General features: G+C 44.8%; 1 protein-coding gene across 1 annotated transcript; it reads left to right on the top strand.

Annotated features, from left to right (window-relative positions):
* The first annotated feature begins 20,738 nt into the window (after nucleotides 1–20,738).
* On the top strand, nucleotides 20,739–52,883 carry B3GNT2 (UDP-GlcNAc:betaGal beta-1,3-N-acetylglucosaminyltransferase 2). The gene is made up of 2 exons (XM_043917691.1): nucleotides 20,739–21,021; nucleotides 50,390–52,883. Exon 2 carries the CDS (start codon nucleotides 50,399–50,401, stop codon nucleotides 51,590–51,592), a length of 1,194 nt encoding a protein of 397 aa, XP_043773626.1. The 5' UTR covers nucleotides 20,739–21,021; nucleotides 50,390–50,398; the 3' UTR covers nucleotides 51,593–52,883.
* Nucleotides 52,884–71,900: the final 19,017 nt, after the last annotated feature.

Below are 71,900 nucleotides of genomic sequence, written 5' to 3'. Positions count from 1 at the left end.
AAAGATGAGATGGCTGCAGAGATGAAAACCACTGAAGGATGTCCAGGGAAACCACGCAGGCACAACTGAGGGCTTATATGAACTTATATGAACTGCAGAGTGATGCTTTTATCATGGGAGTTTCATACTTAGAGAGACCAGTTCCTAAGGAGGCTGGCACTTATATCTCGTCAATCTTTAGGGACCACAGCTGAAGCCATTTGGGGCAGGGATGGAACCACACTCTGATTAAGGCTAATGTTCCCACCTGAGGTCTTTGTCTCTAAAGCTCAGAATGCTTAAAGATATCCCCATCTCCTACCAAGTCACTCAAAATGTTCAGCATGGGCAGACTGACTGCCTTTAAAGGATAATAATAACGGTATTTAAACAGGAAGGAAAAACTAGAAAATTTGTTGGGGTTGCTAATTTTTTAAAAAATTTGTTTTAACTTTAATTTTTAGACAATTCCAGATTCACCAAAAAAAGTTGCAAAACAGTTAACAGAACTCCAGATACCCTTCATGCAACTTTTCCAACTGTCCCAAAGGTTAACAACCTACATTGTATTGCTAATTCCTTTTAATGTTTATTAAAAAAAATTTTTTTGGACTAGGTAATACATTCTTTTAGTTTATAAAGCATAAACAATATAAAGAGGTACATAGGTGAGAAATCTCATTTTTGCCCCCACCCTTCTACTGCATCATTCTCACCCCTCACAAACACTCATAATCATCTGTATTTTTTTCTTTTTCTTTGGTTATGCTGCACAGCTTGTGGGATCTTAGTTCCCTGACCAGGGATTGAACCCAGGTCCTGGGCAGTGAAAGTGTGAAGTGCTAGCCACTGGACTGCCAGAGAATTCCCATCTGTATTTTTCTTTGAGCAAAAGTAATCAAAATATTTTCATATCTCCTCTTCTTCTCTTTCCCATCCAAAGACAGTATTCTATGCATACTGTTCTGGACCTCACGTTTATCATTTAACAATATAGCTTAGAAAGATTTTCAAATTAGAACATAATAATGATTTTTTTTTTAATTGAAAAGGACTTCAGTATTTATCTCATCTTTGCCGCACAGTCTTCCAGCATCGCTTTAGACATACTTTTTGCTTCCTCGCTCACTTTCCTGTCTAACCTCCATTGTTTAAATCCCCAGTTCCCCAAGCATAGTTCATTCTCTGTGCTGACAAGCTCAGGGCTTTTACAGACCCCAGCCAGTGTGACTGGAGCAAAGCTGCCAACCCTGTGGGCCATCAGGACCACAGGGACACATTCAGAAGGGACAGCAACAGGACGGTGATTGCCTTAGCATGAGCGATGCCCCAAAGAGAGCACTCTGAGCCAAGAAGAAGAAATGATCTGGAACAAGGCCTTGTTGCTAAGCAACCCCAGAGAGGATGAAATTAACGCAGTCTGTTTTTCATGTAACTGCATCTCAAATGAAAGCTGAGGCCAGAGTTGATCCCATGCAAAATTAATAATTACCGTGTGATTCTTTCTTTTAAATGGCTGCTGCCAAAAGACTGAGAACTGAAGAAACCAATATATCTTTCTTTTAAAAGAGGTGATGAGGAGGGGAAAAAAAACAGAACAAGTAAATTCAGAGGCTGTGTTTTTCCATTTGCATCTTAGGTAGGAAATCAGGCATCTTAAACTGCTGTTGAATCTGCCTGGTAGGAAACCTGCTTTAATAGTATATCCCAAGTAGACGAGATAATATACATCAGAGAACCGTGGAAAGGTATTTTTTTTTAGAGGTGAGAGAAAGCTTCAGATCACATGAGATCCTGTTAATCTCCTTCTTAGAAAATTTTAAATGTACTTTTCTCTCTTGGTATGTTCAGAGAGGGCACATTATCATAAAACTAAAATATCCCTATTGCCTCCACCCACTCTCCCTAACTTCACTCTAAAGGCTGAAAGAGGGGCACAGCTTGATATGCTCAGTAACTCTTGCTTTTTGAGAACTTATCAATGTTAAAAAGGCATACATGACCCAGAAAAGATGATGCTACCCCTACTCTGCTTCCACTTCATTAATTTGGGTTAATAAACTATGTGGTTAGAGCTGAGCAATATCCTTCTGCCCCAAAGAACCTTTTAGATTATTATTATATGGTTGTACAATAAAATATAGCTCGAAACAAAACATTTTTAGCCAAAGGAACTAATGTTATCAGAGAAGGAAAACTTTCTTCCTGAATGGAAGGTCTGACCCTATCTTCCTGCTGCAAAGATAGATGGCCTCATCACTGTTTATGCAGTATATTTACTAGCCTTGAGGCAGGACCCTCTCTTGCTTTCCCTCTGCCACCCACTCCCTCAGCTCATACTGGGTCACTCTGAGCAAACACCCTCCCAACCAGCTTGCCTCTGTAAAGCAATGAATGTTTGCTGGTAGAGTTGAGCAGAATGTACTAGAACGTGGAGAAAACAAGATAGCAAAAAGGGTGCACTTGATCTTTGGAACATCTATCGTTTGCGGTCTCAGCAGGAAATAGATGCTACATTCAAACCGGGTGCTTTGAGGAATGTTTAATAAAGGCATTATTTACAAGGGTTGGTGGAGGAACCATAACGGATTGGTGTTACCTGGGGATGGTAACATTGGGTTGGGAGACATTACAGGTCTAAGACCTGAAGAAGAGAGAGAATTGGGAAGCAGAGCAATGGTATGGAGGGGGCCTCCTTATAAGAATGTAGCTCTTGTGGGGGTATGTATACCCCGGTATCACTTGCCTCCTTGTCTCTGATCTCTAGCTAGGGTTCCCCATTTGGCTGAACCCCACTGGAAGTCAGGGGATAAGGAAGTGTTTGAATGTAGTCAGTATTGGTCAGCCTCCCAGGTATGAAGCATGGGGAGAGAGACTGACATGAAAGACAACCAAGGTTAAGCCTTCGTTAATCTCTCTGGTTCCCAGTCTTTTCAATCATTCACTCAGCCAGCATTACTGATCACCAGCTTTGTGCAGGTACAGAGCTAGGAGATACAGCAGCAAACAAGGCAGCCCTTCTGGAGCTGATGATTCCTGTGGCTGTATCAGGCCTGGGTAAGCTTCAAACTACATCATCTCCACTACTAAAGGTCTGAGGTCACACTAGCTCTCCAACTCCTACCATGGTGACCGCATGACTTCTCTTTCTTTTCTTCCCTCTTGGTCAGGAATAGAAATTCTCTTGTTACCATAAGTAGCGGTGGTAATGAGAATATGTATGCATAGGTGTCTGTGCTAAGGTATGGGTATTGAAAGGTACATATACAGAGGAGCCCAGGAAAAGGAAAATAGTTGGGCACCAGGAAAGGGAGGAATAGTGGTAAAGCTGAGTCAAAGGAGCATCACTCCAGGACATGGTCTTTAAGGACCGAGCTTCTACCTGCAATTATGTACTCTGCTTCCTCCACGTATACCAGCTTCTGTAGATATTGCGGTTTTCCCATGCCAATTCACTCCAGGCCACTGCCTCTCTACCAGTGTGGCCCTTGGGCTAGGCCATGGTCCTGGGCAACTAGTGACCATTACTGAACATAGAACAGTTGGTGCTATTTTTCTGAGCAGGGGGCTCTGGCTAGGGGAGGCTCCCCCTCTATAGGAGATATTGAGTGTGGTAGAGCCCACAGCAGATAAGCCTCATATGCAGATAAGCCTCTGGAGGTCAGAGGTCAGGGACCTGGGTCTTACATTGGTTTTCCAGTAGCCCATGGCATCATTTCTTTTAAGTCAGCTTCTTAGTCAATATTTACTGAATCAGACTGGCAAAAAATAACCCTTGACTTACAATCAGATACCTCAACCACATCTGTTCTTGGAGATCTTTTAACATACAAAGATATTTGATATTCGTTGAGAAGGACTTTGTTGATCCACAGGCAGAGAAGGTGACCTGTGTTGGGCTGATGAAAAGACATGCTGGCAAAGCACGTATCCTGTTGGGGACAATGGCTCCCTTTTTCCTGAAATGCCTGCCAGCTGGTGTGGCCAAGCCAGGGCTAGGCTCAGTTTCTTGCACTAAGTTTCTCACAGCAGCAGGAGAGAAAGGGAGGCACTGCCTTCCTGCTATGGTAATCCTCTTATTTCATTTCAGTGATACAAGTTATTGACCTTGTGCAAAGAGACTGACACCATCAGTTCTTCCCAAAGCATAGATGGCCTTTCTGCTGGTAAGCATGGGCCTTGTTGACTTAAAAAATACTCACAACCTAAAAGTTGAGAGGGCTTCCCAAGTGGCTTGGTGGTAAAGAATCTGCCTGCCAGTGCAGGAGACAGAGGAGACAGAGGTTCAATCCCTGAGTGAGGAAGATCCCCAGGAGTTGGAAATGGCAACCCACTCCAGTATTCTGGCCTGGAAAATTCCATTGACAGAGGTACCTGGCAGGCTGCAGTCCATGGGGTTACAAAGAGTTGGACACAACCGAGCAACTGAGCACAAAGGTTGAGAGTTATGTTTTATTCAGTGGAAATTTTTAGGACTTAAGCCTGGGAGGTAGCATCTCAAATAACCCTGAGAGAATTGCTCCAAGGAGGCAAGGGGAGGAACCAGGTTCTATAGAAATTTTGCAACAAAGGGCAAGTAGTCTGAACATCAAATGATTATTGCTAATTAAAGAAAACCAGATATCCCGGGATTCCCTGGTGATCCAGTGGTTAGGACTCCATGCTCCCAATGCAGGGGCCCTGGGTTTGATCCCTGGTCAGGGAACTAGATCCCACATGCTGCAACTACGACCTGGCACAGCCAAATAAATAAATTTTAAGAAAAGAAAGAAAACTAGATATCCCAAGTTAAGGAACTTAGTACTTTCCCGTGTATGGGGAGCTGCAAGAGTTTGGGCTAACTTAAATCATTCCTTTCATATGCATCTCAACTATGGGGCTAGTATCCTGTGTTTTTCACATCCTGAGCTTACTTGGGGCTCACTGTAGGGAGTGACAGCAGCAGTCAGATGGCCGCTAGATAGCAAGAATTCTCCTTCCTGAGTGCCCTTAGGACTCACCAGCTCACACTGGAGGGCTGCAGTTCCTGATGACTGTGACATCCTTGTTTACTGACATGGTAGGGAATATTCCATTTCTCAGCCTCAATGTTGTGTATCATGGGGATATTTTCTTCCTGGGTGGATATGAGGGATAGATTTCTTTTGGCTGAAAAATGGGGTATGAACCATACCAGAAACTGCTAGCAGAAATGTCTTTGGGCTCTCCTTACATTTCTGGCTGAGAACCTCTGAGGCAGAAAACAACTGCTTCCCTTGCAGAAACAGCTGGCCCTTTCTACAGGACACAGCTTTCCAGACCAAATCCTGAAGTCCTCAGGAGACTTGCTCATCCGGAAACTAAGCTGGACAACAACTTGAAGGTTATCCATGAACAACAGAATTTGACCCTTAGGGCAGAGGAAGGTTTTAATTAACTTCATCTGAGAAGTTTCCAAGGCCTTTCCAGCTGTTTTGGAATGTTGTGTTCCAGGCTTTAGAGATTAAAACTTCCCTTTTTCTGGCATCCGAAAGTGACTTTTGGAAGCAAAATAGGAACAGCTTTTGGACCCCAATATCACAGCACATCAGCCAGGCCTGGATCTTGCCACTAAATGGGAAAAAACTGTCTCTGGGGTCTCCTTGGGGCCAGAATGTCATGAGGACTTGGCAGCCTTGGAACAGACTCTGCTAGGGTCTGGGTCTTCTCCCAATATCTGCAACTGTAAGGGGCAGCTGGCAAAAAATGAATAGCCAGCCAGGCAGTGTTGAAATCCAAGAGAGGGGGAAATGTTGGCCCTTTAGTACCCTAAGGCCTGGTTTTCCTGACATCTTGAAGCAGAGGGTACCTGTTGGGACTAGTGGATCCAAAAAAATCAAGGAAAAGGAATGGAATTTTTTTCTCCACCTAAAGGATGTGCCACATCTTTTCATGAGTGGATATCTGATTCCCTCATTCATGGGAGGTTGATTGAGCCCCCTTTGTCCATCAGGACCATCAGTACTGGTGGTTGAAGGAAAGAGCAGCCGTCACACATTTTAAGGGCAAGGACCATGTTTCATCCTCCTTGGTCTTGCTTGTAATAGAGGTTCACATACTATTTTGCTGAAATGGTTCCCCCAAAGTCACAGCTTTTTCCATTATCCGGTGTCCATTTTCTTCCCCTTTCCCTCCTGTAAATTATCTCCTGTCTCACCAAGTCAAGAAAATATATTCATAGTCTTCCCTATGCAAGTTGCAAACTTGCACCATAGTTCACCTGCAAATCAAACCAAAACAGAATAAGAGGGAAGAGAAATAAAATTTGTTTCCCTTGAGCCCTGCCTTGGTTTCTTCTGGTACAACTTGGTTCTAAGAGGTTGCTGGTCACACTGGCAAAAAGCTTTTTTCACCCTAATGCTTTCTCCCCAACTGTCCACTCTCACTGAAAAAAGTTTTTTTTTTTTTTTTTTAAGGAATGTGTTCTGATTATGAAAGTAATAAATACCGTTTAGAAAAGAGAATCAACTGTTCCCCACCCAATACATCTGTTGTGTTCCCAGCCTTTTATTCCAAATGAGACCTCATAAAAGCAGGCTTGCCCCTCTAATCAATGGTTTTAATTGACATATTCAGTTAATTAACAAGTCTTTAATATACACTTACAATGAACGCAGCAGAGTTTGGCACTCTTAAAAACACAAAATAGGTTTAAGACCATCTCAGCCTCAGTCTCCCAGGAGACAAGACCTCTGAGGCTGCAAAGCCCTTTGCTGTGTTCTGGTCTACTGCTGACTTCATGCAGCCAACACTGATGGCCACCTGTTATGCTGAAACCTTCTCTTCCCTGGGCTGCTGCATCTCCACATCCTGTTTTCTGCCTTCTGTTTCCAAACTCAAGTTCAACTGCTTACTCCCAAAAGCCAATACTCAAGAGATTGGTTGGAAAAGGAAAGATTATTTATCTGGGAGGCTGGCAACCTAAGAAGAAGGTGGACTCATGTCCCAGACCAATTCCAAACATTCTGCTTGGCCATGCAAGTTTTTAAAGGGCAAGAAAGGAAACTAGTTTCAGTTAATCATGTGAGGAGGGGGTCATTGTCTTCATCATCTTTCACTGTGTGCAGACTTGTTGATTCTTTGTGACCTTTCTTTAGATTAGTCTTGTTCACAGAGTTTGCTCATGGGATTACTGCAGGGGGAGCTGGGGGAAAGACCTAGTTATCTGTTAATAACTTATTCTTCATTTCTACATCTTCAAGAAAAGAATCTACATGTTTTAGGCAAGACATTGTGTGATCAGGGATTGCAAAACTATCTGACTAGTGAGGTATGGAGTACATGCTATAGGGGTTAGGTTAAATATAGCCTAGTAATCTCACATCTGTACTGAGTTTTTACAGTTTGAGGGAAACAGAAATAGGCAAATAGAATGGGGGCAAAGGAGCTGCTTGCACATTCTCTCTCACTTCTCTCTGGCTTCCTGATCCTCCTTTGGGCCCATTCACTAAATTTGGTCCTCAGACTTCTTCACTTCTCAGTCTCTTTTCATTCCCTGGACTATTTCAACCATCCTCATGACTTCAGATACCATCTGTATGCTGATAATTCCCTGAAATATGTGTCTTCATTCCGATATAGTAACATGCCTGGGGCAGCACCTGTGATCAAACACTAACATATTTGTGGTGAAATATGGGAAAAAATGAAAACTGTAACTACCCCTGCCTATAAATTCCAGTCAGGTTTTGCTGCCAAACTAACCAAGTTAGTTGTAACACCACTATGAAAAAATTTTTTTTCATTTTCCAAAGTTTTATGGATTTTGGAACTGCAAAGAAGATTATGGGCCTGTATGAAAAGGAGTGGCCTTTGTTAGTCCAGAGCGGGAAAAAGGATAAAGAAAACTATTCTGCGTTTTCCTTTCCATAGAACAATGAGTATACATAAGACTTGAGGTCTTTCCTGCTGGAATGAAAGTGACCAGAAACTTGTAAACTGTTTTTCTTGTTAAAAGTAATAAGATAATAAAGTTCTATCATATCTGACCCTCTACTGTAATAGTGGCATTATCAGATGCAAGTCCCTTACTCCGCCTAGTTTTTCACTTAGCTGAAATGCTTGGGGTTTCTGTAATACACAGTCTTTGTACTTCCTGCACATACACACAATCATACCTGTGACTGACTTTGATTCTTGAGCATTTAACTAGATACATAATAATTAACAAAGTAAATTCTCCAGCTCCTTTCAATTCAATGACAACTGTTTTCACACCCTAGTTTAAAACTTTTTTGTGCGTTGGCTCTAAAGCCAGACCAGTAATAGACCCAGAGAATGTTCAAGAGGCTAGGGATGGGGGTGGGGGCACAGGGCAGCATGAAAAGGCAGGATAAAATGTTATTTTAGTATTTTCACTGAGACAGAGGAAAAATTCATGCAAATATCTCTGCTCTCACCACACCTCCCTCTTTGTTTTATAAAGCCTTTCTTTGTCCAAATCTCAATTTTTGGATTAGACCCCTGTTGACTCTGTCTGCTTAAGTCCCAGATAAAGGCTTATTTGTTTGACCTGTCGTATCCATAATTGGCCTAACTGTTCGTTTTGATTTTCCCATTGTGTAGACGGCGCTGGGAAGCTTGGCAGGAAGCGCACTATGAAAATATGGAGCAGAGCAGCTTAATGTCTGTCATTTGGGAAGTTCCACGGATGCCAGGGCTGAGCAGGCTCCCAGCTTGTTCAACGCTGTTCCTGTGGATTTTCATTCTTGTGGCAGCAAGCTCCTCAAGTCTGAGGGCTTGGGTCCCACTCTGACTCAGTGCCCATAGCCATGTCCCTGCTGTCCTCCTCTTCAAACCAGGATGGTAGCTGACAGTTGGAGGCTCCTCTGTCACCTCTGCCTAAGGAAGTGAAAGGGTGATGGGGTAATTGGGTTCCAGAGATGATTCAGGAAAAGGCTGACATATAAGGCTTTCTCTAGACATGAGTGTGGACTCCTCGTTGGTTTCTAGGAGGCCTGAGGTATTGCAACTTCCATCATTCCTACAGTGGATGACACATGGAGCCACCCAAATCCCTACTCCAAGAATGAAGCACTCATTTCCCCATCTCCTGGGAGGGAGGACAGAAGCAATGATCAGCTGAGATTTTTCCGAGGCTGAAAAGAGTCACCTTGTCCATGGTAGTGCTCCTTTCCCAGAGGCAGCCCACATCTAATGTCTGATCTGCGCAGGAGTAAAAAGATCCAGCTACCTTACCTCAGTTGAGACAACTCTGAGCCATCCCAGCCCCAGAGGTCTCTAAAAGATCAGCTAAGGTTTGTTTTTATTTTTTCCAAATGATTACTTTTTTTTAGTAAATTAATATTTCCCTTTATTTTTGGAAATTTTTTTTTAACTTTTAGTTTTATATTGGAGTATAGCTGATTAATAATCTTGTGATAGTTTCATGGATATATACACGTATCCATTCTCTACCAAACTCCCCTCCCATCCAGGCTGCCACATAACATTCAGCAGAGTTCCCTGTGCTATACAGTAGGCCTTGTTGATTGTCCATTTTAAATATAGCAGTGTGGACATGTTGAACCCAAACTAACTATCCCTTCCCCTGAAGGATCAGCTAAGGTTTTTATTGTGATTTCATTGTAGCTCAACTTCTCCCTTTGTGCATTCCTGCTAATTTCACTTCTTGTTGATGCTGAGAGTACTCCCCAATAAACTTCCTACATACAGGGCCAGGGAAACTCTACCTGTAACACCTTCTTTGTCCTGGTTGGTAGCAGGGACTGTTCTTCTTCATGTGAAGATTCAGCAGTTAACCATAATTAATCTAAACTAGTCCAGGCGGTTCCATTTATTTAGCCAGTGATTGGTGTAGGAAGGGTCATGTGACTCCATCCCAGCAAATGAGTTGGAAAGGGGAATCTCCTGGGAAAGTCTTCCTGAATCATAAAAAGAGACAAGGAGAAGAAGAGACCGTTTTCTATCTGAATGAGATGCTTGTAGAAAAGAACAGAGTTGGGAAGAAGGTGGAGCCAAGAAAGTAACAGAGAAATCAAACTGAAGAAGAGGCCACCCTGCTTAGGATCTTTTTGTTATCTGTGATAAATCCCCATTGACAGAACAGGAGGGATTTGTCACATAAGAACTTAATGATGGAGTTGGCTCTACAATCTGTGACTTTTGTTCCAGTTCCAGTTGTCCAATTCCATTTTCCTACCCTTTGAGGATTTTGCTTTTTGAAATATTTGTCAGGATTCTTTCTCTTCGAAGTTTCTTGATAACCTAAACTCTCTTTTTTCCTGACTTCTGGTGATCAGCAATTTGACTTTGGCTGATTAATTAAATTCTGTCTCTTTTTTCTATGGCATTATGGGCTTGGGGTTTATAGAGTTAATGTTATAATGTTATGCATTAATATGTATGTGCAGCTAGGGGTGGAGAGAGGGTGACCTCTAAAGGAAGCTGAGTCTAGAAAACTATGTCCTGGAATGACTTTTGATGAGAAAAGTAGGAAATAGTGATGGAAAGGTTTTCAAATTGTAGAGGAGCAAGGGCTTGAACCTAATAGCTTGAACCTTTGGCTCAGAATAGGGTAATCATTTTTAGAAAAGTGTATCCTCTTTGATCTGTAGTTTATTTTGACAAGTCAGTTCATAGCTGCCCTAGAGTTTGGTGCTGGAGAAATTGCCCAGCACAGTAGTGGGACTGATGGTGGGGAGCCTTCTTCTTTGTCCCACTTGCCTGTACTCCCCTCTGCTTAACTGAAAAAGTAAGTGTTGGTTGCTCAGTCATGTCTGTTTATGACCCCATGAACTGCAGCTCTCCAGGTTCCTCTGTCCATGGGATTTCCCAGGCAAGAATACCAGAGTGGGTTGCCATTAGCATCTCCAGGGGATCTTCTCCACCCAGGGATTGAACCTGGGTCTCCTGCATTGCAGGCAGTTTCTTTTACCAACTGAGCCACCAAGAAAGCCTCTGCTTAAACTCTGCTGCTTCCTTTTTATTTTTTTGCTGGTTGAGGTTTAATCTATAACCAATGAAGTGCACAAATGCAAATTATTCAATGTGATGAGTTTCGACAATGGTATGTAATCATCATTCCAACCAACAGATGGAATATTTTTCTCATCTCAGAAAGTTCCCTCAAGCCTCTTTCCAGTTATTTGTCTCCTTATCCCCAAGGCAATGAGTATTCTGATTTCTATCACTATAGATTAGTCTTCACGTCTTCTTGTACTTCATGTATATTCTTTGGTGTATGACTTCTTTCTTTCAACATGAAAGATGTGGTTTTGAGATTCACCCACATTGTTGCATGTATCCTGCTTCCCTTTTAGAGACTATCCATGGGGTCCATTGGGGCTTCCCTCATGGCTCAGATGGTAAAGAATCTGCCTGCAATGTGGGACACACGGGTTTGGGAAGATCCCCTGGAGAAGGGAATGGCAATCCACTCAAGTATTCTTGCCTGGAGAATCCCATGGACAGAGGAACCTTGTGGGCTACAGTCCATGGGGTCGCAAAGAGTTGGACACGACTGAGTGACTAATGCTTTCACTTTTTACATGGCGTCCGCTGCTCTTGGATTTCTCTGTCATGTTTAAGGAGGAGATCCTACCTGTCCTGGTGGTGGTTTTATTGTGAGACAGTTTGCCAAGTGAGTTTCTTAAGTCACTGGTTCCTGAAGACCAAGCAGGTGGTTTCTTCCAGGGACAGTCAATTAATATTTCCATGCTACATGGAGATAATGACGGCTGATGTCTGAACTCTTTGAAATGAGGACAGACAGCAACTCCTTCTGTGGGCTCCCAGGACAAAGGCTGATAATTCCCAGGATTCTATGCCAAGATACTACCTGAATTTCAACCTGGTAAGGACTTAGTACCACTGCCAAGGCCACGGGAAAAATGAACATTTATTAAGCACCATGTGTCTAAAGGCACTTTGTCATAAGTGGTCTTAACTTCCCTTCCTGGGAACTCTTTGAGATAGGTCTTACTATACTCACGAGGACGCACAGGGCTAAATCTGAATGTAGGTCTTGAACCTGGATTTGCAGGACTCCATATCATGATTTTTCACCACCAGCAGCTAAAACGTAAGTTCCTGTGTCCATTTAAGGTGGCACATATATATCACCAGGGACAGTTTTGCCCATGACTGGTTTGCTGAAGGGCTGGGGAGGACTCAGTGCTGGATGTATTTCCTTTCTCAGTAATGCCCACTAGAATGTGCAGGTGAGTCTTCCTTTTTGAAAGTGTTCTCAGCTCTTCTTAGCCAGGCAGCTCTGACCTTTGGTAAAGGCCAGCAGATCTTTGTTATGTCCCTTGGAAATCACTGTTGTGTAACAGCTGTGTTTCCAACTGAGATGGTTTCCAGACCCAGGGTAGCTTTAGAAAGGATGATGCCAGCAAAGAGGCATTAAGTCCTCTAATAGGCTTATGCCCTGATAATCGTATTAATGGCACTGTCTCATGCTTGATGCTGCAATTATGGGCCTCTCCTCTTGAATGTAATTTTGGAGTTTGATAATAATTGAGAATATGATTTTGCATTTCTCTGTAACAAGAGTTCTATTCCCTAAAGCAACATGATGACCCTAATAGAGATGATTGTTCATGCTCTTTCAAACTGCTGACCTTACACCTCACCACAATGTCATGAACAAAATAGACTTACTCACATGGGAATTCGGAGTGCTTATAGCATCAGGGCTCTTGTGGGCTATGGAACAAATCCCCTGGGAATCATGACATTGGTTTCTAGCATCTGCATCTGATAAAGAGGCTTTATGTTTTTCTGCTGTTGCAAAGTCAAAGTAACCTTGGGAGAGAGGGTCTGCTTTAGGAGTCAGGTGATTTTTAACATGTGACTTAATTGTCAACATTCAAGATATTATCTCTAGTATCAGGTGTTTGGCCTCTAGAAAACTACTTCTGGGACCTTCATTTTCTCAGTTGTAAGTTCCAAGCAGTTTGGACTAGAATTTTAAGAACTTCACACTTGCCATCAGGAATTCATATTTTTAGCTATTGACAGGAGGTGGCTATTGTTTTCATGGCCCCAGCTGGAACTGATTAACAGGCTAGCAACTCACTGCTGTCTTTCTGGAGAAACCTTAGTCCAGAGCATATATGAGATCTGGGGATTTCTGCTTCTGATGCTATACATGTGTGCTTGGCTCTGTGGCATGAAGGGATCTTTTCCAGGCCTGCAGTGAAGGGAGGAGGGAGGCTCAGGACAGAGGCACCAACCAGGCCATGGGGGCTAGCCACCAAGCAGGATGGCCCTCATTATGAACAGTGTCCAGAGAACTGCAGGAGTTGGCTTCCATATAGCCAAGTGGGTGGAAGCCAGCCCTGGGGCTGCAGGTTTTGGGTTTTTGGGCAGTTTCATGGGGCCTGTATCTGAACAGCAGGTGGCTGAGTGCTTCTGGGGCATGATAGGTAAGGGCAGGAAAGAGCAAAGGAGGCAGGTGTGGGAATGGGCTCAAGGCTTTTGTTTATGGACATACAGGTGTCCTAGGCAGATGGCAGAAGGCAGGGCACCCAGGACTCCATGGTCAGAAGCCTACAGTCTGGCTGGGCAAAAATACCACGTGTGTGCTGGCACCAAAGGGCATGGGAAACTTGCTGAGGATCAAGCACTGTTTCTTCACCAAGAAATGGGTGACATGGGAGACCCAAACATGAGAGGCCCAGGGCAAAGCATAGGATCCACCGTGTAGCCCCCAGGCTACCCAGCCAGCTCGAGGGAGCCTGGGACTTATGAATGACAGGGGTGACAACAGAAGCAGGGGCACCAAGAGAGAACTCTCGACCTGGAAACTTTCTGTAGACCCATGTCAGACTGACAGCTTTGCAGCCACAAAGGAATGGACATATTTGCAACTATTCTCCTCAAGATAATTGAACAGTCTGAGCCCCTTCCACCCCACCTTCTCCAGGAAGGCTCCCAGACTTCCCCCAACTCTGGTTAATTGTTCCCTTGTCCGAGCTGGGAGCACTTCTTGTCTGCATCCTACAGTTTAGCACTTAATCAGACACAGCTGTGCATTCCTCTCTAATTGTTTTGGGTGTGTTTGTCCTGTCTCCCGGGCAAGATTACAGCTTCCTCTGGGGCAGGGGCTCACAATCTTTGGGAGAGAGCTCCTGGGAGAGGTGTGGGTGCACATAAGGGGCTTCTGAAGAGAGAAATCACTCACATTCCTACAGCTCTTTGCAATTTAGAAAGTTATTTACTTAAGTTGTCTCCTCTATTCCTTACAATTGCCCTGAAGAAGAGAGAACATAAGTAGCAGAGGTGAGGCAAGCCTGGGATTCCTGATTTACAGCCAGTTCCTCATAGGGGTTCTTTTGCTGGACAACAAAGCCCCCAGTGGAGAAGAGGGGGAGGAAGAAGGGAGGCCTCCACAGGCCTTTCTCCCTGGTGGGAATCTTGGGGAGGAGAAAGAAGTCAGGGGATGTGGCCCTGGCTTGCAGGGCTCCTGTGACAGGCTTCATAGAGACAACTAGGGCAACCCCAACTGGACCCACTGTGTTTGCTTTCATGCCCCCCACTTCCCCCCAACTTCCCCCACTCCCCCACACCACCCCACCCTACCCCCAGATCCTCTATGCTGCCATCAAGCCACAGTGCCCTCCCCTTTCTGGAAGTTTCCCATCTTCTGAACTGGTCACTCCTTCTTCCTCACTCTCTTAAGACTTTAGCTCCAGGCTCCATGGCCTTCACACCACAACCCTGACCCCAGTTCTTGCTCACAGCTTTCTGGATGACTTCACTATTTGCCCAGACGACGCACCCAATACCCTGCCTCTCAATCTCTTGACCTTATATTCTCCAGTGACTTTCTCCTCTACTCTCCCCCATCACATCCTGGCTTTGTCATCATCCTAAACTTCTCCACATTCTGAAGCACAAACCTAAGCATCCAAAGCTCTGACTTCATCCCCTCTCCTTCCAGCATGACTGAGTCTTGGCCCCTTTGATCCTTCCAGCCCATTCACTTCTGTCCTTTCTCTCTAGTCACACATCATATCAGCCCTACTTTTGCCAAGGTTCTCAATTCCTTGGTAAAAAATTTGCTCCTCTGTGCTAGCAGTTCCTTCACGTGAGCATGCACCAGAGCAGAGAGCTGAGCTCTGCTGGAGGAAATCACAGAGGAGGGCCAAAGGGTGCCCTCCTGTCACGCGAGTGTATGCTCCTCGGTTCTTTGTCTCGTCACAACAAAAATTTGGAGTGACGGACATTAAAGCCCCTTGGTGGGTCACAGTTCTCGGAGGACAGACTGTGTTATAGCTCTTAAATAAATCAGTGTTACAGCTCAGTGTTACAGCTCTATTTATTTAGATAATAGCCGGAAAATCCATCTTTGAGGCGTGAGGGCATGTCGATCCAAAGACACGAAGAGAAGAGCGCCCCATCGCGAGGGCGAGAGAGAGAGAGAGAAAGCTTTGGCTCCTCTTTTTATATGTTTCTCTGTCCCTGGGCCTGTCTTATGTAAATAGGGCCAGCCAAGAGTGTTGTTTGTTTTACCTGAGGTTCTCACTCTGGTCCTCGGACCTTCCTTTGTTCTATTTTCGCAGGCTCTCCCTTCTAGGTCTTTTAGCCACCGCCATTTTGGGCTCTTTTTCCCTATTTTAACTACCTAACAAAACCACAATCTGAGGAGGGTTGCCATGCTCCCTTGGCATCCAACGGTATCTCTGGTCATCTGAGCCCTCCCACCTTCTGCACCGACAGTGTCAAATGTTCTCCACTCTCTTCAGATCCCTCCTTGCCCTGCTCCCAACCTCCTCCCCAGACTGAGAGGAAGGTATGCGGTGGAAAGATGCATCGTCATATACCAAACCTGCTGGTCCGGTTGATCTCCAACCTCCCCGCTCCTGTTATAATAGAGGAGGCAGCCTCCTGCATGAGGTCAGCCTTTCCACTCAGACTCTGTTTCACCCTCTCCCATGGTCACAGGGACCACCTCTATTCATTGTCCTTTCTCTACTGTGCCTTCATCTTCTTCTCTATAAGGTCTTTCCCATCGGCATTTAATCACATTCAGTTTATTCTACCCTAAAATAAACTAAAATAAACTCATTGCTGGCATAACATTCTTCCCCAGCTATTTCCATCTCTGAACCTTCACAGTCAAACCTTTCAAGATTTGCCTGTAGTCAGTCCCTTTCTCCATTTCTTCACCTCTCACTTGTCAATCCACTCCAGTCTATCTCTCATCTCTTCACCCCACCAGTCACTGCTTATTAAAGTCCCAATGACACCAAGGACACTCAATCCAGTGGATGTATTGAGGTTTCACTTCCCTTGGGTCTCTCAGCCATTTTGAGTGTTGCTGGCTACTGCCTCTTTATAACACATTCTTTCCTTGGGCTCCATGGCCCCACTTCTGCAAACTCCTATTTTTTTCCCCCTGCCTCTCTGGGTGCTCCTCTACCTCTGCCAGATAGTTTGCCTCTGGATAGTTTGCCTTTAGATAGGAAAGCCTTGGCGGCTCAGCGGTAAAGAATTTGCCTGCCAGTGCAGGAGAAGTGGGTTTGATCCCTGAGTTGGGAAGATCCCCTGGAGGAGGAAATGGCAACCCACTCCAGTATTCTTGCCTGGAAAAACCCATGGACAGAGAAGCCTGGCGGGTTACAGTCTATGGAGTTGCAAAGAGTTGGACATGAGTCCCATCTCACTCTTGGGACTTCACTGCCACCTCTATAACAGCCATTTCATCCCTAGCTTCTCCACAGAGAACCAGACCCTTCAGCCAACCACCTACTCAACATCTCCACTTGGACATCTTACAGGCAACTCAAACCCACCTTGACCAAATGCGAACCTTTGGAAGGTTTTCTCAATCCTCCTTTCCTGAAGGCCCCCCAACTCAGAACATGGCACTACTACCCGTCTGGTTGAAGAAGCAGAGACCTGGAACTTCTTGCTTCTTCCCTAGCTGAGCAGTTGCCACGTCTTGTGGTCTTGTCTGTTATCTACTTCTTTCTATTTGTTCTCCAGCACAGACAAACAGCCCTTTGCTTTATAGCAGCAGCCCCTGAACTGTTCCTCCACACAACTTCTCCCTCTTCCCTGCTCTTTCTTCATATCTAAGTCAAAGTGATCCCACTGAACATGGTATAGTAGGCCCTGGATGATCTATCTACTAGTCTCTGCCTACTTCTCCAGCCTCCTCCTCAACCACACCTCCTTACATAGCCTGAACCTGCCAGGAAATCTTCTCCACTCTCCTCTCCTCTTTGCCTGAGTAAATCCAGCTCACCCTTCAGAGCTCAACTCAAATGTTACCTCCTTTTATGTTCCCCAGACAAATGGTCCCTCCATCTTGCACTCCCTTTGACCAATATCACCATTGTAATCACACAATTGAGAGTGCATTTAGTTGTTAAGTTCCTCTCTCTCCTGCTAGACTGTGAGCTCCAGAAGGGAAGAGTGTGTCTGTGTTCCACTCCAGTGACTAGCCCTGTGTCATGCACCTGGTAGGTGGTCAACTCATATTTGTTAAATAAATGAATAATACATATTTACCTACTCATGATGGACCCAAGCCCCAACCCTAGGGCAGAGACTGCAGCCAAGTGGGCATTTAGCCTTGAGTAATTTAGCAGAAGATTGGAATTTAGCATTGAGTAATTCCCCCCAAGACACAGTATAATAGTTACAGATACACTCCCAGCTGCGTTAATTAATGGCACTATGGAGAGAATGCTCTTATTTTTTTAATTTCAGGGCCTGGGCAGCTTTTGGCAGCTGCAGAGGATACTGCTTAATTTCCTGTTGGTTGCCAGCTGACATTGTAGTAGCTCCTTTACTAAAACCCCTTGGCTGGCAGTCCCTGGAAATACGTCTGTGACTACCAAGAGTGCATTTAAAGGGAAGGCATATGTGTAGAAACAATATAATGATCTGATGGCAGAAAAAAATCTTCAGATGTCAGTCTTGTCCCATCACAGCCTTTAAAGATCAGAAAAGCAGTGTAGAGATATTTTTATTTAAACCAATAAACATTGTTGTTGTTCAGTCACTAAGTTGTGTCTGACTCTTTGCAACTACATGAACTGCAGCACACCAGGCCTCCCTGCCCATCACAAACTCCCAGAGTTTACTCAAACTCATGCCCATCGAGTTGGTGATGCCATCAAGCCATCTCATCCTCTGTCGTCCCCTTCTCCTCCTGTCCCCAATCCCTCCCAGCATCAGGGTCTTTTCCAACGAGTCAACTCTTCGCATGAGATGGCCAAAGTATTGGAGTTTCAGCTTCAATTCTTTGGTGCTTAGCCTTCTTTATGGTCCACCTCTCACATCCATACATAACTACTGGAAAAACCATAGCTTTGAGCTTTGACTATAGGCCTTTGTCAGCAAAGTGAAATCTCTGCTTTTTAATATGTTCTCTAGGTTTGTCATAGCTTTTCTTTCAAGGAGCAAGCGTCTTTTAATTTCATGGCTGCAGTCATCATCCACAGTGATTTTGGAGCCCAAGAAAATAAAATTTATCACAGTTTCCACTTTCCCCCCATCTATTTGCCAAGAAGTGATGGTACCAGATGCCATGAGCTTAGTTTTTTGAATGGTAAGTTTTAAGCCAACTTTTCCCTTCTCATCTTTCACTTTCATCAAGAGGCTCTTTAGTTCCAATTCAGTTTCTGCCATTAAAGTGATATTTGCATATCTGAGGTAGTTGATATTTCTCCGGGCTATCTTGATTCCAGCTTGTGAGTCATCAAGCCCAAGCCCAGCATTTCTCATGATGTACTCTGCATAGAAGCTAAATAAGCAGGGTGACAATAGACAGCCTTGACATATTCCTTTCCCAGGAACATGGACTTGGAATTAAGTATTTTGACACAGAATGAAAAACACAGGCTCATTTGTTTATTAATTGATATATTCTGTAGAGCTCTTAAAATTTTTTCTAATATCTTGAATTCTTTAAAGATGTTTTATTAGTTTTCTAAATTATGAAAGTTAATGTGTGTTAGTCCCTCAGTCGAGCCCAACTCTTTCCGACCCCGTGGACTGTAGTCCACCAGGCTCCTCTGTCCATGAGATTCTCCAGGTAAGAAAACTGGAGTGGGTTGCCATTTCCTTCTCTAGGGGATCTTCCCAACCCAGGGATTGAACCTGGGTCTTCCACATTGAAGGCAGATTCTTTACAACCAGGGAAGCCCCATGAAAGTAAATATAACTGGAAAAAAAAAAATTTAGAGTCAGTGAGGTTATAGAACTCATCTCCCTTCCTTCTGACACCCCAACCCCACATCTGGGGTAATGGTGGTTGTGACAGCTCGTCTGCATGCTTCCAGATGTTTTTCTATGAATTATCAAAAGTCTGACTGTTTGGGCTTTATTTCATAGTCTTAGGAGAATCATGTGATCAACGTACAAGCAAAAAGGACTGAAGGCTGCAAATCAAAGCTTTCTTAGATCTGAATCAGAATTCCTGTTTGTGGAGGACCCATGAGGTGAGACTCAGTGCATCCAACAGCAACCAGCTGCCCTTTTGCTCTGAGTTTGGATTAAGAGTAAGGGCCCACAGTTGAGCTGGCCGAGCTCAAAGGTGCCTGAAATGACTACTTTCGCAATTCCTTCACTTTCAGGTAATTTAGCTTCTGAAGGCCTCCTGAAAAATGCACATAATCGCTGGTGTGGTGTTCTTAATTCCTTAGTCTGATTATCTAAGGGGGATTGCGTTCTTCCTGGAGAGATAAATACCTGGGGGAGGAGGGCGCTTTCAGGTGCGCCTCTGGCCAGGCTTACCTCTTGGCGGTGTGCAAGGGGACGATTTGCCCGCGCTGGCCCTTTCAAACCAGCGCAACCTCTCCATCCGGTCGCGCCGGGTTTACCTGGGGCCCTCACACTTGTGTCAATAGCAACTTAGACTCACTTAAGAATGCAGTGCGCAGGCAAGCCGGCGGGGGCGCTGGGATAGGAGGGTGGGTCAGTGGTCCCTGGAATTCCGGCAGGTGCTTGCGGATAGCGCCAAGTCCCCATCTTGCCGGAGGGATGTGTGTAACAGTTCAGCCATTAAGGCTGCACCTAGGTGTCCGCCCTGCCCCCTGGGGCCGCGGCGCGGGTTCGAGTCCCAGCGTCTGGACATCTTTTGTTTCTGGCTTCCCGAGTCTCACATGGGACCTGGAGGAAACACCAAAACTCCTCTCCCCACGTCCTGGGCGGCTTTCATAAAACCGAAGATGCGGTGCTAGTGCTTAGTAGGCGTCATTCGGGCACCTAAAAGATGGTGGCAGGTACTGGATGGGCAGAGAGCAATTGTCAAGTTCCCTTTTGACCTTGTTTCTCCCTACCCCCATCTTCCATGGTGTAACCCCAAGTTCAGCCCAGGCCTTTGGGCCGCCGGGGTTCGGTCTAGGACCTGTGGCTAACTGACTCTGGCCAGAAGACGCCGCTGGAGTCCTCGCTCAGACGCTGTTTCCCAACACCGGATGTATTACAAGAGGGGCGACAACACGAGGGATTTGGGTTAGACTGGAGTCGGAAAATAGTTCTTTTGAACTGAGAGCTGCCCTTTCCCCACCGAGGGTCTAGTTCTTGGGTGGGGAGTCTCCTTCCTCCCAGCTTAAGACTACTTTCCAGGTGAGGGCGCCGAGGTTCCCCGGAAATCAGGAGCAACGCCGACCTCCGGCTGATCGTGGGCGCGCACAGATAGACAAGCTGGAGCTAAGCCTTCCCCAAACTCCCGGCGCCGGGCCTCGGGCCGGGCGGGGCCGCGACGTGAGGGGCGGTGCCGGGCCTGATTGGTGCGTCGGATGGAGGCGGGGCCAGGAGAGCTCCGCTGCGGCGGCGGCGACGGAGCCGGGAGCCGGAGCCAGGAGCCTGGCAGTGGCCGAGGCGGCAACAAGTGCGGGAGCTGAGCCGAGGCTGGGGCCGAGCCGAGCCGAGGCGGAGCCACCCCGCCGCCGACGCCGCCGGGCTGCCCCATCGCGGGCGCCACGCATGGGGCGAGAGCGGCGGTGGACGCCGGGCTGAGCCGCGCGGAGCGGCTGGGACGTGGATGCAGCCGCGATCTCCCGCCCCCGCCCCGCCGAGCAGGAGCTGCTCCCGGACAAGGTAGGGCCGGGCGGGTGTGCACTCCTCACCTCCACAGGCCGGCCCCGCGCCCTCCTCTTTGTGGTCCCCGGCTTCCCCGCCACGGGACCCTCTTCTCTCCCTCCACCATCCGCTTCCTCGAGGGTGCAAGCTTCGCACCGGCACCCCAGCGGAGGAATCAGACTCTAGGTGTCTTCCTGCCGCATCTTGGCGTCCCGGTCCTCCCCCTCACCCCCATCTCTCCCGCTACCTTCCTGGTCCTAGAGGAAGAGGTTAACGAAAGCCGCGGCAGCGTGTCTTTCGAGCCTCTTGTCCCATTCCACACCTCCCCTCCTAGGACTCGGGAACATCCCCCCCCCTCCCCGCTGCACCCCAACTTCCGGGGGAGCCCGCGCCGGGGTGATGCAGGCGTTGGGAAAGAGGGGCATCAGAGGCTCTGGCGTCCTCATCTGGGTTGCACAGGTGTTTTGGGGAGGGGGCCCTGCTTGATCTCACGCTGCACCCCCGCACCCCACCCTCGTACTGCGCTGCCTCCCGTGCCGCATGGGGAGATCAGGTGTTCCGAGAGCCGCGAGCAGTCGCTCCCCACCCCCACCCACCCGCCACTGCCAACCTCTGGGTCCCTAAAGGCTGGTTTCTGTGAAACTTAGGAGAAACCTTTCGCGTTGACCTCTACAGAAATATTCCACGCCGCCCGCGTTGAATGATTAACTAGGCTACTTGACCGAAACCTGGGATAGGGGGAAGGGTGGGTGCTGCGGGAGCGGGTCCAGCCGGCCTCTGCCAACCACCTTGCGTGGGGGGGTGGGGGAGGGCGTGGGGGGGTGCGAACTCTGCGAAGGCCGCGACCGCGGGTCCTGGAGGCTGCCCCGCGACGGCAGTCGGACCCTTCCGGAGCCTGTAAAACCGAGTCACCTTAATTTCCAGGCCACGGTATTTTCCACTCAGGGCTGGAGAGCCCCAGAACCCACTGTCTCCCCATCAAGTGAGGAGGAGCGGCCGAGATACCCAGCACGAGTGTCACGGCGTGAAAGCAGGTCTCTGAAAATAATGTATATATTTTAAACCTGGACTGAAGAAGAGGCTCCTCCTTAAAACAGAGGGGTGATTTGTCTGTCTTTCTCCCCTGCCCTCCACCCGTGGCCTCCTGAGCCTCCCTAACTTCGCAGAACAGTAGTTTGGAACAATTCTACCACAGTCTCCTGCCGCTCCCTTGTTGGAGGCTTGCTGTAGATTTTCTGATTCCAAAGCCAGTTGGTGAATATGGGCTTCTACTTGTTAAAACAAATCCTTCCAGTGTAATGTAGCCCCGGGAGGTAAGGGGATCGTTAAAGAGGTGGCCGATAGGGCCTGGACTGGGACTAGGAAGGCGGAGGCCCAGCCCAGCTCAGCCCTGAGGCTCTCAACCGGATCCGTCTCAAGGTTTCTCCCCTGTGGATCTGACAGCTGACCCAGACGGAGAGAAGGGCTGGGCCGTCACTTCCCTCAGTCCTAGTTCCCTCTTCTGTTTCTTTTGAATTGCAGGCAGATTCTTTACCGTCTGAGCCACCAGGGAAGGCATCGTCTTTTGAATAGAAGTTATTAATAAGCTTGGTGGAATTTGGGAGAGTGTCACACAGAGTCCCAGGGCTCTTAAACCAGATTAGATATTAAGACCAGGGAAGAGTCCCACACAATTTAGCAACTAAACAACAACAGGATGATGTTTGCCAGACTTCCTCGCTCTACATCATGGCGGGGAGGGGGTGGTGCGGCGGGTGTGTATTCTGCGTTGCTCAGTGTTGTCTGATTCTTTGTGAGAGTCAGTGGAAGCCATGGACTGTATGTAGCCCACCAGGCTCCTCTGTCCATGGGATTATCCTAGCAAGAATACTGGATTGGGTTGCCATTTAGTCTTCCAAGTGATCCTCCCAACCCAGGGATTGAACCTATGTCTCCTGTGGCTTCTGCGTTGGCAGGCCGATTCTTTTATCACTGAGCCACTTAGGAAACCCATCATGGGGGGTTAAGAAATGCTTAGTAAGTGGTGGTCATTGTATAATCAGTACAGAAGTTCCTCCAGGCGCCAACTTTCCCTTAACAAAAACAGTAACCATTTAGATTTGTTGGAGACTGAAATCAGCCAAATTTGGCAGATGGCAGATAGTTTTTGAAATCCAGGGAATGAGGTAATCTTTTGAGGAAAAGAAGCATAATATGCTTGTAAAAGTTATAAATTTTTTTCTGGGTTTCTGATGGAGAGTTGAGTGTACATAGGTGGCTTGTAATTTTGAAGATTTCCTTGTTTTTTGCTTTTTAAAGCCCACAGTTTAGATTTCTCTGAGATGCTAAAGGTTTGCTAAAAATAGGAAAGTGAAACTGATAATTCATGGTTGATTTTTCATTGTACAATTTACTCAGATGTGTGGCTATTTTTTTTTTTAAAGGTTACACTAGGAAATGAATGAGAATCCAAAAAAGTTAATAATCATTTTGCTTTATCTTACCTGATGCATTGTTGGTATAAAACTAAGATGTTCTGGGTAGAAGTGTGTGGGACTTTTTCAGCTGATGCAGGGTTACGCAAAAAAGTGAATCCTTTGTTTCTCAAACTTTGAAAACTGTAGGAGAGGAAACTTTTTTTTCCCTTCTAAGTTCTTTGGCTGATCTGATAATTAAATTGATCTCAGACAGATTAATCAGAGAAAAACATTTCTGTGTATGGGGATTAAAAACATGCGACCCAAAGAAGTGACCACAGCAGGCAGCTTTCATACCTTTTCGACAAGGAAACAAATTTGTGAAGAATTGACAAAACAGAGGGGTTTGGGTTTAGGTTAACTAATCAGCCAAGGAGTAACAAGGTTTGTTTGTGCAATCTTCTCAGCCCTGAATTCCCTATCTCTGGTGATAAGGATGCCTTCTACCCTCCTGGGGCAGGGAGGGTACCTTCTTATGGAAGATTGATCTGCTTTCAGGGGAACAGAGGGGGTCAGAGTGTCCTTATACTGGCTGGTCTCTCAAGTAACTTTAATTCAAAATAATCATTGTCTCAAATTGACATATTTAAGGGTGGCACATTCTGTTCCCCTTCAAAACTTCAAAGTTTTAATGTTTTCTGACAATGCTGTTTTTTTGGGGTTTTCCTCCCAACCATAATTTCAGTTCAGTCACTCAGTTGTGTCCGACTCTTTGTGACCCCATGAACCACATAATTTAGGAATGCTGAACCAGGGCAGTGAATGTACTTAAGGCACACCTTGTTCTTAACATACTGGGTCAGTGCTTTTCATTCATTCTAGCTGGCCTGTTTGCTGTGCTTAGTCGCTCAGTCGTTTTCAACTCTCTGCGACCCCAGTGAACTGCAGCCCACCAGGCTCCTCTGTCTGGGAATTCTCCAGGTAGAATACTGGAGTGGGTTGCCTTGCCCTCTTCCAGGGGATCCTCCCAACCCAGGCATTGAACCCAGGCTTAATTGGCCATATTTGACTCTACTTAGGGTTTTTTTCCTTTTAAACAGTTTTATTAGGCAGGTTCTTAAAGACTTTAAAAATTAATAAATGCAAATAGTTACTTTTAGAAATGTCCCACTTCTTGCATCTGGGATAATATTGGATTATGTAATCTTGCAGCATGCCCAACAGTTGTGCATGAGTTACCAATGCTGAAAAATTCTCATAAAGTCCTTTTGGTCTTATTTGCAAATACTCAGGAGGAAATAAAATCATTTCAGTCAATTGCCTGGCCTTTTTGGTGTGTACAGGTTGTTAAAACACGAATTAAACTGGGCTCTGAATTTGAAGGTTGGGTTTCCTGGTTTGCATAATCCACGGCACCTAGTAAAGACATATACCCAATACGTGTGGAATCAGCTGTCCCTCCCCACTTCCCCCGAGATGGGATAACTGTAACTAGATGCTTGCCAAACTGTCTCCAAATTGTGGGTGAATAAATTCCTCTCTCAGGAGAGGCAATTACCTCTTGACTAAAGAGGTACATGGATGTGTGGGGTAAGGCTTGGAGCAAATTGATGTAACAATTTCATCATCACCAGCTGATGATGAGATTTTGCTAGTCTGAACAAAGCTTTGGTGGGAAGAACTTGTTACCTGATGGAGAGTTTATTAATCAGATTTATGCAGCACAATGACTTTACTGCTGGGAAAAGTTGTTTGAGTTTTCTGTTACAACTTGCATTAAGATTTTACTCTTCACTGCCTTATTGCCCCTACTGTGAGGTTTATGCTCTTTGCCCACCAACTTTGTCTTCTTGCCTTGTCTGAGTTTTTGTAACAAAATCCAAATTTCTCTTGGGGGTCAGCACTTTTGATAAAGTTACAACATATGTCTTGAAATATTTTGTGTAGTTTTATTTAGGTACTTCCATAGATAAACGCTAAGGATTTTGTTACAAATTACTTTCTCTGCATCGATGAACATTCCTTTAGAGCAAGGTTTAAAATTATTTTCATTTTGATGTGGCTACAGAGGGGAAATTCCCAGTAGTAAGGAAGTTGATACTTTCTACTTTTCATTCTGTAACATTTAAAAATAGGTTTATTGTTCTAATGCCTCCACTCTGGTGGAATTAGGATGTACTTCATTTACCAGAATGTTTTGAAAAACTGACGATCCAAGGGAGTCAATTCTGGAGTGTGGTCAGTTCTGTCAAGCTGTTGTGTGTGATATTTAGTGGTTAAAGAGCATGAACTTGGAGGTGGTGGTGATGTTTAGTTGCTAAGTCATGTGCAACTTTCTGGGACCTCATGAACTGTAGCCCTCCAGGCGCCTCTGTCCATGGGATTTCCCAGACATGAATTGGATTGCCATTTCTGTCTCCAGGGGATCTTCCCCACTCAGGGATCTAACCCATGTGTCCTGCATTGACAGGTGTATTCTTTACTGCCGAGCCACCTGGGACACCCTTAAAATATGTGAAGTGCTCTAATATTAAGTGTGCAGCTTGTGTGTGTCCACTGCTAAATCAAGGAAATGATTTCGGTACCCCAGAAGGTCCCTGTGCCAATTTCTAGTCAGTCTCCACCCCCTAGAGGGAACCATTATTCTGACTTACAGCATCTTAGATGTAATGCATATCATCATATGTTGGTTTTGCCTGTTCTTGAACTCCATTTAAGTGGCATTTCCAGACTGATAGAGTGTGTAGTCTTGTGAGACAGACCTGGATTTGAGTTTCATTTTTGCCACTTACTCTGATGTGATTACTGTGTGATAATTACTCTAAGCCTCAGTTTCTTCATTAGTGAAATAGGGGAGACTATCTCAGATTTGCTAAGAAAATTAATTTGATGATACACCTAAAATACCTAGCACAGTGCCTGACATACAGTTTTCTTTGTCCTCCTTTTATTTCTTTAAAAAGATGGTAACTATAGCAACTATATCTTCTGTGTTTTAATATACTGTTTCACTAAATAAAAGCTGTGTAGGTCTTCTATTGAAAGTTAGACGCTAGATCTTTGTTGAGTCAACACTTTGCTGTTGTAGCATTCAGCTTCAATAGGACCCATTATTTGTTGATAGTTGATCACCTATCATTTTTGATATTTCCTCTGTAAGTCATAAAATAACAGTCTTTGAAATGTCCCTTTTAGAGCTGATTAGTCACCTGTGTGATGTGAGCTAAGGTGCCATGATGACAGCTGGTTCACACATGTCTATGAAACCCGTGAAAGAGTTTGATTTAGATAAGAGACATCAGTAAGTGCCCAGGGTATCCAGAACAATATTTTACTGCCTTATGTTTTGTAAAATAATTATTTCAGAGTGAAAGCACAGGGCCAGTTGTTAATTGCATGCTTCAGACAACCCATTTAGAACAGTTTCAAGTTTTATAGTCTTCCTTTATAAGTGGTATTGTATATTCAGTGGTCTCCTGTTGCCAATGTTTTGTGCTTTTTAAAAAAATATATATACTTTGTATTTTTGGAACCATTTTCTAAGTATATCTTGATGGTACTATGGCATTCTTTCTAAAAGACTCTTTTTATTATGTTTATTTAGGGAGCCAATCAAGATCAAGTGAAGAGAATAAAGTTAATGCATCTCTTAATACTGTAATTGCTGTTAATTGGTTGAGATCCTTCTAGGTGTTTTTTTCCTACATCTGTATACTTGCAGAATGAGACTAGGAAAAGCCCATTGCCAATGCTTTAGGCAAATATAAAGCAGATTGTATGGGCCTTGCTAGTGGTGCCTGGCTGAGAGGACAGAGGGTTTTGAAGGCCTGGATTCAGGTCCTCACTCTGGCCCTACTTGTTTCTGGACCATGCAGTCCCCAGAGGCTCCATCATGGGGACCCCTGGCCTCCAGATTACAGTGGCCAAGGGGGAAAACCTGTCCTTGGACAATCCCACCCATCTACCACCCGAGATGGCACGATGATTTATAACAAAAGGGTCACTTGGTTCAGTCAGCCAGCATGCGGTGAGTGAGCGCTTAGTGGATGTCTAGCACGATGCTTTGCTCCTTGTGTATTCCTCAGCGGGTCAGGCGCAGTGCTTGCCATCAAGCAGTTAGCAGTCTGGTTGGAACTCTAACCAGAAACTGCTGAAGGAGTGCTCTAATAGAGGTGCAAGAAGAGTGCAGAGTTGGGGGCAGCCAAGAAAGACTCCGGAGGAAGTTGAGTTTGGGCTTAGCCTTGATGGATGAATAAATAACTTAGGGGCAGAGAAAGGAGGGCAGAGGCGGTAGGGATCGCAGGCTTGTGGCCCTTTTTCAGGGAAGCAGCTGGTGATCCGTGGGTTTAGAGGGCAGGGGCTTTAGGGAGAGGTCATAGGACACCATGCAACCTTGATGACTGTGTGAAGAAGCGGTGCCTGGTCAGGGAGGTTGTGGGGAGCCATGGAAAGTCCTTGCGGAGAGGACATGATGACATGTCATGGTCAAGCTTGTGTTTATCAGGAAGATGAGCTTGAGCCAGAGAGGTGGGTGTGAGGGGGTTGTGATCGTGGGCCCAGGTCATTTCATGGTCTCCTAATGGGGCTCCGTGCTTCCCATTTGCCCCACAACAATCTGTTCTCAGGAAGAAGCTGGGGGCATCTTTAAAAATGGAAATTGCATTACATAACTTCTTCACTCAGAATCCTCCAGTGGCCTCAAGTCTCTCTCAGAGTAAAGTCAACATTCTCTGTCACCTGTCGGTCCCTTGGTTCAGTTCACCGCCTCTCCTAGTGTTGCAGCTGGAAGTCAATTCTGACTCTACGTTGAATCTGTTTCTTTGACTTGCTTTCTGTTGCTTTTGTTATTGTAATCATACATGATGGCCTGTCTCAGAAACCTGCCCCTCTGCCTGACCGTTAAGCTAAAGTGCCTTTGTTCAGAACCCTGTCCGCCTGGACACGACAGGAAGAAATTAACACATCCCCCTGTCCGAGGCTTGCCATTCTAGAAGATATTTGCCTTTTTACTTTGTTTCCTCCCCTCTCTCCCCCCATCTCTGATCCATAAAAGAACCTGGCATCCAAACCTGATAAGATGGTTATTTGAGACTTCAGTCTGCCATCTTCTTGGTCAGCCGGTTCTCCGAATAAAGTCGTGTTCCTTGGCCCAACACCTCATCTCTTGGATTTATTGGCCTGTGTAGTGGCGAGGAGAACGAGCTTGAACCCTATAACATTAGCTCTCCCCCAACTCAAGTCTCTAGCCGTGCTGGCCTTCGGGCTCTCCTGTCTCTGGCCTTTACATCGGCTGTCCCCTCTTCTTGGAATTGCCTCCCCCCACTCTCACCGCCCCCCCCCCCCACCTACTCTCTGAAAAGAGAGGCTATCTCTAACCCTTTCCTTCCTTTCCCCCGTACTGTGCCTTATGTTTCGTCTAAGCGCTATCAATCTTGTGATAATCAGCCGCATAACTTCATTCTTGGTCTGTTTAAAACATTGCTTGGTTTTAAGTAGGTGCTTGATATGTGTTGAATTAGGTCATTTCATCAGTCTTGCTGGGGGAAAACTGAGGGCCCAAACCAGGTCAGGGATGGTACAGTATTAAAGTGGGTGTGGGGGTGTGGGTGTGTGTGTGTGTGTGTGTGTGTGTGTGTGTGTGTGAGAGAGAGAGAGAGAGAGAGAGAGATTTATTTGAAAGTGAGAGAGAGAAAGATTCTCATAGTGGATGGCAGGAGATTTGGAAGGCAGATGTGAAGGAAGTGAGCTACACATCCCAGTACATCTGGACATTTCTTAGCGGGACACCGGAGGCTGTAATGTGTGGAAGAGGGTCTGGAGGACAGGAGTGTAAGGTGAAGGAAGACCCAGCATAGGCTTGAGCCCAGAACTGTGCAAAGTGCCCATTTGGGGCGATGGGGCCAGGAGCAGAGGCTGCCAAGATGCACAAGAACCAGTAGAGAATCGGGGATAGGAGATGGTCTTGAACTTGTGGTGGCATAGGGGTGGTGGCCAGCAGTGTTAGGTGCTCTGGGAAGTCAGGAGAGGCTGCGAACTCTGAAGTTTCTAGAGGGTGAAGGGGATGGGAAAGTCAAGGCACAAAAAGGGGTGTGGCGAGGCGGGGAACATTTTCTGGAAGTTGATGGAGAAGGGAAAGCGCAGCCTGTGCCTGGAGCCACTGGAGAGGGAGCGCGTTGGGGTGAGGGATGAAGTGGAGATTGTCACTGATACAGGAGGCCAGGCAGCAGCAAGTGCTGGCGCAGGGGAGGGCGGTCTTGTGGGGGCTGGGAGTGACTTACTGAAAAGGGAGACTGGTCCACGTGGAGAACTAGAAGTAGGTTTTGGTCCCTGAGCTGATATTAAGTATCTTTGTTTCCATGGCAACCCACTTAGCTTGTTCCCTCCTCATCCCCACCTCCTGAGTAACAGGAGAAAACCTGCGCAGCCAGGCTTATGTGGGGATTGTCTGAATCCTATGCAGCCACCAATAGGAGAGTGTTAACACTCCAGTAAGGTTATTTCCATGGACCATAAACTTGCTAAGGCTTATAATTTGTGCTTCAGAATTCTGTTGTTGTTTATTTTCTTTGAAAAGCACTTAACATCCAAATGCTTCTTAAAGTGCTTCTTGTTTTTTTGAATCCTGATCAGGAAGTAACACAGTTGTTTTTTAAAAAGGCAAAACAAAAACCAGCTTCATGTCTGGGTATAGATTGTTCCGTGGGAGGCCTGGTGTTGTTTTCAGGATCAAGTCATTGTACCTGACAATGAAAGGGTCAAAGTGGGTTTGTTACAAATACCATCCTCTCTATATTATTTAACATTTGGAACTAATAACATGTATTTTACATTTTTTATTTTATGGCTAAATTTGATGCTTGTTTATAAGGAACTTAATGTAGGTTTTCTTCTTTAAAGTAAATGAGATGCATCCCTTTTATTTTTCTTCTCCCTTCATGACATAAGGAGTTATTTTTCTTCAAATGAACTTAAAATATCTCTCATGAATACTCCTATTTTTAACTGACTGATTCTCTCTTTTGAATTTTTTCAAGATTCTGATGGATCCTCTTTTTAAAAAAAAAAAAAGCCTCTTTATAATAGAAATTTTTAAACAAGTGCAGATACAGAGAGTGACATAATGAAGCCCCAGGGAGCCATCACTGGTTTCAGCAAGACGGTCTCCCCTTTTTGGTCCCTGCCCCACAGGCAAGTGAGATACTATGTGGGCACCACCGAGAGTGAGAGGGCAAGCTGACCTGGACCTCCAGGTGTGGGCGTGGGAGTCATCAGTGAAGGGATGGTGGAATTGGGAGTCATCGGTGTAGGGATGGTGGAATTGGGAGTCATCGGTGTAGGGATGGTGGAATTGGGAGTCATCGGTGAAGGGATGGTGGAATTGGGAGTCATCGGTGTAGGGATGGTGGAATTGGGAGTCATCGGTGAAGGGATGGTGGAATTGGGAGTCATCGGTGTAGGGATGGTGGAATTGGGAGTCATCGGTGAAGGGATGGTGGAATTGGGAGTCATCGGTGAAGGGATGGTGGAATTGGGAGTCATCGGTGTAGGGATGGTGGAATTGGGAGTCATCGGTGAAGGGATGGTGGAATTGGGAGTCATCGGTGTAGGGATGGTGGAATTGGGAGTCATCGGTGAAGGGATGGTGGAATTGGGAGTCATCGGTGTAGGGATGGTGGAATTGGGAGTCATTGGTGTAGAGATGATGGAATTGGGAGTCATCGGTGTAGAGATGGTGGACGTTCTAGGAGTGACTGGACACCTCAAGTGAGAAAGGAGTGAGCAGAGGGTACATACGGCACTGAGAAACACCTGGATTGCTGTGTCCAAGATGTTTTCAAGGAGGCAGTGGTAATCTACGGTGAAGGTGACATTCACAGAGACACTTAAAATTAGGTGATTAGGTGATTTTAAGAAAACAAACTTATGGTTCCCAAGGGGTAAAGGGGTGGAGGGATAAACTGAGAGATCAGGATTGACATATACACACTGTGTGTGTGTAGTTGCTCAGTTGTGTCTGACTCTTCGCAACCCCATGGACCGTAGCCCACCAGGGTTCTCTGTCCATGGCATTCTCCAGGCAAGAATACTGGAGTTGGGTTGCCATGCCCTTCTCCAGAGGGTCTTCCCGACCCAGGGATCGAACCCTCATTTCCTGCATCACAGGCAGATTCTTTACCATTTGAGCTACAGGGAAATAATATACACATTACTATATACAAAATAGATAACTAATAAGGACCTACTGTGTATAGCACAGGGAGCTCTATTTGATACTCTCTGATGAGCTATAGGGGAAAAGAATATAAGAAAGGAGTGGAGATATATATATAACTGATTCTGCTTGTTGTACACCTGAAACTAACACAACATTGTAAATCAACTATATTCCAATAAAAATACAATAAAATTGAGTGATTTAAACTGCTTAGTTAAAGAGGCCCAATTTCTAAGCTGCTCAGCAGTGTGCTCATATACTGAGCAAACAACATGTTCTCTTTTATTTTGGCAACACAAATTTTTCTTGGCAGGTGGCCAGAGAAAGTGATGTTACTATTTCATCCCTTCTTTAAATATGTAGACATTAAGTCTTGGTTGAACAGCTTTTCCTTTAATAGAACATTTGGACAAAAGACCAAAATGTCACTGTTTTGAGAATGTATATTTTAAATCCATATGATTTACTTTGATATTTTTAAAAAACCTAAAAACAGTCCTCAGGCACCTGTTAGTAACTTGTTGACAATTAACCAACATTTGAAAAATGGAGAAGAGGCAGGAAAGAAATCTGGGAGGTGGAGACTGGAAGAGAGGGGAACCACTCTGCTTGTTTGGTATCCTCTCCTGAAGTTGCCACCCCAGGGCCACTTATCACTAGAAAGGTTGTCTTCTGGGACGAGACTGCCTCTGACTCAGGAGAAGTGGGGTCCCAGGGGGCTTGCATTTTAATTGGACGAGCTGTGTGCAAGCGGCACAGGCTGGCCCTCACCGTTTGGGTGCTTTGACCTCACAGTTACAGCCTGTAGGTTGGGGAGCCTCTTGTTCATGTCTCCCTCGGGGTTGAGGAGAGGGGCTCTCAGCTCACCAGGCGCTGTTCAGCTTGGGACACGTTGCTGGAGGTGGGGTGGTTCTGGATAACTAGCTCTTGGTACTCCGTTTGAGGGGCTTCAATTTTGGGGAATCCCAAATGCTAGAAGGAGAGTAGATTAAATACAGTGCACCGGGGAAACTGAGCTTGTCCTCATGGAGGAGGAGGTGGGATTTGAACCTGTACCTTTAAGCCTGGGGGCAGGATTGAGAAGTAAAGAGAATGGGTGTTTCTGGCTGGGAGAAGCCAGCATGAGCCGTGGTGTGGGTGAGGACCACAATTGTTTTTAAGGGGTGCTGCGTCCCAGGAGGTTTTGAGGATGGCAAGCTTGGATCTCAGATGGGGTCTTTGTGAGAGTGCTTAAAGAGGAAGGGGTGCGTCACGCTCCTCCGTCCTGGCTGCCCCAACCCTGCAGCTCTGTACCTGAATTCAAGTTTGGCAGCAGCTTAGATGGACTTGCAGGCTGGGAGCAGCCCAGCTGGGTTCCCTGTTCATGCCCCCTCCCTTCTCTCTATCTTGGGAACCTTGAATAAATTTCTGGAAGCAGATCATTTATCTGCAGAATAAGGATACCTCAGTAACCATTGTATATCCCCTTGGGTCTTTGGCACGCATCCAGGTACTCAAGTGTTACTGAGTCCAAGCTTGTACTGTTCACTGCACGACAGGGCAGCCAATTGAGAGGCAAGATGCTGAGGCTAGGGGTGGTGACTCTCTACGGAAAGTCAGCAGACAGAGAAGATGGTGGACTAGTGTCCCAGAGAATCCTCCTACCAAAGTTAGAATTGGGGCTTCTTTCATAGTAAAAGGGGAGGGGTGTGGTAGGTTGTTGCAGACTTCTCGGTGTCAGAAGCCTTGTTCTTGCAGCTGTCCACAGAGGTGTCTTAAAGTTCATGATGCCCCTGTAAACCTTCAGCAAGACAGATGTATTCTCTGTTCTGCAACTTTTTATCTTTGTATGAATAGGAAGTGTTATACCTTTAAGGGTTAGAGCTTTGAGAATGGGCTATCCTGTATATTTCAGGCTATAGGCAGCATTCTTTTTGTTGTGGTTTAGTTGCAAAGTTGTGTCTTACTCTTGGGCCGTGGGCACACTTCCAGGCAGATGGACCAGAGTTACTGAGTCCAAGCTCATACTGTTCACTACGTGACAATCACAATTCTGAGTGATTCAGGCAGTTATCTCAAAGCTGCTTCTTTAAGAGACTCCAAATGTTTAAGCAGGGAGTCCTAGAGCCTGAAGCATGGTACTTTATGCTCATTGGTGTCCCCTTCATTGTACCCAAGGGGGAATACTCTTTAAGGAAATTCGTCACTGGGAAACCTTCATACAAACAGCCAAGAAATGGAGACTTCCCAAGGCAATTTATTAAATTACTTAAGTTAAACAGTGAATGTCACTAGTATTAATACAGTCCCAACTTGCAGCATGTTCAAACAATATTTATTTTGGGAGATTATATTTTTATTTTGGAGATAAATGTAAAAAGATGTAAACTTTGGTTTTGCAAGAATTGGTGGAGATGCATACAATTCATGGGGACAAGAATTACCAAATTTAATAGAATTGGGAAGGGCATTGGTTGATTTGAAAGTTTGTAGAGTACCTTTTGCCTGGAGGAGAGCATGGCAACCCCCTCCAGTATTCTTGCCTGGAGAATCCCAGTGGACCAAAGAGCCTGGCGGGCTGCAGTCAGTGGGGTTGCAAAAAGTCAGACACGACTGAGCGACTAACCACAGCACAGCACAGAGTGCCTTTTGGAACTGATATGGGTGAATTTCTGTGATGGTGGCAGATTGAATTTGGCTGCTCAAATGCTTAATATTAAAGTGATTGTCTCTTTTTCTTTCCATTTATTTTTATTAGTTGGAGGCTAATTACTTTACTAAAGTGATTATCTTAAAAATCTAAAAGTTTTACTTTATGGTCATTTATTACTGTTCATGAAATTAAGTGGTGAGGAATAATATGATTTTGAAAGTCAGTCCAGAAACTTTGAGGAGAGTCAACTTTTGATTTTGTTAAATTAGTCTTTGAGTTTTTCATGCATTTTACTATGTAAAATGACAATAGTCTCTTTTCAGTGATAGGTAAAAATATTCTTTCTCAGTTGATTTCACCAGCTTTTCTCTATATGTACTATAGACAGGCGCCCACATAGCAAGCACCAGATTCTCTCCTCCCCTCCCCATCTCTGTCCACCTAGATCACCAGGCCATGGCTGATGGCCTGCTTGTTTCCAGAAGCACTTACACAAGGTCAGACTGATAACTTAATTTATATACTTTATTTTAAATAATGATAACTTAGTTTCCAGTCCAGTATTTTTATTAATTTTTAGTTACCTTCTTCCCATCTTCCATTCCTTGGACCTGTGTTTGTTTATAGATTTGTTTAATCATATGAGACAAATGTTTCCAGATTTTTTTTTTTAATTGAAAACAATTAAAAAATTTTTATTTATTTACTTTTGACTACATTGGGTCTTCATTGCTATGTGTGGCCTGAGCTGGGGCTACTCTCTAGTTGCGTGCACGGGCTTCTCATTGCGTGGCTTCTCTTGTTGCAGAGCACAAACTCTAGGGCTCGCAGGTTCAGTAGCTGGCACTTGGGCTTAGTTGCTCCATGGCACGTGGAATCTTCCCGGACTAGGGATCGAACCCGTGTCCCCTGCCTTGGCAGGTGGATTCCTAATGGCTGGCCCTCCAGGGAAGTCGTCCTGGGATTTTTAGGTGATGTCCTGCATTGAGATGACACCCAGTGATGTTGTCCTCATGGACGAGGCACGGAGGGGAAACGCCAGGATGATAGTTGTGAAGAAAAGTGGCTTGGCCTGACGCACAGTCAGTCAGGGGCCAGGGAGGGTCTCTGGGAGACCTGGAGATGTAGGGCCTATGTATGAAATTACTCAACAATGCTTTGTGTGGAGCAAAAGAGGAAAAAGGTGAAAGAATACAGCTTTTATTTAGTCCTTGTTCCTTTACTGCCCCTCCCTGTTATGTCCTTCTTGTCCTCAGGTCTTACTGTAGTCAGCCAGACACTAGGGAGACAGGGACGGAATGGTGAGGCTCCTGGTCTTAATGCCCACGTGCCCTGTGAGGCGTGTCAGACTCCTTCCCCACGAGGTGTGATAAGTCAGATAAATGTGTATTCAGTGTTAAGACGCAAAGAGGAAGTAAGAAAACCACAGGTAGGGGTTGGGGGCTGGGGAGGTGTTTCTGTTCAGGAGGGGGTGCTGGCCTTGTTGTTTAATGTTGCTAGCCCAGAATCAAAGCTGTGAGGAGAAGACTCTGTCACTGATGGTGATTCTCATTCCCGCCTCCTCCCTGTGCTGACTTTGGGCGAGGCTCTGTGCCTTCGTTTCCTCTTCTCTACAGGAGAAGGTTGGAGTCCCTGAGCTCTAAGGCCCTGGAAAAGAAATCCTTATAGCTTCTGTGGGCAACAAACTCAGGATAGGGTCTGTGTGGGGAATGCATGTGCATGTTCTGGAGAGAGGGTGCAGTTTGTGGCCAACATTGCTCTTCCATCACCCTTTTATTTATTTATTATTTTTTTGATGCAGACTGGTGTCCCTTCCTCACAGAGCCTGGGGAGCTGGGCTGCTGGCCAGCTGGGAGCTCACCTCTGGCAGGTGGCCGGTGGGAGGATCAGGCTGGAATCCCTGCTGTCTCTGGCTGTGGTGCCAGAGTGAAGGGAAGGGTGAGGAAAGGCAGCATTTTCTCTTTGTAAAAGCTCTTGACAAAAGGGTTTGCCCAACAGGTTTGTTAGACTAGGCCGGTGCAAGTGCTGCCAATCTCTCATTCCTCCGTGTGGATTAACACCTGCCACACAGGCGGCAGGGACTCCACCCTCAGCAGGGGCGGTGCCCGCCCGAGCAGACCAGGATCTCTGGGTACCTTCAACCAGGGACCAGCTCCCAGCGGGAGATTTTGTCTACATTATTCCTTTCTCATGCTTCTCAAAAAAACTCGACCCCCTGGCTTTCTTTGGAACTACCTGCATGTTCCCAGGTATCCACACAGTGGCTTCACTTCCTTTTTTTTTTTTTTTTATTGCAGCTTTATCTGAGGATTCTTGAAATCTTCTGAGCAACAAGGTTGTGTGGTAGAGAGCGTAAGAGTTTAGACTCAGGGTCAGGGTCCAGGGTCCAAGTCCTGGCTCTACTCAGATTAGCTTTGTAGCCTCAGGCTAATGGCTTCATGTTTTTGAGCTTGTGACGGTTAGTTGAGATTATCCTGATGGTTAGTTGAGAATATCCTGACGTAAAAAATGGGCAAAGGGTGTGAGGAGTGGGAAGTCAGGAAGGAAGTACAGCAATGACGAGGGGTCAGTTAAAACAGGCAGAGGTTGTTTTTGTACGAAGATTTAAAAGAAGGACAAGGTCCACAGTTAACGTGGAGAGCTCTGTGCTCTCCGGTGTTGTACAGTCTGGCTTTTTTTTTTTTTTTGATGAGGAAGGACATGGAATAACTTGATTGTTCTCTTTGTAATTTTTTCAAAGGAAATGATAAGACAGTGTACAAAGACACACAAATGAGGTTGTTCATCAGATTTTTTTTTTTTTCCCCAATTGTAGGGAAAGTCAGAAGCAAATCATGGGTTAGTGATTGGGTAGTATTACTAGTGTTACTCGGCTCAGTCGTGTCCGACTCTTTGCAATCCCATGGACTGTAGCCTGCCAGGCGCCTCTGTCCATGGGATTCTCCAGGCAAGAATGGTGACTGGAGTGGGTTGCCATGCCCTCCTCCAGGGGCTCTTCCTGACCCAGGGATAGAACCAGGGTCTCCTGCGTTGCAGGCAGATTCTTCACTGTTTGAGCTACAGGGAAGACAGGCTAAATGCCTGTACCCCTTCAGAGGTACTTTAGAGATCTTTTGGTGGCTTAGTGGGTAAAGAATCCGCCTGCAGTGCAGGAGATGCAGGGTCAATCTCTGGGTCAGGAAGATCCCCTGGAGGAGGGCATGACAACCCACTCAAGTATTCTTGCCTGGAGAATCTCATGGACACAGGAGCCTGGCAGGCTACAGTCTGTAGGGTCACAAAGAGTCGGACTTGACTGAAGCAGCTGAGCATGCATGCATGATAGAAGGTGAGTCACTCAGATCATGCTGCCTTCCCCTGTCCAAATCTGCTTTACAAAAATTAAATCTCTGAACACAATAGCCATTGTATTTGTAATGAACTTGGAGGTCAAATTTGGAGCTGTTCTTTTGTTTTTCCCTTATTTCATATTCCTGTGTGGTTTAGTCAGGTTTTTTTGTTTAATAGAAGGGCTATGAAATCACATTGTGGCTATCTCTCTGGCAGCAGCACTTGTTACTTAGATATAGGCATGGCGCATGCCTATCCCATGGAGAGCCCTTGGGCTTATCTGCTTTCTCCAGTCGCCTCAGAACCTATCTGGCCACAGACTGGCTGCTGCTCTGCAAGCAGACACTCTGTAGCCCCACCCCACCGCTTGCCTGCCCTGCTTCTCCTCACTTCTCTGAAATCTACCCTGTTTGAAGCTCCACTCAGGTCCTGCCTTATCCTCTGCTGTGGACAAATGTACTGTCACGTATTTATTACTTATTTTTCAGTTCGCTGTACAGGACCCATGTTTTATACACTTTCCACCTGACTTCAGACTCAAAGAATGATGTTAGTGGTTGGAAATGACTTCAGGTTGGTGACAGAGAGGTCTCTAACTTGTACCAGTTTTTAACTATTGTCTGTCAGCTCCCAGTTCACCCTCTGTTGTCTGGTCTATGAAAATGGATCAGAACTCCTCAAATATTTTTCCTTTGCCTTCTCTCAAGTTGAGGGCTCTGAAGAGGATGTTGCAGGAGAAAGAGGTTTTCCTTCCTGCTTTCCAGAGTCTAGAACCAGGCTTCTACAGAGCCTGCTGGTTTTCCTCCGGGCTTGCAGGCTGCAGCTTTTCCCAACCTGTGCCCGCCTTGTCCTGCCTGCAGCTCTCGTGGCTGTGATGGACTGGGGAGCCTGAGCCCAACCCAGGTTGCTGCCTCTTCTCAGTCCCCACGTGTATATACGCTGGGAGCCCGGTGGTTCTGACCGTCTGGAGGGCTGGCCACCTGATGTTTGTCCTGAGCAGTGGCCCTGAGCACTTCCTGTCCGGGCCATGCATTGTCATGCTAAGCTCCTGCAGAGGGAGGTCTCTCCAGTTTCTGGGTCCAGTGGTAGCCGGACTTTATGCGTGGACATGACTTCCTCTGCACCCTTGTTCTCTCCACCCACCCTCCCAGCAGTCTCCAGAATTTCCTTCCTGTCTCCCTCCACATGGGGACTCTTGTATTCCAGGCTTTGTACTGGCACCCTAGACGGTTATTCCTGCTTTTCCGGTGACTAGACCATCCTGGACACCCAGGAATTGCCTCCTGTACCTTCTTCAACAAGATCCAAACCTTGCTTCCATGTTCGTCCTGTTTGGGGTACCTTTCATCTAGTATAGGGCACCCTTTAGAGTTCTATTCTACCTTTGTTGTTTAATCACTAAATCATGTCCGACTTTTTTGCAGCCTTATGGACTATAGCCCATCAGGCTTCTCTGTCCATGGGATTCTCCAGGCAAGAATACTGGAGTGAATTGCCATGCCCTCTTCCAGGGGATTTTCCCCACCTGGGGATTGAACCCTCGTCTTCTGCGTCTCCTGCATTGGCAGGAGATTCATTACCACTGAGCCACCAGGGAAGCCCTTTATAGTTTTCAACTATAACCTTTTATAGTTCTGTCTTTATAGTTACTCAATTATCATATTTTTAAACTTACCCTGCTTGAATTATGGTGTGGTTTCTGCCTCCTGGTTAGACCCAGACTGAAATACATCCCATGTAACCCAACTCAGCAAACAGATGGATGAGCCAGAGAGAAATCTAGGAATTTCTCTGAGGACTTGTTGAGAGCCTGCCAGACTATGCTGGTTTGTACATAGGTTCTAGAGCTTGACGTGGAAAAACTTCCTAAGCCATACCCATGTACAGTCTCTTAGCAAGGACTTCCAAAACATGTTAAGCTCCCCAGGAAGTGACTGCCTGCATTGGAACATTTCTTTTCTAATGGTTTCCCTCCTGGGTAAATAGGTGCCCCCAAGCTTTCAGTCTGTACCAGGGGCTTTTATTTAGGCATGTTCACTTTGTCCCTCTGTTATCATGGCCTTGGTGGAACTAGCAATTGCTGGAGGTCCACCCCCTATCAGAAAGGAGTGTGGAGGCCCCTCTGTTTGGGGCCGGAATGGAGGATATTGCCTGGATGCTCTGCTAGTGGAGGGATAAAGCCTTCATAGACCCTCTGCTGGATCCCACTTGCCTGCATTCCCGCTCAGGTGGGTGCAGGGCTGCCTGTGGGCCTGGGTGGGGCTTTCACCACAGTTTACCTCTTCAGATCTAGCCCCTACCCTCCCAGGTCTAATATGGACTGACTACTAATAGTCTTATTGCCTATAACTCTAGAAAAGCCTTTACGTTTTTTCTACTCTAGTACTTAAAAAAGTGAGACAGGTTTCTATAAATACATGGGTCATTGAGCAGTACACATATGGTTCCCAGTGTTATCTCTTTGGAGAAGGGTCATGTATATTTATTTAATCTAATTTCTACTGAAACAGCTATATTTAGTGAACTCAACCAGATGACCAAAATACCTGTTTGTTCAACAAATGCAGAATAACTCTCAGATGCTACAACCTGGAGTAGTGGCATTGCAGGGTGAAGACCTTGACCACAGAGGGTGCCCTCACTCCTGGGTGCTTCAGGAGTGGCGCTTGGCTGAATTGAGGAGTAGAAGCTCTTCAGGAAGGCATGGCAGACAGAGGGCACCCTGCAGATGGCAGAGGGAAACTGGGACTGTTTGGAAGAGACTGTGTTTGCTGTGGTCGGAGGTGAAAGTGTCCATGGTGTGGCGGTGGGGGATGCTGGCAGGAGGGGCTGTGGAGGAATCACAGAGCCTCATAAAGGGACTAGAGGGCATGTGAGTGAGAAGATGGAGGGGGTGAGGCTGGTGTTTAGGCTGGGGCATATCTTTGGGCCAGAGGTCTCACAGAAGAGGGGCAGAGGCCATGAGTCCCAGAGCTCTGGGAATGGAGGAGAGAGGCGTTTTAGAAGACAGCACAGTTACATTTTGGCTCTGGGGAAGCAGCGCCATGGTGGTGGTGGTGACCACACCACCACGAGCAGGGGTGTGTGTACAAGGGCTGAAGATGAGTCGTTGGGGAACAGGGATATTTGGGAGCTGCGGGAAATAAGGCCTTGGGCTCTTGCAGTCGCCAGCCGCAGAGCCTGATTGGAATAGAGGAGAGCTGAGGAGGAGGAGGTGCCAGCAACATTACTGAGGTGGGAACACAGACGTGGAGAGCAAAGGAAGAGGCAGCTCACTGCCGCTGGGGAGTGCACGCGGGCAGTCGATCCATGGCGAACGCAGGACCCAGGAAGAGAGGCTCCACACACATTGAACATCTGGAGTTAGCTGGCTCAGCTTGTGATCCTTGGTTTCTTGTTTTGCTGCTGCTGTTTGTTTATTTTTGGCCATGCTGGGTCTTCGTTGCTGTGTGGGCTTTTCTCTAGTTGTGGCAAGGGGGGCTACTCTTCAGTTGCGGTGAGTGGGCTTCTCACCGCAGTGGCCTCTTGTTGCGGAGCACAGGTTGTAGGGTGCACAGGCTTCAGCAGTTGTGGCACACAAGCTTGGTCACTCCATGGAGCGTGGGATCTTCCTGGGGTTGAACCCATGTCTAGCCTGCATTGGCCGACGGATTCTTTACCACTGAGCCACCAGGGAAGCCCTGTTTGTTTGGGTTTTTTTGGGAGGGGGTCCTCCTTTTGAAGTAACATTTAAGGTGATGGACAGAAGGGTTTCTAGAGGGAGAATATTTATAAAGAGGCAGTGAACAACAGAACTTGAGAAATGTGCTTAGTGTTTGGTGGAGGAACCAAATCCATGAAAGAAAACTATTGAGCCTATTGTATGCTAGGCGACACCCTGGTGTGGCAGGTTGTATCATCACTTCACAGGTGAGGAAACTGAGGCTCAGACAAGTCAAGTAACTTCTAGGTCACACAGCTAGTAGTAGGGTAGCATCACCAGAATTTAACTCTGGGTTGTCTGGCTCCAGGTGCCAGACTAATTTTCCAAAGTGCAGGTGGGTCTGGAACATACCCGTCTTCAAACATCTACCAGCTTTGTTTTATAATGACACAATCTTATACACTGAAGACCTCGAACCCTTACCAGTTTTAGTAGAGGCAGGGGCAAGATGGCCTTTGGGAAGGTTAATCCCCATCATTGTTTACTGAATTTTCTTCTTTCTCCTTTTCTGAAAATCTGAGCATGTTTATGTGAAGAGTGATCTTAGTGATTGATTTTATTTTAAATGATAAGTACCATTTGAGACTTCCCTGGGGCTTCTCTGGTGGCTCAGCTGGTAAAGAATCTGCCTGCAATGTGGAAGACCTGGGTTCGATCCCTGGGTCGGGAAGATCCCCTGGAGAAGGTAGCATGGATATCCACTGCAGTTCTTTTGCCTTGAGAATTCCATGGGCAGAGGAGCGGCTACCGTCTATGGGGTCACAAAGAGTCGGACATGACTGAGCAGCTAAATACACACCATTTGAGAAAATCAGCCACATTGGGCTTTGGGGGAACTGTAGTCAGTGGGGATCAGAGCATGTCCTGCAGACACTGAGATGTATGATGTCACCTGTGGGGACATATAGGTGAATAGATTCATCATACATACTTTTCCCTTTAAATTTTGAACGTGAAGATACTACTGCTGACCTATGAACCAAATTCCTTGAATTCAGTTGATCATTGTTCTGACTTACAGACCAGAAAATGTCAGACATATGTTCTCTGTAGGTGAGGTTGTTGAGGGCATCTTGGGGCTCCACAACTCCAGTCCTGACAAGAACTGCGGCCAGGCTTCTTGCCCCCATTAAGGAACAAGCTCTAGGTACGGTCCCACTCTTCTGGTCCCACCAAGCTGCTGCACTCACACCCTGTCACTCAACCATCTACCCTGAGCACTGGAAAGTATTCCATCTCCCCCAGAACTACTTAACTGCAAGCTATCCCTCTCTTTAACTGAGCAGAACCTGGAAAGGTCTGGCAAGGACCAAGCAACAAATGTTAGCAGCCTGGGAGGTAAAGATTTTGGAAAGCCACTCTCGCCTGGCTTCTGGAGTGAGGATGGAGGAGGTTGGGCAGGCCGATTGACGTCTAAATCCCCTGTCTCCATGTGATATGGCAGCAGGCTTGGGCTCTTGATCCTTGAAGGATTTGTGTATCCTGTTTGGGCAGGATAATAAGCAGGAAGCAGGATCCTCCCTAGACACGGAGGCTGCTAGCTCAAACTCTGAATCAAGTGACTGAATCAGACACGTGGATTTCCAGCCTCCAAGCCTCAGCCTGACTGGATTAGATGACTGGTTATTTCATTTCATGATTACAAGGAGGTCCTGCCTTTCTTTTATCCTTAACTTTGGTTCTAGGGATGGGGGAGCATAGGCACAGGTTTTGGATTTGGTCTCAGTGTGGTTGCTGGCTGTGTCCCTGACAAGCTATTGGAGACCATCTGCCTAACATACCTGAGCCCCTTGGGATGGGTGAGTGAGTGCCCTGACTTAGAGTTTTGTGAGAATAAGTCCTTGTGGCTGGCGATGGCCACATTAACGTGTCTTCTGGCCAGTGCTTTGCTTTCAGAACTGGAGGGAACCTTTTATAATCATCCTCTTTTGTGGTGCCAGTCTGGCATCCAGGAATGAAACATTGGGATTATTTAAACTGCGTATACGGGAATAAAATGACTATAGCATAATCATTCAGTAAGGGTTACTTATGATCCCACCCTACCTCCCATATCTGACTTTGTCTGATGGTAGTTTTGAGGGTTTAAATGTATACATATAAAGCTTTAACATTTTAAAATAATTTTTAAAGAAGATAAACCATTGAAAACCAGACCATCATCTTTTTAGTCCCTTTCATCATAAGCCTGTGCTGCAGTGTTCGCTTGTATCATGGTTTAAAACTAAAATAATGGAGCTGAACTGCTTAGGTTTGAATCCTGGTTCTGCCGTCTGCCAGCTGTGTGACCTTGGACAAGTTCAATCACCTCTTTGAGTATCTACCTCATAACATCACGGTGCCTGGCATATAGCCAGTGGTATCTAAGTATTTATTAAAGCTGATATGTTCATATTTTACTATTATTTTTAAGAGTCCTCTCTAATACTTGGCTTCAGGCAGAGATCACGAACCCAGGGAAAGATGTGCAATGATCTAGGGGTGGATGTAGTGACAGAACTTGTGCTGAACACTGCAGGGTCCAGTACAGGGGTGGAGTGTCTGGGACTGTGGGACCATGGCCCACGCTAGTGATGTGGGCTGCAGAAATGGGGACCTCGCGTTAGGATTTGTGTGTGACATGTTCCCCACCTCCATCCCAGCAGTCTGGATGTGTGCAGTAGAGGATGTTGAAGGGAAAAGATGGTGTGGCAGCATTAAAGAATTAAATAACCTATAATCCTGCCACCCTGATTACACTGGTTTTGTTTTTGTGAGGTGTTTTATCTGGATTTTCACATAGTTTAAGCGTGGCAGCTGTACCATTTTGTAATCCATCTTCAGCTAACATAAATTTGTGTGTGTGTGTGTCTCTACCTTTCTAAATATTTTAATAGCAAAATAAAGGAAAGTGAAAGTCCCTCAGTCGTGTTTGACTCTCTGTGACCCCATGGACTATGTAGTCCATGGAATTCTCCAGGCCAGACTACTGGATTGGGTAGCCTTTCTCTTCTCCGGGGGATCTTCCCAACCCAGGGGTTGAACCCAGATCTCCCACATTGCAGGCAGATTCTTTACCAGCTGAGCCACAAGGCAAGCACAGAAGGAAGTTGTTGCCAAACAAAATCAACTGTAGTGTTTTAGAAATTTCAAGACTGTTCAGTCTTTGTTGGGGAGAATTTACTCCCAAGTACAAGGTGAAAGCTAAGGTGGTTCTTTGTTTGCACATGGGATTTTCTCTTTCTGTTACTCACAGTAAAAATTCTGTGTGTCACAGTGAGGGTTGTATAACATCTTCCCTAGCTGCAGGGTAGATTTTCTTACTCAAATTCTTTTTGAGCAGTGTAACTTCCTGCTTAAAAAAGGACATGGAATTGGTTTTATGTCTGTAATGGGAATATTTAGTCAGATATTCAGAGAGCTTTTTCCCACAGATATTTTTATGGAGGTCACTGCTTTTTCCTCCTTTCCATGAACTTTGGCTTGTTGTAACAGTTTAGTTCTCATGCGAGGGACTGTGCCTTAGTCACAAATGAAAGATGACATTTAAACTTGATAGAAATGTCAAATTCGGAATCTGGGTGGTTTTCCCACCCTTCCTTCTCAGGTTGGTTTGGAATAAATGCCCTTTAGAAATAGTGGTAAGAGTTGGCCCAAGCTGCACTTTAGGGGAATTTAGGAAAGGAAGACTGGCCGCTTGTCAGAAGCGGGGCCGGGCATTTCTAGGCTCCCATTTCCCTTTCTTTGGAAAGTCTTGGTAACCACCAAATGTACCATGATCCAGTGCCCTGGGTCTTTTCAGTCTTGAGCCAGTTTTTGAGACTTCACTGTTGAATTGGACCAGGTTACAATACTGTGGCCATGCCTTATAGAAAAAGGAGGAGCGCCAAAGAGCCCTGGCTAGTAGCCAGAAGACTGTTTCATCTCAGCGTTATCACCTAACTCTGTGACATTTGTGTGCTCAATCGTGTCTGACTCTATGACCCCATGTACTGTAGCCTGCCAGGCTCCTCTGTTCATGGAATTTTTCAGGTAAGAATAAAGTGTTCTGCCATTTCCTTCTCCAGGGAGTTTTCCCAACCCAGGGATCATATCCACATCTCCTGCCTTGCAGGAGAATTCTCTACTACTGCACCACCTTGGAAGCCCTCATTTGCCCAGTTAACCCTCTCTGGGCTTCCATTTTTCTCCCTGGTAAAGTGGTATCCTCTTAAGCTTCCCTTAGGGAGTACAAGTGAGAAGTGGACAGGAAAATGTTCTGGAGTCCTTGAATTGAGGACTGGAATCCTTGAAACAAGGGGAGGATGGTGTTCCTTTGAGAGCCATGAAGCCCTGTCTTGGCTGAGGGGATAGGATGTCCTGCCTGTGTGGTTCTTGATCACAGATGGAAAAGCCTGAATTGCATCAGTGAAGCTGGAAACCTTGGCCAGGATCAGTATTCCTCAGAGTATTCCCAAAAGAAGTATTGGTACTTTCTGTGATAAGAAACTCCACATCAAAAAAAAAAAAAGAAAAGAAAAGAAACTCCACATCATCACTTCAGATGGTTCTGGTTGAATTGTAGGTATCTGTAGGTCAGGATGCATAACTGGCTTATTCTTCTGGAGTCATATTATTCACCCTGAATCTTTTCCTAGGAAAATTAACCTAGAGGTTCATAGTCTGTGCAAAAAGTACTGTGCTTCTCTTTTTTTCTTCCTTAAGCTGTCCTCTTCTACTCTAGCAATTTCAGGAATATCCATATTCCTTTTCTGAGTTGAAAATTTCTGCCAAGTAGTTAGCTGTTCATGGCATGTGCTGTTTTTCCTTCCAGATCTTCCTCATTGTAGTCTTTCTCTGTTCCCCTTCATACTTTTCATTGTCCTCTCTTCAGCCTGTCCACGTGAAGGGCAAGCCCTCCAGATCAGTGATACTGGGTCAAGTGCTACTTTAGGAGAGTTATCCTGACTTAGAAGAATGGTTTGTTTTTAGAAAGCGTATTGTCTGAAATCTGGAGATCAAAAAAAAGACAGAATGAGACCAACTTAAAACTATCCATGATTTATTTACTAATAGGATGACTGATTCTTTAACTGTATCAGGTACCCACACAGACACATTCATGCTCTCCTGTCCTTGCAAGTCAGTCCCATAGCAAAGAGGTTTAGGTTGCCAAAGATGTGCTGGACGGAGACCTGCAGTTTGCTCATAGGTGTGTTCAAAGGCTCTTTGAAAGGAGCTGACCTAAGGAGGAGGGCCTGGACCCTAGACTTAGTGTGGACATCATGAATTATTCAGGTTGTATGTCACTTGGGGCCCTTTGAAACTATAATTAAAGAGTAGGAAATACCTTGTGGGTTTTTCTTCTTTTTTTTAACCACTTTCTTTGGAGGAAGTTTAAGAAGGCCCTTGGTAGCTCAGTAGTGGGATTCTTGAGGGGTGGAGTGTAGGTGGTGGTTGAGAAGGGAGGGAAGAATGAGGTGATGGGACACTGCTTACCAGGTAAGCTGAGACCACGCACATACCTTTATATTACCCGTGTTCTCTAGATGTGTAAAAGCTCTGGGGGAGTGAAGGTATGATGTAGGGACTGGCTTTATAAAAACATCTTTCACTTATATGTCCTTAGCCAAAACTATCCAGCAGTAATAAATACAAACAACTAGATTAGAATCTACTGGACAGATTTAAGAGACACAAAAAGTTTGTGAATCCCCGTTGATCTCTTCTGGGATGTTCAATATAGTGATAACTTCACAGAGTTCTCAGCATGACAAATACCTCTTCTACCGTGGGGCTATTTGTTAGAATGAGGGAATTTGTAAATCTTAGAGTAAAAAGTGAATACTACTCTTGATTAAAATATATAATAAATAATAAATAAGTTATAAAGATGTAATGGACAGCACAGGGAATATAGTCAATATTTTATTATAACTTTGTATGTAGTATGATCTATAAAAACATCAAATCACTATGCTGTATATCTGAAACCAATACATTATAAGTCAACTATGCTTCAGTTAATTAAAAAACCACAAAATCCAGTGCTTCTCCAGTAATACCAAAAACTTGTTTCCTTTACACCATTCTTTTTTTTTTTTTAATTACTAGTTTAGTTTCTGAGTTTTTGTTTTTGGTTGTGCTGGGTCTTTGTTGCTTTATGCGGGCTTTTCTCTAGTTGTGCTAAGTGGGGGCTGCTCTCTAATTGTGGCGAGTGGGCTGCTCATTGTGGTGGGTTCTCCTGTTGCAGAACATGGACTGTAGACTGTGGGCCTAATAGTTGTGGCATGCAGGCTTAGTTGCTGCATGACTTATGGAATCCTCCCGGGCCAGGGATCGAACCTGTGTTTCCTCTCATTGGCAGGCAGCCTTCCAACCACTGGACCATCAGGGAAGTCCTACTTCATTCTTTTTGAACTTCCACGTTTTGTATTGAAATTTTAGAAGAATCAATGTTTATTAACTGAAACCCACCCCCTCCCCCCAAACCCATTTTGTTCTAGAGGTCAGAGAAGAGTGGCTACCATTTGACATGGTGGTCTTGAAACCCCATCCCCTTGGTTAGGGTTCCAGCTCTGCCCTTAACACAGTTACTTCTTTAAATCTGTTTCCTCAAGTGTAAAATGGGAATAAAAGTAACAGTATCTACTTCAGAGGTTCATTGTAACAAGATAATGCACTGGCACCTGAGAAGCAATCGGTCTTCAGGATTCTTTTCAAGGATGAGTTCTCAGCTGTAGAATTAACCTGATAAGAAAATTCTTTACTGGGTATTGCCATTCCACTTTTGAGGATTGTCTTTTAATGTCAGGGTTATCTACCTGGCTGTTCTTGGGTAGGCCATCCATCTCAGTAGTGTTAGAACTCTGCTGTTACAGCACCAGCAAACTGCCTCATTACTCTTTTTTTTTGTTGTGTTGCCCACAGCCTGAAATCTGTTCTTGGCCTTTGACATTCCACTAAAATGTCATTTTCATTACTCTTTTCCTTCTTGCTATAAATAGCAGAGGATATACTTGTTCTCAAGGATACAGCTTGAGTTTTGACAAATGTATACATGCATGAAACCATCATCTAGATTAAGATATACAAAGTACATTTCTGTACCCCAGAAAGCCCCTCCTGACCCTCTCCATTCAAAACCCCCACCCCTACCATTTTCAGATTTCTAGGGCTTACATTAATTTTTGCCTTCTTGAACTAACATGAAGGGAGTTTGAGTCTCCCTCACTATATTATTTTTGCTCTAGCAGTAGTTTTTCTCTTTATAGCTGGGGGTTGTTCCAGTGTATGAACGTACCACAGTTTCATAATCCACTCTTCTCTTGATGGCATTTGGGTTGGTCTCAGTTGTGGGCGATTGGGATGAAGCTGGTGTGTGTTTCTTTATCTCTGAACACTCGGTGTGGTCACTGTCTCCTCTTAGCCCTGCGGCCTTGGGCAAGTGTCTTAATCTTTCTGCCTTGGTTTCTTCATCTGTGAAAGGGTAGGTTGGGAAACAGTTCAAAGTTGTGGCCACCATTTTTTATTAAAAAAAAAGGAAATAGAATAAAATAGGTGATTACGGTGAATGACATGGAACTGCACATGCTGCAGCCCACATATAAATAGTTATGTGAGTTCTGCTGCTAAGTCACTTCAGTCATGTCCAACTCTGTGCGACTCCATCAGGTATGTACATAATAACAAATATAAATTGTATTTGTTATTTTGAATTGTGAGCACATCTATTTGCAGCACGCTAGTTTGTATATGTCCTTGTATAAGCAAGGAAGTTGAAGCACCTGTGAGTTGTCTAGTTAATGTGTATCTCTGCCCTCAGGTGTCTAAAACAGCCACAGTGTTAAGGGTCACTTACTCACACCTCACTGTGGAGCAGCCAGTACTTTAAAAGCTTACGAGTAAAAGCTTATAGCCCTCAAAACTTTGCGATTCAGTTCAGTTCAGTCGCTTTCGACTCTTTGGGACCCCATGAACTGCGGCACGCCAGGTCTCCCTGTCCATCACCAACTCTCAGAGCCTACCCAAACCCATGTCCATTGAGTTGGTGATGCCATCCCACCGTCTCATCCTCTGTCGTCCCCTTCTCCTCCTGCCCTCAATCTTTCCCAACATCAGGGTCTCTTCCAATGAGTCAGCGCTTCGCATCAGGTGGCCTAAGTATTGGAGTTTCAGCTTCAACATCAGTCCTTCCAATGAATACCCAGGACCAATTTCCCTTACGATGGACTGGTTGGATCTCCTTGCAGTCCAAGGGAGTCTCAAGGGTCTTCTCCAATACCACAGTTCAAAAGCATCAATTCTTCTGTGCTCAGCCCTGTTTATAGTCCAACTCTCACATCCATACATGACCTCTGGAAAAACCATAGCCTTGACTAGACGGACCTTTGTTGGCAAAGTAATGTCTCTGTTTTTTAATATGCTGTCTAGGTTGGTCATAAATTTCCTTCCAAGAAGTAAGTGTCTTTTAATTTCATGGCTGCAATCACCATCTGCAGTGATTTTGGAGCCCCCCAAAGTAAAGTCAGCTACTGTTTCCACTGTTTCCCCATCTATTTGCCATGAAGTGATGGGACCAGATGCCATGATCTTAGTTTTCTGAAAGTTGAGCTTTAAGCCAATTTTTTCACTCTCCTCTTTCACTTTCATCAAGAGGCTCTTTAGTTCTTCACTTTGTGCCATAAGGGTGCTGTCATCTGCGTATCTGAGGTTATTGATATTTCTCCCAGCAATCTTGATTCCAGCTTGTGGTTCTTCCAGTCCAGTGTTTTCTCATGATGTACTCTGCATATAAGTTAAATAAGCAGGGTGACAATGTACAGCCTTGACGTACTCCTTTTCCTATTTGGAGCCAGTCTGTTGTTCTATGTCCAGTTCTGACTGTTGCTTCCTGACTTAAGTGGGTTATTATCACCATTTTATAAGTGGAGAAGTTGCTGAGACATCAGTTGTTATACAACTTGCCTGAGGTCACAGAGCTCAGATTGAGGATGGTAGAGCCATGATTTGAGCCCAGGTACTGCAAGTCTTGAATCTGTGCTCTAAACCACTGTTCTGGGGAACATCAAAGAGGCAAATGACATGTGACATGTGAGCAAATGCAGTGAATAATAATCTAATCAGTACCATGGTCCTCTCTTTTATTTCAGATATGAGAAATGAGTGTTGGACGTCGAAGAATAAAGTTGTTGGGAATCCTGATGATGGTAAATGTCTTCATTTATTTGATTGTGGAAGTCTCCAAAAGCAGTAGCCAAGAAAAAAATGGAAAGGGGGAAGTAATAATACCCAAAGAAAGGTTCTGGAAAATATCTGACCCTCCTCGGGCATATTGGAACAAGGAACAAGAAAAGCTGAACAGGAGGTTCAATCCCATTTTGAACACGTTAGCCAACCAGACGGGAGAAGCATACGGATTCTCCAATATAAGCCATCTGAATTACTGTGAACCTGACCTGAGGGTCATGTCAGTAGTTTCAGGTTTCGACAGTTTGCCAGACAGATTTAAAGATTTTCTGCTGTATTTGAGATGTCGAAATTATTCACTGCTTATAGACCAACCAGATAAGTGTGCAAAGAAGCCCTTCTTATTGCTGGCGATTAAGTCCCTAACTTCACATTTCGATAGAAGGCAAGCGATTCGGGAGTCTTGGGGCAAAGAAACCAATGCGGGGAACCAAACGGTGGTGCGAGTCTTCTTACTGGGCCAGACTCCCGCAGAGGACAACCATCCAGACCTTTCAGATATGCTGAAATTTGAGAGTGAGAAGCACCAAGACATTCTTTTGTGGAACTACAGAGATACATTCTTCAACTTGTCTCTGAAAGAAGTACTCTTTCTCAGGTGGGTGAGCACTTCCTGCCCAAATGCTGAGTTCGTGTTCAAGGGCGATGATGATGTTTTTGTGAACACCCATCACCTCCTGAATTACTTGAATAGCTTATCCGGGAACAAAGCCAAAGATTTGTTTATTGGTGATGTGATTCATAATGCTGGACCTCATCGGGATAAGAAACTGAAGTACTACATCCCGGAAGTTGTTTACACTGGCGTCTACCCGCCTTATGCAGGAGGAGGTGGATTCCTCTACTCCGGCAACCTGGCCCTGAGACTGTACAATGTAACTGACCGGGTCCTTCTCTACCCCATCGATGATGTTTATACTGGAATGTGCCTTCAGAAACTCGGCCTCGCTCCAGAGAGACACAAAGGCTTCAGGACATTTGATATAGAAGAGAAAAGCAGGGGTAACATTTGTTCCTATGTAGATTTGATGTTGGTACATAGTAGAAAACCTCAAGAGATGATTGATATTTGGTCTCGGTTGCAGAGTGCTCATTTAAAATGCTGAATTATGTGCAAACTACATTTTACATAGAAATGTATCTCAAATAGTTCCCATTTGTGTTCTCTTCCATTAGAGGGCATTTCTATGTAAAACCATCAACATTGCCTTTATAGGTCATACCCATTTGACGGCCTCTAAACCCTTCAGTGTGGTACTTCCTGAAGAGGGAAAGCAGAAGATGCTATTTTTTTTTTATGTAGAATATGGCAAAATGAATGATTCTGACCCTTCCTATTAGCCAGCGGTCATTGTTTTCTAACTTGTCCCCCTCATCATCTGAAATCATGTTTCTAGAATTTGACCATATTTTTGTTTTGCCCTCATACAATGATAATCCTATTTTCCATTATGTGAGTAAATTATCAGTTTAGGTATTCATAAACCTATTGGCTACAGAGACATTGTTTTATATGACTCAATGTTTTTAGTGAAATGCAATTATATTTGTTTTCATGAAATTTAGATGAAGTTTTAAAATCATCTAGAAAAAATTGACTTTTGTCAGAATTGCCCTGCCACCCCAACAGTATTTCCTTGTGTTAACCTAATCAATCGGTTTTGCAAAGTGGGCATCGCTGGGTGACATATATCCAGTTTATTAAGTTATGGTCTTATGATCATCATGAGAAAGCTTAACTATTTTGCATTTGGTCTCCTGGGTGGTATCATGATAGTTCTCTTTTTTAGTATTTGAAAATAATGAATATGATTCCATAATCTTCAAACTGAAGATTGCATTGTCCCTGGCAACCATATTGTATTTATAATTTTTCATTGTGGACCAGGAAAGCATATGTAACTTTTGAACTTTAAGTGAAAAGATTGAAATTGCAGACCTTTTCATGGACTGGTTTGTCAGTTTAAAACTGCAGGATTCTATTCTTGCCATATGGTTACATGTTACTTATACAAAATTATTATCCTAAGTAGTGACTGCTTTCCTATTTCAGTGTAGAAGTGCCTGTGTTTTTATTTATTGTTCAAATCAAATACCAAACATTTTCTTAAATATATTTTGTGTAATATTTTATTTGTATACAGTCTTGATGACTTATTTAACTAGAGCATGGTATTTTAAATAGTAAAGTAACATGTTAAATAAAACTAATGGTTATTTTTGAATTTTACAATATGTTCTCTTTTGGGGGAACATAAAGTAGAATTCTGCCAAACTGTCGCTTATATATACTATCTTGTAACATGCTTTCTTGAGATATTTTTGTGTTATAAAGATGAAGATTCTTACAGATGTGGGAACTGTAAGGAAATGGAAATAAAGTCACCATATTTTTAACTGTCATGTGTAACGTGTCATCTATAATCTCTGTTTCTTGTGTTTAATTACATTTTCCCCCAAAAGGCCTTTCCCATAAAGGCCACTTTTTTCCCACAGAAACTATTGACTGCAGTAGTAATATTGAACTGTGCCTTTTTCTCTGTCTCCTTGGGTCATTTGTCTTTGCATTTACAATTTTTAAAAGTGCTTCCCCATGTAGCATCTTTAGAGAGGAGCATGAATACTTATTTATGCTTCCACTTCCTGGTAGTATGAAGAATTTAACTAGGAAATGGAGCAGCATCTTAAAGACTGTATCATCCTAAGCCATATCCATTTTGGGGTTTGTGTGTTTCTGTGAAACATAAGATGTATGTTTCATCTGTGATGAAACAGAGCAGCCTTGACCGCTAGTTATTTTCCTGGACTTATGTTGAGAAGAAACTGCTAACGTTCAATTGAAAACAAGTAGGCATTGGATGAAACTCAAAAAACAGAAGGCTTATTGTGAGAACACATAGCACACTGTCCTCTCCTACTGGGAATGTTGAGGCCATACATGTGAGCAGATGTGAGGACACTGATACTCACTCACTGTGGGGTTTGAAGACTTGTAAGTCTGGTCCTTCTCAGGGGCTCACGTGCTGGCGTCTGACCTCTCTGCTCCAGTGCTTATGAGTAAAGGGTGGTGGCCAACACCACCACGTCAGGTTTAGAGAAGAATAATGAAGCTCTCGGAACATTCGCATGCGGTTGGTTCACAAATGGCTTGTGTCCATATACACATGTGCTTCCTTGACCACGTGTTCTCAAGTAGCAGATTTCTCTCCTGAGGAAGATGTCTTTTAATTTTTTTTCTTTTAGGGATTCTCCTTCACTGAGATTTCAAGTCTGCAGAGAAAGAAGAGATGCAGCAGGTTTTGAAACATGTTTTGAAAAGCCACAGAGGGCCTTTGGTGAGCCTCCTCATCACATGTAGCTTCGTTTGAACATCAGTCCTTGGTGCTGATGACGTTTGGTGGGTGAGATGCTCTCCAGATCTTCTTTATTTGGCCGAGGTTCTCTTGCAGTTGTTACCTGAGCCCACAACTCAGGTCATTGACCTCATGGGATGACCCTTTTTCAAAGCAAAGGGATCCTAGGTATTGGGCTCACCGTTGGTACTGGCTGATCCTAAACCCAGGAAGCCCTTTTGGCGCCTTTGAGATAGATTCTTACCTGAGTGTCCATCTTGGATATAAGTATCAGATCTAATTCATTCTTAGAGAAACATTCAATAACTGAGGCCTCAATGGAAACTGGTATTTGAACCTTTTTCATGGTTATTCACAAGTCATGATGATTTTGAGTTTGAAAGTCAAAAAGGCTAAATGAGCATTGCCAGTGTTTTGGACTTTTCATCAACCCAACCAGGCTTTAAGAGGGAAAGGATAGAGGAGACCAGAATGGCTCGTTTCCATCCCTGACCCTGGTTTCCTGTCTTGAGTTGGTTGAGGGGAGAATGGAAAAGAAGGGCAGGAAGTTTGAGTCACGCTTGAAGTTGAATCCAGAAATAAAGGCACCCAAAGTGTGACCACCACCTACTTTTCTACCCCTGATTGGTATGGTCTGGAATGTGTGATATGTACTGGGTTATCTTGTCTTCTCTCAGATGCAGAAAGGAAGGCTGCCTTTACTAAAGTAAAGGATGGCTTATTTTCACTTTCAGGAAAGCTGAAATGAAGTCTTTATTTGGGCCAAAAGTTAACTTCTCTGTGATTTGCCTTGAGAAAAATGTCAGATGAAGTAAAAATTCTTGTTTAGATCAGGAAAATAAATGGTTCATGTGCTGGACTATGTAGAGTGTAGATACATTGATTTTTCCTTTATGTTAATTCTTTATTGGCTTTACTTTTCTGATGCCTGGGTCATCTGCCAAATAACTTTGAAACCAAACTTTACCTAATTAGCATTAACAATAAATCTGAAAAATTAAAATATTTATCATGATGTATTCAGGTCTCAGAGTAATTTGAAAGGAAAGTTTTTTCCCCCTTAATATCATCTCAGAAGGTAGAGGCCAAAAATTAGGCCCTTTTGTCTTTAAAGAGTCCCTAAAATCTTATTTGTTCACATTACATATGAAATTCCATATTTGTTAATTATAAGGTGCAGTACTATATATACACCACTAAAAAACTCAATATGATTTGTATCAAATGTATGATATGCTTCAGTTGTGGGAGGTGTTAAAATGTGAAATACTCTGTATTAGGATAACTGAAGTACCACATTAGTGTGTGTCTGTGTGCCCTTAAATTGCAAGATGGAGCCTTGTTTAGGTTTATTTGAAAGGTGGAGCCCATTTAGGTTTATATCCTGCTTCTCTCACTTTGATCTGTGTTTAGGAATTTTCACCCAAGCAATCATAGTAGTGGCTTCTGAGCTTTGGCAGTTGTTTTCTTCCTGTCCATTGTGCATTGTGAAAGGGGATGTATTGATTGTGCTGAAGCAGCAGAAGTAGAGTTTTTAATTTGATTGTAATCCAAGGGCTTATTTCGAAGTCAGGGGCCAGGCGGTTGAACAATGGGGCTTGCAGCTTCCCGACAGCTGCCCTGTATCAGGGAAATGCTCTTTCATCTTACACAAGCAGTACGCGGACTGCACCAGGAGCTTACATCCTCAGTGTCAGCGTGGGCTTGCTCATGACTCTCAAATCCTACCATCTTGTATAGAGCCCATCCCTAGCCTGTCTTCAGCTGACACTTTCCATCTGATCATCCAAGTCCTCCCCCAGGTTGCCTTCCCTGACCACTCTGTTGAAAGGTCATCAGCAACACTGATCCTGGTACCAAGTTCAACCACCTCTTCTTTTAAAATGATTTTATCAAAGTGAAAAAAGTATTATCCTACTCTTGGTTGGGGCTCTTCCAGAAACAGATCTTAGGAGGATTCCAGCTCAAGTTGTTTAGGGAAGTGTAGGTGCATGGTTCATGGTGAAGTGATGTTGGGAAGGCAGACAGCCAACAGTAGTGTGTGTTAAGCCAACTGGCAACACAGAACTGGAGTTCAGTCCCTGGGGCATCTCTAAGGAATAGTCCAGAATGCTTGCCTCTGAAGGATCACTTCTCAGGCTTGAGGGGGCTTGGCTATTTTTTGGTAACAGCTCTGTTGAGACATTCAAGTGTACAATGATTTTGAGTAGGGTTGTGCTGTAACTGTCAGCATGGTCCGTGACAGAAACAATTAGGTTTTCAGTGGTAACCATTCTATTTCTTAGCCCTTTATAGAATTTTAAAATTTTGGCTATGTATTTTTTCTTTTCCTTAAATTTCCAAAACAGTATCTTGTTCTCTAATTACTTGTCTTTCTGTAGCCACCTGTTCTTTATGGATGCAATGACTTCTTATAAGAAAATAGACTTTTATTTTGGTAATTCATGGATTTCCTCAGGGCTTGGTTATGAAGAGAATAGTAAAGTGATTACTTGCCGTTTTTATGAATGAAGGACCAGACTGACTTGTATAAGTTCCAGAGAAGGGTGTCTTTTTCAGGGCTGTTTATCCAAAAGGCCACTTCCCTGCCTTTGGAGTGAGGGTCTGTAATGAGTGTGTGTCCTGGTTTAGGCTGATGTCCTTTCAGGGACTGAGCAGGTGGGAAGCAGGAAGATTTGACCCCAGATGCTGAAGCTGCCTTTCCTGCATCTCTGCTCAGTTTAGGGAACACTTCCTAGCCTGTAAGCCGAACTCATGCTCACCGAACTTGTGTGTGTGTAGTTATGGTTGTGGTTGTGGGGCGATGTTGATCCAGCTGTTGTACAGCCAGGCCCTCAGTCAGATCACCCCCATCCCCTCCTCCATGCTGGGAGCTTCCGCAGGGCTCCCTTGGGAAGGTCGGCCACACGCCCCGTGCGGCCTTTTGTCATTCATGTTCTGGACTCTGCTCTCCTGGTTTGCTCACTAACACAATTCTGTATATTTTCTATTTTTCAGAGACAAAAACTTTCTTCTTCGCTGCTGGGGTTTCTTTCTTCCCTTTTGTCTCCCTTATTGTCATTTCAAGGTGATTTTAGTAGTGAGAGGAGGCCAGCACTTCTGCCTGTGCACTATTCTGAGCCAGGGTCCCCTGGCTGTCCCTCCCCTCCCCCACCTCTGCAGCTTCTCCCTCCACGCTGTGCCCCACGCCCTGTGCGACAGGCGCTCCTCACCCACGTGTGCCATCATGAAACCCTCCTGCCCCTTAGTCCTGCCAGCTCCTGGTTCTGAGCTTCCCACACTGCCCGCACAGCCTCCTCCCTTCTGTTCCCCTCCCCAGTATTTCCATCACTGAGCTCCACTCTTCAGTCTAGTGAAGAAACCAGTGGGAAGCCTTTCCAAGTTCATTTCTCACCCACCTCTCCTCCGCCACCCTCTTCTCCTTCACTCCTTCCTCCTCTTCAGAACCTGCATGCCTTGTTTCTCCCTGTAGGGATAGGTCTGCCTTGAGACCTGGCACAGACTCGGGGTCACACTTGTCGACTTAGTAGACAGGGTCACAGTCAGGCCCCACAGATGTCCTCTCGGCACCCACCGCCATCCTAGGGCAAGGGGTCTCTGGGTTGTCAGGTCTGGAAGAGGCCTTATGAAATGGAAGGCGTTCCATTTTATGGTTTCTAAGGTGAATATCCCCCAGATTTAAAAGGACTATGCCTTGGCTTCTGGTCTCTCTGAATGCTGTTACCTCTGGGGCGGGTAGGGTGGGGTGCAGAGACCTTCAGTTGCCCACGGGTGTGGTGGACTTGTGAGTGCCCCGGGATCAGGAAGATTAGTATGGGAGGTCAGTTCCTTTGCTGTTGGGGTCAGGGCACTTGCTCCCTTGCCCTGTCTTTGTTGATATCTGCCCTGTGCTCCCTTCAAAGCACCCCCAGCTGCCTTCATGTCAGGCCTCGCCTTCCCTCCCCTGTTTGTCTGTATTCTGAGGGTCAGACCTGGAACTGGCCCGAGAGGGCCTGGGACAGAGCTGCCTTCCCCTGCGCTGTCCTCCACGCTGTCCCTTGAAGCTGCTGAGGGCTGGGGTGGGGGTGGCCTGGGGAAGGGGGCTTGTTCACAGACACCCAACCCTGCCCAGACAGCACCCCCTCAGCTGCCAGAAATTCCTGGGTAGGGGAGAAGTGGCTAGGCCTTCCCCACCTTGGTCTGGCCCTAATTGAGATCTCCCTGGACAAAGGCCTGGCCCTCACCTCCTCTGCATCAGTGGCACTCTGGTTTCTTCCTCTTGGTCAAGGGTTCAAGGCCTTGGGTTCAGAATGCCTTTCCCCACTTGTCCTACCTCATTGCAAAATGGGATACAGTCATGAGATGTTAACTAATCATTGGGTGATTTCTTTCCAGTCTGTGAGTGGAGAGGAGAATGGAAACATAGAACTTTGTTGGCACATTGAAGAGTTAGCCTTGGGGAGCCGTGGAGGGGCCCGGCAGGAACTTCACTGTGCAGAAATGCAGGGTCAGACGACAGATACCAAGGTCCAGAAGAGCGACCAGGCTTAAGTCCTGCCTGTACTGCCCGTTGAAACCTTGAGGCCCAGCATACCTGGAGTGGCAAGCAGCCAGAAGCCAGAGCCCCAGATTCCCCGGCCTCAGATCTGCTCTTATCCTCCCGGCCAGTGAGATGGGAGAACCCCCGAGAGGCACAAAGATAAAGGAACCAAGAAACTGATCAAACCTGGACAAACCCGAACCTCTTAAATAGCAGTGATCTCATATGTGTCTTTCCTCTTGTGGGATGTGAGACATAAGTATTGAGGGGTAGAGTTGTCGTGTTTAAAGTTGGTGGGAAATGCCTTTATTTATTTGATTGCAAAAGCTTCCCAGAGTGAGTCACTGTGGAAGGAATGAAGAAGGAGGGGGTGTGATGCACAGTCAGAAAAGCTGGAGAAACTTCTCTCTTACTGAGTCCTACTAGACTGAAGAACAAGATGAGCAGAAGATGCAGAACAACCCCACGGAGAGCCCATTGGCCCCTGAGGTAGGGAGGGGTGTTTCATGTTCTGTCTTGCTGGTCACACTTCCAGAAACTGTGAAATGAGCTGGCATGGTCCATGCAACTGTGTACCTGTTCAACAAAGAGGGCCTATTAGAGCCACTAAAAACCCCAGCTGTGGCAGATTTTTAATAATATTGCAAACGAAATATTTATTCAAAGCATGGGCATTTTTAATTGCTGCTACACCAATCCCATAAATTACTCTTCTGAGATGGGATTGATTTGTTTGGAGAATCTTGCACTTAGAAAACTTGAAATTCAAAAATAATTTTAAAATTTAAAATTTGAATTAATTTTTTATTTACAGAAACGTAGAGCAGACAGTACTTGTATATTTCCATCCAACTGTCCGTAATGTTAACATCTTACGTGTATGTGTGTGTTAGTTGCTCAGTCGTGTCCGACTCTTTGGGACCCCATGGACTGCAGCCCGCCAGGCTCCTCTGTTCATAGGGATTCTCCAGGCAAGAATACTGGAGTGGGTAGCCATTCCCTTCTCTAGGAGTTCTTCCCGACCCGGGGATCAAACCCAGGTCTCCCACATTGTAGGCAGGTTCTCTACCGTCTGAGCCACCAGGGAGCCCAGCATCTTACATGACCACATCAGAGTGATCAAAATGAACATCAAGCCAGCCAACAACAGGAAATCCACACTGCTCTAATTCTGTTTCCTACACTACAGACCTTATAGGAATTTTACCAGTTGTTTCCACTAATGTCCTTTGGGGTCCTATTCAGGGTCCAGGGTCCCACGTTACATTTTGTTATTTTTCTTTGACCTTCTCCAATCTATTAGTTTCTAAACCTCTCCTTGCCTTTCCTGACTTAAATCCTTTTGAAGAGTACTTGATATTTGTACAGTGACCTTCAGCTTGGACTTGTCTCACGATTGTTTACTCACGATTAGCATGAGGTTTTGTATTTTTGGCAATAACACCACAGAAGTGATGTTTTGTCCTCAGTGCATCCTGTTGGGGCCCCTAGTGTCAAGATGTCCCATTCATGGCAATTTTAACCTTGTTCATTGGATTTCTTTTCTGTAAGGTTCTTTATCTTTGTAGTTAAGAAACACCCTGGAGGACATTTGTACATTGAAAAGTTTGTACATTTAAAACTAACAAATATCTGAGTTAATGCATGTAAAGCACTTAAAGCCTGGTGTGTAGTAAGTGCTCAATGAAGATCGCTGTTGTTTTTTCATCATCACTATTATTGCTGCCTCTATCCCTGGTTTTCCTCTGATCTTGGCTACCTTTACTGTTCCCTTCATTATCCTCTGCATCCCCTGCCGATCCAACACGCACTGGTTACTTCCTCACACTGGGGCTGGCTCTCAAAATATCTGTGGCAAGGAAGAGCTGGCGGTGTCTTGGCTCACGGGGTTGGGGTGACGCAAGAGCCTCTTGTTACTCCAGGGCAAGGAGAAAGCCTTGCTCACAGGAGGGCGTATCTCTCTTTATGGGATGTGCTTACAGAAGTGCTCATAGAAGTGGCCTTGGCTGGGGGGTGCTCAGCTGGCCCATATCCCTCGGAGAGGTCTGGGCCAGAACCCGAGGACCCACAGTCACACTCCTCGTGGACCTGGAGGGACAGGATGATGGAGGGCCCACCTGGCAGAGGCTTGAAGTAGGAGGGAGCTAGAAGCAAATTCCTTCTGTAGAAGTCGGTGAAGTTTACTCCAGTAAGGCAGTGGGTTGCTGCACTGAGCCATCTTCAGGGGTCATCTCAGAGTGGACGGTCTGGTCAGGGGTGGAGGGAGCCCTGAGCCACGCCCCCCTTCCTGCATGGGACAAGGATGCCCAAGTAAAGCAATGCTGGTTCCCACTGGATGAGAGCAGGGGGTCCTTGGCCAAGGTCAGGAGATGCCAGTGTGCTCAAGGTCACCTGCTACAAAGTGCTATCCCAGAAGTTCCTTGTCCTTCTAGCACACACAGCTTTGTTTACAGAATGGCTTTCCTTGGCAGTCTTCTGGACCTCCCAGACTCTTCCCCTACTTTAGAGCACTTGAACTCTATTTTGATGCAGAGATGAAGTTTCCATGTTTGAGAATAGCTGCCATGTGCAGGACGTTGTAGCTACTGTTTTTGTCTGTAGCACGCTTTCCTCCATTCTCCTCTTTTTGGAGGCAGACTGAGCCCCAGGACTGGAGTGTTGAGTACATGGCCAATCAGGGCCCATGGGCGTCCTCCCTGGACTGGGAAAAGGGTGCTCTTCTTCGTGGCTAGTGGAGTTGCCTGGCTGGCTCCCTGACTCCACTGGAATCTTTCCATCAGTAGAGGAAGAGGATAAGGGTGACTTGTGCGAAGCAGGAAGATGTGTGGAGGGAGTGATGGTGACACGTGGGAGACTTCGGGCCATGGGTGTGCATCCACCACTGGCCTCCTTGGCTCTGTGAGCCAGTGCGTTCCCTTTCCTCTCAAGCTCACCGGAGTTGGGTTTCATGGTCAAGGTTGATAACAATGAAGCGTGGTTCCTTCCCTGAGTTCTAGGTTGAGTCCAGCTGTGGATGCCTCCAGGTGCCCACTCCAAGGCAAGTCTGTGCCTCCCAATTGCAAGTCGATGGCTCCCAGGAGGCAGCTGGGGGTGGGAGTTGATGTACTTGTCTTAGGCCAAAGAATCCGGGTGAAAAAATTTAGGAATCAGGCAGTGGGGAATAGGGAGTAATCTTTCTTTTCTCCCAGGATGTGTTCAGCATCAGTCTGGAGATCCATGGATGAGACAGTTTATAACTTCTCTTTCAGGGTCAAGTTTAACAGCTCAGTTTTTAAGTGAGAGGTCTGGTGACATGTGAAGAGCCAGAAAAATAAAAGGAAGAGATGTGTGTGAGCAAGCATGTGCATTTGCCTGTGTAAAATTGAGTTCCTTGTGAGAAGATGCTGGTAGGTTGGGAGAAGATTGAGGAGGGGGAGGTGCTTACTGCCTCTATAACCAGGGTGTGGGATGCAGGTCCTCTATCGAGATCTCAGTCAACGGAGGGAGACCCTGGCAGCTCCATAGGGGTTAGCAAGCAGCTGGGTCCAGCTGGGAGGAGAAGGTGGGTGGGTGCTCGTTAGGAAGTTCTGTGCTCCAAGCTGCATGGGGCTTTCTGGGACCCGAGTGAGCAGAGTCTCAGCTGCTGAGGTTGGAATAATTGATCGTTCCAATCGACGTGATCATTCTTGAAAGCGTGCTTGATGTTGGCAGATGTAGGGAGGTGAGACCTCCAGGTTTTGCTGGAGGGAGTGTTAGGAGTTTGGTTTTGTGGGGAGCACTCTGGCTGCAGGGAGGGAAGTTCAGTGCGTCTGTGGGATGTGACCCATTGAGCCCATTGAGTGGGATGTAATCCATTGAGCCATGGATCCATTGATCCTCCATTGAGTCCTGGTTTCCTCCTTCATTTTACAGATGAGGAAAGTGAGGCTTAAGAAGTTATGTCAACCCAAGTTTGGGATCCAGAACTTATACCTGGGGTATCTGACTTCAAAGTGTAAGGGCTTTGCTGTGCTGTGAGACTGTCCCCCTGGGCCTTCCAAAGGAGGATGTGTAAGGTCGTCACTGTCCCCAGCAAATGCCACCAGTGCTGTGACACCCCTGTCTAGGTCCCCAGCCTGGAGGAGCTTCTATTTGCCCTTTGAACTTTAATGCCTCTGTCCAGAGATTTTTTTCCCCCTCTATCAGCCTCCGTGCTCAGGTTTTGTCATTTGAGGATCTGACACAGCCCCATCCTGGTGTCCTGCTGTGTAGATACTGGGGCTCTACTCGAAGACCCACAGTGTTTGTTGATGAAGATATGCTAGTTGATGAGAAAACTGAGGCTCACAGAGCATGTGACCTTTTCATTGCAATAGGTAGTTTAAGGTCACACAGATTAGTGACTGCCTGGGGCTTAGAGGTGATGGAGGGGGGAACTGGGCAGTGACTATTAAGGAGTATATGATTTCTTTAGATGAAAACCGTTGAATTCATTGTGGTGATTGTTGCACAACTCAGTGAATATACTAAAACCACTGAATTGCACACTTCAGAAAGGAGAATTAATGTGGCATGTGAGTTTTATCTCAATAGCGTTGCTGCTAAAAAAAATTAAATTTCACCAAATCTAAGGGGGAAAAAAAGGTAAGAGTCCAAAAAAAAAAAAAAAAGGTTCCAAATCTTGCACAAAAACAGACACATTAGACTCTATGATAGTTACTGCCTACTAGGCGTGTCCTTCCTGCCCACTTGTCTACTGGGCTCTTAACACCCATGTATGCTTAGTCGCATCTAAACTCTTTGCAAATCTAGGCAAGAATACTGGACTGGGTTGCCATTTCCTCCTCCAGGGGATCTTCCTGATCCAAGGATTGAACCCACGTCTCCCGCTGCTGCTAAACTGCAGGCGGGTTCTTTACCACTGAGCCACTGGGGAGAAGGAAATGGCAGCCCACTCCAGTATTCTCACCTGAAAAATACCACAGACAGAGGAGTCTGGTGGGCTACAGTCCAATGGGTCTCTAAGAATCATACATGACTGAGTGACTTAAGCATGCAAATACACCCCAGTTGTCCATACACTCCTTCACAATTCTGTAGACAAAGGCCTAAGACTTTTTCTGATGCTGAAATTCTATAATTCTGATTTCATGAGGCCATGAGATCCCTGTCTTTCCATGAGCTGGTTGCTTGGAATCGGATGCAGTCGGGGCAAATGCTGTCAGCCTCTGGGCTTAGTCACTTTGCTGACCTCACATCCTTCCTCCCGTTAGACTAGGTGCTCACGCTGGATGAGGCTGGTCCTGTCTTGTTTGTCCTTGAGTCTCAGGTGCCTACCACCCTGTTCCTCCCCTTTACTGACTTCAGAGAACTGGTTTCTTTGTCTGCACGTTGTCTCCCATCCACACTCACAGGATAGAGGTGTGTCCATCCTAATCGCCTCTGAACCTGCACATGACTGGAGTTCATGGTGGATGTTGAATGAATGAATATGCAAACTAATAATATTTGCCAAAGGACATATGTGAATGAATAGGTAATAGTTTCAGATTTCCCAAGTGTTTTTTCTAAGTTTTTTTTCTTTTACTAACCAGATTGATTGATTTGAGTTCAATCTTTGTTCTCTTCCCCTCACTTTTCAAGTGAAAGTAGGTACAGAGTTCTATGAGGCACATCTTTGTTGTGTTTACCTGTATATCTTGTCCATAATAGGAGCTTAATAGAGAGTTGTCGAATGAATGAACAGATGAACAGGTAATATTTGTTGAAGGAGGAAAAGGTAGTGAGACAAGCAAAAAGTCTCCAGAGAGGAAAGGAAGAAAGAATAGGGAAGTATTTATTCCACACAGTTGCTAACTTTTTAAAAAAATTTTTTTTAAATTAAAATATATTTGATTTACAATGTTGTGTTAGTTTCTGGTGTATAGCAAAGTGATTCAGTTACACACACACACACACACACACACACACACACACATCGGGCTTCCCTGCTGGCTCAGACAGTAAAAAGTCCACCTGCAATGCGGGAGACCTGGGTTTGATCCCTGGGTTGGGAAGATCCCCTGGAGGAGGGCATGACAACCCACTCCAGTATTCTTGCCTGAAGAATCCCCATGGACGGAGGAAGCTGGTAGGCTACAGTCCATGGGGTCACAAAGAGTTGGACACAACTGAGTGACGAGCCACACACAGCACATACACATACATAATACACACACACACATATATACTTTTATTCTTTTTCATATTCTTTTCCATTGTGGATTATTACACAGTACTGAATATAGTTCCCTGTACTGTAAATAGGACTTTGATGCTTATTTTATGTATAGGCGTTTGTATCTGCCAATCCTAAATTCCTAATTTATCACCCCCACCCTCTTTCCCCTTTGGTAATTATAAATTTGTTTTCTATCTTTATGAGTCTGTTACTGTTTTACCAAAAAGTTTATTTGCATCATATTTAAAATTCCACATTATAAGTGCTGCCTTGTGGTATTTGCCTTTCTCTTTCCACACAGTTGCTAACTCTTTATTTTTAATTTTATTTGGGAGGGAGTGGCACTTGACTTTTCCCCAGTTTTGTTGAGATATAATTGACACAATCAAAGCCGCTCAGTCATGTCCGGCTCTTTGTGACCCCATGGTCTATACAGTCCATGGAATTCTCCAGGCCAGAATACTGGAGTGGGTACCTTTCCCTTCTCCAGGGGATCTTCCCAACACAAGGATCAAACCCAGGTCTCCCACATTGCAGGCAGATTCTTTACCAGCTGAGCCACAAGGGAAGCCCAAGAATACTGGGGTGGGTAGCCTATTCCTTCTCCAGTGGATCTTCCTGATCCAAGAATTGAACCGGAGTCTCCTGCCTTGTAGGCGGATTCTTTACCAACTGAGCTATCAGGGAAGCCCCATAATTGACATAGCACCATATAAATTTAAGGTGTACAGCATAATGATTTGATTTACATACGTCATGAAATGATTACTACAATAAGTTTACTGAATATCTGTCACCTCATATATAAAAAATAAAAAGAAAAAAAAATTTTTCCTTGTGATGAAAACTCTTAGAATTTACTCTCTTAAAAATTTTCATATATAACATACAGCAGTTAATTATAAAAATTATGTTGTACATTATACCCCTTGTACTTATTTATCTTATAACTGGAAGTTTATATCTTTTGGCCACCTCATCCAGCTCCCTCTTTCCCCACCCCCTACCTCTGGTAACCACAAATTTGATCCCTTTTTCTGAGTTTATTTGTATGTTTGTTTTTTGAAGTATAATTGAACTATAACACTATATTTGTTCCTAGTGCACAACATAGTAATTTGCTGTTTCTATACATTACATAAATCTAGTTACCATCTTTCACCATATAAAGATATTATATCATCATATGAACTATATTCCCTCACTATACATTTCATCCTCATGACTCATTTTTTTTTAAATCGAAGTTTGTACTTTTTATCTGTGTATCTGTCTCACCTATTTCACTCGTTCCCCCACTCCCTTCCCCTCTGGCCAACTCTTTATTGTGTCCTTTCTGTCTGTCCCATCTTGGCCCCTTGAAAGCGAAGTGTTAGTTGTTCCATCCTGTCTGAGTCTTTGCGACTGCATGGACTTTAGCCCACCAGGCTCCTCTGTCCATGGAATTCTCCAAGCAAGAATACTGGAGTGGATTGCCATTCCTTTCTCCAGGGGATCTTCCTGACCCAGGGATCGAACCCAGGTCTCCCACATTGCAGTCAGATTCTTTACCATCCCATCTGAGCCACCAGGGAAGCCCATCCTGGCCCCTTACATGGACTCAAACTTCCTGCACAAGGATAACCTGAAGATAATAAATACCTGGCCATAGGTGCCAGTCACTTACCTCGACTCCCTGGATCACTTCTTGTCCAGTCCTCCAGCTCCCATTTGCCTCTACTCTTAGCTTTGATATCTGTCCCAGTCCTGCATTTAATGACTAATTTTGAGACCTGAATCTTAGCCTGAGGCATTGACTGGAGTCTGGTATCCAGTCTCCAACCCTGCCTGTGGTCACAGTGGATGAGACACTCCTAATTTTTGCCCCACCCTGTAGGCCAACCATGTTGTGTCCTGTCCAGTGTCCCTGCCAGTGGAGGGAGATAGAAAATTATTCTAGAGACCAGCTTCTTCTTGGCGCCTCCAAGTGTCTGAACTTAGTGGCTTGCTTCTAACTAATAGACTGTGACAAACATATGGAGATGTCACTTTCATGATTAGATTATAAATGATTTCCTGTTAGCAAACCCTCCTTTCAATAGCTTTTTTTTTTTAAGGAAAGATATATCTTAAAATTATTTATTAAATTTTGGCTGCACTGGGTCTTTGTGGCCACACTCGAGCTTTCTCTAGCTGCAGCGAGTGGGGGCTACTCTCTAGCTGCAGTCTGTGGGTTTCTCTTGTTGCAGAGCATGGGCTCTAGGGCACATGGGTTTAGGAGCTTCAGCGAGTGGGCTGAGTAGTTGTGGCCCTCAGGCTTAGTTGCCCCTTGTCATGTAGGATCTTCCAGGACCAGGGATCAAACCCATGTCCCCTGCATTGGCAGGTAGATTCTTAACCACTGGACCACTAGGGATGTCCTCCTTTTGTTAGTTTTAATGGAACAAGTTGTCATGTTGGAAAGGCCTATGTGGCAAGAAACTGAGAGTGGCCCATCTGCCAACTGGGAAATGAAGCCATGAGTCTAATAACCCTCAAGGAAGTGAATCCTGCCAACAACCACATGCATGGGCTTAGAACTGGCTCCTTCCCCAGTTGAGCCTCCATATTAGACTACAGACCCCAAGCCAACACATTTTGGTTGCAGCCTTGATTCCTCTCCCTCAGTAACTGTGAGATAATAAGTGTATGTGAAAGCACTGAGTTTTGGGGTAATTTGTTATTCTACAGGAGATAACTAATACATTGTGTTTGTGTTTTGTTTTATGCTCTCCTCCAAGAGATAAATTTACTAGGAAGCTAGTGAAATTTAAGTTTGTGGGCCCCTCACTTGCGCAGCCCTGGGATTGCTGCTAGCCATGTGTTCACACAGTCATGTTTTTGTAAAGTTTAGGAAGTATTTTAACAGCAATCAGTTAGGGCTGGGGCTTCTTCCTACTTTAGCCTTCCTCTTGAGTCTGGCTGTGCGGCTATAAGTGAGGCCGTTTTGAGGATATGACTAAGGGAAATTTGATTTGGAGATACATTTCGTGAGACTGGGGAATGTCCATGCGTGTGACTTGCAGTCCCTTCTGTGTTGGGTCATGTTGCTGGCAAGGTTTCACAGGCTGGTGCTTGGCAGAGTTAGGATTCAATCTGAGGTTCATCTCATGAATTTAATGCTAGACTAGGTTGATTTTCATATTCTCAATGATTCATCAATGACTTGATTTCTTAACTTAAAGGCATGAGAATCTGCCTTCGGATAATCTGTCCTTGCTGTATTTGACACTATTTTCTACCTTCCAACCTGGTCTAACACCCTAGACTTATCACTCGTTGACATTATCCCTGATCCCTTTGCTTGATCCGTGGAAATTCTCTTTGCTGGGCCTGCCTGTGCTCATACTTCTCCCTCAGCCTGAACAGACCTCTCCCAAACACACCTATATAGTCTTCTAAGTTTTGGCTGTCTTGCTATGAAAAACTGATATTAACATGAAACTCATATTGAGCCTCTATGAGGATATTGATGGCAAGATGGGTGATGAATGTAGTCAATTCCAAGCATAAAATGAGTCACTGAACAAGAAAACTTGAAAGTCCCTGGAATTAGTTTAGCTCCTATAGAAAAGGAACTTGATAATTTCCCCCACATTTGGGAAAAATTCGAACAGTAAACATAGCATTACAAATAATAAACTGTGAAACTGAAAGAGACTTTTGTAAACCATCAATGTAAAGCAAGTTTTCATCAAACATGCTAAAAAGACTCACTGAGTTATTCTTCTGTTCTCTCTATAAAAAATCATTTCACAAAATTATTATTCTGTCAAGTATGATCAAAGTGTACAGACCAAAAAATATAGGGAAAAAGTATGATAGAGGTATTCCAGGCAGTTTATAAAAGTGTGTAATTTGGGGAGATGTTATGATCCTTTTATTTCTAAGCTATATACAATTTTTAAATTTGTTGAAATTTTCTTATTTCAAGAAATTTTGTGTGTGTGTATTTGATGTTTTGTGTTCTTTCTTTTAAGATGGTCACAAAATTGCAGCAGCTTCAGGATTTAGAAAGTTTGGAACTCCTGTTCCCATCAAGTAGGAGAGAGAATTTCCTGATGCAAAGATTGGAATTCTTTCTTTCTACTCTACCCGCTCTGAGTCCAACTGTATCTTACATATCCTTAGAAGGGCAATTTTTTTTTCTAAATTTAATTCAACTAAAAGTGCTTTGGTTTTGAGAAGAGCAGGCAAAAGGAACAGGTGATGAAAGGGATCTTCTGTCTGTAAAGTGGTCATGTAGAGCAGGAAATAGGGAAGTTCTCTTTAAATGGAGAAGATGGCAGAATCAGAATCTCAGGTGGAAGTTGTACTCAGAGACACTTCAGTTAATTGTGAGAAGTACCTTTCTAATAGTTGACCATATGTTGAGGACCCTGCCTGGGCAGGGAAAATGGACTCCATGACACCTGAAGTCTCCTCTTTTAACACCTGGATGCTGAGGGTGGCAGTTCAGGCCTGACTAGAGGAGCTGGTACCTGGAGACTGGACTTGGGCTTGGGGCAGGGTGGACTCTGGGGCACAGATCCTATTGTAAGTCTAGTCCAGCAGGTAGACCTCTGGGCCCATGAATGTCAAGAAGACCTTGTTAGGAGTGGTGGAGGGATATTTGGAACTTTGGAATAGGAGTCTGGTGAGGAGGAGAGCTGAGCAGGTTTGTATGACAGATGTTGGGCTCTAAGCAAATCAGAAGCCCAGCCTGGGGGAGGGAATAGGGCTGAAGCTAACAAGGTCAAATGCCAGACTTTGGGAGAATCAGATGGAATCCCCTCGTTCAAGACCAGCTTACAGGTCTGACTTGTGGTCTTGTTGGCAATTCAAGTCAGCTATATGAGCAAGTAACCACAGTGAAATATCTCATGTCATTTAAATACAGCTAAAAATTCTGAAATCTCATTTACCTGTTGAGGTTCTCTGCAATTCTCTATTCCTTAACATAAAGGCAGCTACTTGAGACCTCAGAAACAATAGACTGAAGAGAAAGGTAGTGTCCTTAATCTGATCTTTGTGATGATGCTGCCTCTCAAGCTTTTCATGTTGTCTGAGAAATATCAAAAGGAAGCTCTTGAGAAAGGCTTGGGGCCTCAGTTATTTCCTGTCAGTCCCAATATAGATTGCAGATCACAGGCTGAGAAAGTCTCTTTTAGCAGGGCTATATTCCTTCACATCTCAAAAGATGATCCCCTAAACAAAAACAGTATCAATCTGTTGTAGGTTTATACATATGTAAGAGTATAATGCATGAAAACCATTGCATAAAGCCTGGAAACAGAGAAATAGGAGTATACTTTTGTAAAGTTCTTATATGATACATGAAATGATATAATATCTCTGGAAGGTAGCTTGTGATAAGTTAAAGATATACACTATAAACCCTGGGTCAGGAAGATCCCCTGGAGTAGGAAATGGCAACTATGAAATGAAAAGACGCTTGCTCCTTGGAAGAAAAGCTGTGACAAACCAAGACAGTATATTAACAAGCAGAGACGTCACTTTGCTGACAAAGGTCCATATAGTCAAAGCTATGGTTTTTCCAGTAATCATGTATGAATGTGAGAGTTGGACCATAAAGAAGGTTGAGTGCCAAAGAATTGATGCTTTCAAATTGTGGTGTTGCAGAAGACTCTTGAGAGTCCCTTGGACAGCAAGGAGATCAGACCAGTCTGTCCTAAAGGAAATCAACCCTGAATATTCATTGGAAGGACTGATGCTGAACCTCGAATACTTTGGCCACTAGATATGAAGAGCGGATTCATTGGAAAGGACCCTGATACTGGGGAAGATTGAGGGCAGGAGGAGAAGAGCACGTAAAAGGATGAGATAGTTGGATGGCATCATCGACTTAATGGACTTGAGTTTGAGCAAACTTCAGGAGATAGAGAAGGACAGGGAAAACTGGCATGCTATAGTCCATGGGGTTGCAAAGAGTCAGACACGACTGCGTGACTGATCAACCACATGGAAATGGCAACCCACGCCAATGTTCTTGCCTGAAAATCTCATGGATAGAGGAGACTGGCTGGCTACAGTTCTTAGAATTGCACAGAGTTGGACATGACTGAGCAACTGAGCATGTACTCATGTACTATAAACCCTAAAGTAACCATTAAAGAAACAGAATTATAGCTAATAAGCCAATAAAGAAGACAAAATGGAATAATAAAATATGGTCAATTAATTTACAGGTAGGCAGAAAAAGAAGAAAAAGGAAACAATAGAAAACAAATAGCAAGATGATAGACTTAAAGCCTAATTATGTCAATAATCACATTAAATGCAAATGGTCTCAGTCAGTTCAGTTCAGTTGCTCAGTCATGTCCAACGGACTGCAGCACGCCAGGCCCCCCTGTCCATCACCAACTCTCAGAGTTTACTCAAACTCATGTCCATTGAGTCAGTGATGCCATCCAACCATCTCATCCTCTGTCCTCCCCTTCTCCTCCTGCCTTCAATCTTTCCCAGCATCAGGGTCTTTGCAAATGAGTCAGTTCTTTGCATCAGGTGACCAAAGTATTGGAGCTTCAGCTTCAACATCAGTCCTTCCAATGAAAATTCAGGACTGATTTCCTTTAGGAGAAAATGGTCTAAACACACCCAATTGAAAGATAAAGGATGTCAGATTGATTTTCAAAGATTAAACTTTATCAGTTCAATCTTACCAGATTATCAAGATTGAACTATATGCTGTCTTGTGTGAAACACACTTAAATATCTAGGTAATAAGGTAAAGGTAAAAATGAATGGAAAAAGATAAACATGCATGACAAGATACACTTGTCAAAAGAAAGCTGGAGTGGCTATATTAATATTAGAAAAAGTTGATTTCATAGAAATAAAGTCAACTCATGATGACAAAGGGGTCTTCATCAAGAAGATAAAAAAATTCTAAATATCTATGTACTTAATAAATCTTTAAAATACATGAAGCGAAAGCAGGTAAAACAGCAAAGAGAGACAGACAAATCCACAATTATGGTTGCAAGTTTCAGTACTCTCCCTTCAATAATTGATAGGACAAGAAGATCCAACCCACTCCAGTATTCTTGCCTGAAAAATCCCATGGACAGAGGAGCCTGCCGGGCTACAGTCCTTGAAGTCACAAAGTCAGATACAACTGAGTGACTAAGCACACGCACGAAGATAGAACATTATTAGGGATATAGATGATTTGAGCAACATTATCAACCAATTTTACGTGAAACATTCTGCTCAACAACAGCAGAACATACGTTTTCAAGCGATAATGTAATATTTACCAACATAGACCATATTCTAGGCCATGAAACAAGTCTCGGATTTTACAAGATTAAAATCATACTAGGTATCGAGATTTCCTTGGTGTT

This window comes from Cervus elaphus, chromosome 11 (genome assembly GCF_910594005.1).
Source record: "Cervus elaphus chromosome 11, mCerEla1.1, whole genome shotgun sequence".
NCBI classification, from domain to species: Eukaryota; Metazoa; Chordata; class Mammalia; order Artiodactyla; family Cervidae; genus Cervus; species Cervus elaphus.
The sequence above is the reverse complement of the archived record's forward strand: the minus strand, read 5'-3'. Positions and strand labels throughout refer to the sequence as shown.

What these genes read in the sequence shown, in the direction of transcription:
- B3GNT2 (XM_043917691.1), top strand. Translation starts at nt 50,399, where the DNA reads ATGAGTGTTGGACGTCGAAGAATAAAGTTGTTGGGAATCCTGATGATG.